This window comes from Nycticebus coucang, chromosome 6 (assembly GCF_027406575.1).
Source record: "Nycticebus coucang isolate mNycCou1 chromosome 6, mNycCou1.pri, whole genome shotgun sequence".
Taxonomy (NCBI): Eukaryota; Metazoa; Chordata; class Mammalia; order Primates; family Lorisidae; genus Nycticebus; species Nycticebus coucang.
Window position 1 is genome coordinate 25692335 of NC_069785.1, and position 72089 is coordinate 25764423.

At 39.6% G+C, this 72089-nt stretch overlaps 1 protein-coding gene and 1 long non-coding RNA gene across 2 annotated transcripts; both read right to left on the reverse strand.

Moving 5' to 3' along the window:
- Positions 1 to 13371: 13371 nt before the first annotated feature.
- On the reverse strand, positions 13372 to 32034 carry LOC128588126 (uncharacterized). Its single transcript, XR_008380717.1, has 3 exons — positions 31952 to 32034; positions 31379 to 31456; positions 13372 to 14342 (listed from the first exon to the last, which is right to left on the reverse strand). It is a non-coding gene; the product is annotated as an uncharacterized LOC128588126 (long non-coding RNA).
- A 3231-nt stretch (positions 32035 to 35265) lies between these two features.
- On the reverse strand, positions 35266 to 37777 carry FOXG1 (forkhead box G1). Its single transcript, XM_053595912.1, has one exon. The coding sequence runs from the start codon at positions 37654 to 37656 to the stop codon at positions 36193 to 36195; it is 1464 nt and encodes a 487-aa protein (XP_053451887.1). The 5' UTR covers positions 37657 to 37777; the 3' UTR covers positions 35266 to 36192.
- Between the last annotated feature and the right edge of the window lie 34312 nt (positions 37778 to 72089).

A 72089-nucleotide genomic window follows, 5' to 3' on the forward strand; every position in this document is an offset into this window, starting at 1 on the left:
ATATGTGGAGCTTTTCACGATATTGCTCTTGACTACTAACCCAGTCTCATCTTCTGTCAAAAGTTCCTACATTCCTGTAACTTTGCATGTGTGGGTCTCTGTAACAGGAGATTCCGTACCCGTCTTGTCTATCTCACTGACTCTACTCAGACATTAAGGCCCAGTTCTCGTCATCTTCTTTGGGAAGCACTCTCTGATTTTTCCAGGTAGGATTACGTGTGGCGAGAGTGAGGATGAAAGCTGAATATTAAGAAAGGCTGAAGAGAAAACCCCAAAGCCAAGGTAGCCTGATTAGAAAACCCAACATCTCAGTCGAGAAGGGAAGGGAAACAGAAGAGAGCACCTGCCAGCTTAGCCTTTCTGCTGTAACAGGCTTTCCTACAATCCCTACATAGGGATTTTACTTTAATTTGCCACAACCGTGTCACATGGCTGCGGCTAGGTGTAAGGGACAATGAAATTATACAGATTGCTACCTGTGTACCCACCCATAACAAAATCAGGATTGTGTTAGTAGGGAATAAGAGGATAACCAATTTTTCATAGTCAACTGTCAGCATCCTTAGCAATAGGTGTCATTATAATGTTCTGGTTCCAAATTAGGACATTGAGATATAAAGACCATAAGTAATTGGTCAAAGATCACAATTAGTTATGGAAGATTAAACCCGGCCCCTCTGTAGGTGATAATACTCTAACTCTAGTATCACCACTCATAACACCCACCATATATTTACTATACATATGCATTTTTTTACTATATATCTATTTTTTATTTGATATATATATATTTTAGATTTGAGTCTTTTGGTCAACCTATATTTTCTTTTTTTTTTTTTTTTTTTTTAGATTTGAGTATTTTTGTCAACCTTAAGACAGGAACATTAGTTTGTTCCATGGAATCATCACACCGCCTAGAACAGAATTTTATACACAGAAAAATTTTAAAACATATTTCTGATGATGATGATGCTAAAAATGGTTTCATTTAAAAAAAAGAAATTATAACTTCCATACAAACACATATATTTCATTGAATTCATGTGTGTATTCCTATTCCCTTCAAAGAGCCTATTAATGATAAGGAAAAATAAGACAGAAGAAATCAAATAAAAGATGTCAATAAAAGCTAGCAACTTAGAAATTGCAGGTAGATATTAAAAGGATATTAGCAACTGACTCACTAGATACTAAGCAAGGACATCAGACAGGGCCACAGTAAAATGAGGTGCTGTACTAAAAAGAAGAAGGGTTAATTAACACTTTGCTTATCTTGTTCCTCTTCTGTATGGCAACCAGGCTGGCCCCCACTTGTAGGACACTGCAAGGTTCCTCTGAGGAGAATACTAAAATTGAGGGGTCTCCCATAGAACTGCCCTAGTCCTGCATTACCACCTGATGATGAAACTCACTACATACCACTCTCAAATACTTTTCAGTGCCATTTAGCTCTTAAACACTATTGAAAGTATTTCAATATTAAATATAATAATGACATAAAAAGAAAAAAGTCGTTACCAAGAGGAATCAGAATCAGAAAGAAGAAAAATCAGTATCCTGAAAAAGATGAGAGGATATTTGCATGAAAGAAGAACAGAACATTCAGAAACTAAGAACATATTCTTTGAAATATTAAGTATAAGAGTTGACATAGATCATAGTTGAATTATTTTTTCAAACAGTAGAACACAAATGCAAAAAGAAAATAGTTTTTAAAAATTAAAATTAAGGAGTGAACACATACCAGTTAAAAACCAAATACCTGGATTGCAAAACTGGGAAAAAAAAATTGAAAAGAGGAGAGGAAATTATCACGGCAATAATCCAAACAGTATTTTCCAAATATGAAGCACATGAAATTTCAGAATTAAAGTAACAATCAAGAATCCAGAAATATTAAAGAAAAAGACTCACACCAAAGCACAGCATAATAGAATGATTTTTTTTGGACAGAGTCTTAGTCACCCTGGGGTTGAGTGCCCTGGCATCATAGCTCACAGCAACCTCAGACTCTTGGGCTCAAGTGATTCTCTTGCCTCAGCCTCCAAGTAGCGAGGACTACAGACTCCTGCCACCACGTTCAGCAATTTTTTAGAGACAGGGGTCTCACTCTTGCACAGGCTGGTGCCAAACTCCTGAGCTCAAGCAATCTATCTGCGTTGGCCTCCCAGAGTGCTGGGATTACAGGTGTGAGTCACCGTGCCCAGCCCATAAAATACTCTTTTTCAAAATGTAGAGGAATAGGGCTCGGCACCTGTGGCTCAAGTGGCTAAGGCGCCAGCCACATACAGCTGAGCTGGCGGGTTCAAATCCAGCCCAGGCCCGCCAAACAACAATGACAACTATAACCAAAGGATAGCCAGTCATCGTGGCGGGGCCTGTAGTCCCAGCTACTTGGGAGGCAGATGCAGGAGATTTGCTTGAGCCCAGGAGTTGGAGGTTGCTATGATCTGTGATGCCACAGCACTCTATCCAGGGTGACAGTTTGAGGCTCTGTCTCAAAAAATAAATAAATAAATAAATAAATGTAGAGGAATATAATTTATCATAAGATATATTCTTCAGGCCTTTAGAAAGAAACAAGAATTTAAAGTACTAAAAACATTTATGATGGAAACTAGCAAAACTCTATGTCAGGGTGATATGCTTATTCTATGTAAACAGAACACATTTATCAGGTGATGGTCTTTGAAACCCTTTTGAGTCTTACTGTTATAGACAGTAAGAAGCAATCTCACACACACACACACACACACGTGTGCCCTTATTCATTCTTAATTTCACAATTTCAAATTGCACTTATTTAACATCCAAATATCAAATACTATGCAAAGGCACAAAATACAGCCATGAACAAAGCAGGTGCAGCTCCTGTTCAATTCTGTCAAGAGTCACACGCGCCTAGCACAGTAAACACTATGAATACTGTTCATATTTTGGAGCTAAATGATTTAATGTCTCTACAAAGCAGAATAAGAGAAAAGCACTGCCTGCAATAAGTTTAAAGTCTATTTATTATAAGGGACTGAAAATGAACAGGTGTTTTTACCAAATGCAGTAAACATCATATAGAGGTAAGAATGTCACTTAACTGAGTTGAAGAGATGGAAGTGATTAAATGCATTTATCAAGGAAGTAGCATCTATGCTGAGACTTCAAGAACAGAGGTTGAAAAGCAGAAAAAGGAAATCTTTGAGAAACAGGACGCAAAAGTGGCCAGACAGAGCAGTGGAGGAAGGGAGCAAACCGATTTAAAGTCAGAAAGGAAAGTAGGGCCTTGTATATCTTTGTAATAATTTTGGCTTTTAGCCTGACTGAAATAAAGAACAAAAAAAGTGAGAGGCAGAGCAGAAAAATGAAATCACCTGCCTTAGACTGGAGCATTTCCTTGCCACCAGGTGATTGAAAAGTAAAGAGAAAGAAAGGATCGAAGCAGAAGCTGTTGTGATAATCCAGGTGAGATATGAGAAGTGACTTAGACCTTGGTGGTGGCAATAATGGTCTTAAGAAGTAGATGATTTGAGACACGTTTTGGAAATAGCACCAACAAAAGTTGCTGATAAGGTAGGTTGTCGTATGTGAAAGAAAGATAACAGCCAAAGACAATCTAAGGAATCTTGTTTGGTGCAATTGGAAGAACAGAGTTGTCTCTCCCTGCAAAGGAAACGACTAGGTGGAGAATGGCTTACGGAAGTACAACAGAAAGCTAATTCCAGACTTGTTGAACTCAGGATGTGTATTTGCTATCCAAGTAGAGATATGTTATGGGCAGCTATAAATAATGGAATTCAAAAAAAGGTCTGAATCCATGATATTTATATATGCATATTTGTTTATAGATAAATCATACTTTATATATTTTATGTTTGTGTATTTCATATATTATCATGTTAAATATGTACTTAGACCTTATGTCAGCATGTCGATGGCAGTTAGAATCTTGAGAGGGATGAGTTCAACAAAGTAATCATTAACTATAGGAGAAAGCACTGATGCTGAGGGCTGAGCCTAGGGACGTTAAAATATTAGAGGCAGGGAGATTGGGAGGAAGTGAAAAATCTGAGATGGAGCATCCAGACAGGTAGGAAAAACAAACATAAAACATAACAGCACTGCAAGTTTATTGTCCTGGAAGCCAAGTAAAGAAAGAGTTTTGAGAAGGAGCTAGTGATCAATTTTGTCAAATGTTAGCCTGTGTTCAAGTGAGACGAAAACGGAGAGTTGACCACTGACTCCGCAACATGGAGTTCATGGGTGACCCGGACAGAAGCCATTGCAGTTGAGTTCTGGTGTTGAAAACTCATATGGGAATGGATCAAGAAAGAATAAGATGAAAGAATCTGGGAAGTGCAGTGTAGAAACAGCTCTTTTTTGGGTGGTGCCTGTGGCTCAGTGAGCAGGGCGCCGGCCCCATATACCGAGGGTGGCGGGTTCAAACCCGGCCCCGGCCAAACTGCAACAAAAAAAATAGCTGGGCGTTGTGGCGGGCGCCTGTAGTCCCAGCTACTCGGGAGGCTGAGGCAGGAGAATCGCGTAAGCCCAGGAGTTGGAGGTTGCTGTGAGCTGTGTGAGGCCACCGCACTCTACCGAGGGCCATAAAGTGAGACTCTGTCTCTACAAAAAAAGAAAAAAAGAAACAGTTCTTTTTCAAGGACATTTTATTGTCAAAAGATGAAAGAAGAGAAAGGTAGTAAAGAGAATGAGCTAGAAGAGGAAGTGAGGCCAAAAGCAAGGCTTTTAGACCTGGAGGTGGGAGCAGCGTGTGTGTGTGTGTGTGTGTGTGTGTGTGTGCGCTCTGTCAATCTTTCAGTATCGAAGAGAATCTGTGAAGTGCCACCAAGAGAACAGAGACTTGCTACAGCCTCATCTTAAAGTAGGTGGGAGAGAGACAATCCCTACACAGGCTTTTCCACAAGTATGGTAATGAAAGTTCAAGTAAATCAGCACAAATCCATTTAAGTCACTATGTTGCCATAGGAGCTCATGGAAAGTCTCTTCTGTTTGCTTCAATTATCTCAGGGTCAACATCTTTGGATAAGGATGGGAAAAGAAGAGAGAGATTTGAAGAGAGAAAATGTAAAACAATCATCTAAGTCTTACAGACGAACTAAAAAAATATATAGTATGATTGCTAGGCAGCATAAAGGAGCCGCTTTAGATGAGTGATCTTGAATGTAAGGAGAGGTCAACGTTGTTTTGTATTTTCTTCTCTAACTGCATTCGATCACAAGTAGGCAGAGCGGAGTAGGCTGAGGGGTTGACTTAGCACAAGCTGTACTTCACCCAGCAGAGCCTACAGAAGCAAGAATGGGGTAAAGAAGTAGATGGTGTCTGCAGGGAGTGATACCAGTGACACCAGGACTTTAAGAAATCACACCAGTTTAAAACAAAGACACATTTTCAGCATCTTTGGATCTCCTCATTTGCTAAGTGTTATGGTATTTCTTGACAATGCAGAAAAAAACAACACAGTTTTATGTGAGCCTTTTTAATTTTGGGTTTTAGAGAAGTCGTTTAGTTCTCTGCTTGTCTTTAAACCGTTATCATTTGAAAAGCAGCGTCCTCTGTTATCAAAAGAAGTACTATGATGTGGGCTTCTCCGGAATAGCATAAAGTTAAAAAAAAAAAAGAAACTTAAAATCAACCAACCAGTAATGTTAAATTATCTCTGAGTGCACATTATTTAGTTCCTCATTAACTTAATTGTTTTCCAGTAACAGTGAAATGTGCAATATGCAAATTAAATAATATTACGTGTCAGAGTTTAAAAGAAATATTCATTGAACATTGGAATAGTTTTTTTCCCCCCCAGGAAATCTTGTTCATTTATTTTGTGAGGATTTTTGTTTGTCACTATTTGTTCAAAACATAATAGAATTGTGAGACCCAGTGCCTGCTGGCAAAGTTGGAATAGCTGTCAGCAGGAAATGGCAAACTAATAATAAGTGCTGGTAAAATATTTATATTATAGTTTACTGGGAAGCTGAATGTAGTTTTGTATTTCATTAGTGCTTGAGGCAGTACATAGTAACATATTTGTGCTCCAAAATAAGTGGATAGAATTCTAAATGCCGTAGTAACTTATCTTTCAACTATCTGCTGGGGAACAAAATAATTAATAATACTAAAGCCTTTTCTTAGTTGAAATTTAAGAAATTTTACACAAGGCTTATAGGGCAGTAATTAGCGGCATCTCACATTCAGTGTTACTGGACACTAGGCTGCTGAATCAACCACTTCTGTACGTGGCCTAGTAATTTAGCTCCGGTTCATAATTTTCAATAACAGAGCTATTCAAGAGGGAGGGGTGGTCTTAAACCACCAGAAGACTCAGAAGTATGATGATGTTCAAGTACAAGACTGTGTTTATGTACTCCCCAAAGTGTATCAAAGCTCAGATCCAGAGAAATAAAAGAAAAGTCAAACAAAACAAGCATTAGACTGCGTAAAATAAGGTATGGACAAGGCAAACAGGTGAGGCATTGTTTAGGTGGCTAAGGTAGATCAATATCTATTCTTGCAAGCCAGGAATCCTGCCTGCTTTCCTCTGGGGCTCTGCAGATCATCTTACGGCTTGCAGACAGACTGTCGCCTAACCCCAACTGACAGACAACCTATTTCACCCCTGTAAAAATCATACCCATCTTCTTTCTTTGTGGTTCACTGAGGGGAGAAAAAATATAATGGACAACATAAAATAATACCATTTGGGTTTTGCCATGCTTTTAACATCCCTGTTCGTTTAGTTCATTTTTATAAAAAAAAGACTGATTCCTAATTTCTCTTTCATATGTAATTTTAACCTACTCAAAATGCATATCTAATGAATGTTACAATGGGCTGCACATGTGTGTATGTGTGGGTTTGGAAAGGTAGCCAAATTTTTCTAAATAATAAATATATGTAAGGGGTCTGCCACATAATAATCACTCAATAAATATTAGCTAATGTCAACATTCATGTCATAATAATTTTTTAAAACCTAACAGAAGGAAATACAGAAATCAATCAGAAACTGAGAAAATTGGTGTCTATGCTCACCTAGAGGCAATATTTCAGCAATTTTGAAAGTATATTTAACAATCACATGTTCGCTGAACTTAGAATAAACAAGAGAAAGTCTGATGTTTGTTTTGTGACTTAATAACATGAATTTTTCCTGTTCTGATAAACTGCAAATTCATGTATGACTCTTAGTAGTCTTTTAGTATTCCTATGTAATGTTTTAATTTCAATACAAAAAATCAAAATCAGAAGATCTTTCTCCAACAAAAGTATTAGACTTCAGTTATATTAAAAATATTGTCGAAAAAAAAAATAGATTGTCGAAAAAAAAATAGATTGTCAAAACTGTACTCTAGTTTTATCAAATTTAGAAGGTCATACACACTTCCATGCAAATTAAAAATTATAGTATTTTTACTTTACATATATAATTCTATGTTTTTTCACTTCTTATGATTAGCTAAAGAGAATTCCTTTTACTGATGAAAATCAATGGTAATAACAACAAAAGCTCTATGTAAAGATTATAGTAAAGTCCATTTATTAAAATAAAAACTATAAAAAATGTACACAGTCTTTCTAATTCTACTTTGACACATGGGACTCATTTTATGTGTAGTGTTCTGGTGGACTACATTTACAAAGATTGACAACTTTTCATGTATGATTTCAATGTATTCAGATTTTCATATCAATAAACATTCTGCTCTTTTTTCATTCTCTTAGTTAGCTTATAAAAGGAATGGCATTTTAACATAATATTAAAAATACTAAAAGCCAAGATTGAGATCCTTATTTTAATGGTCGTAAAAAAACTTGCCTTTACCTTGAAAATGGAAATGGCCATATTTTGCAAACAGGCACATGTCATATCCCTGAGTAATAAGAACATGTCTTTTCATCACAGCTACAGTTTTCTGCTTAACTTTTTATGGTGGAAGAAATATAACTTACTTGTCAGATTAAAATGTTTGATATAAACCCTTATCTTTTAAACTAGTATTTCTGTAACTCTACATTATAAACAAATAGCATGTTTAATTAAAAAAACTACTTTATTCCTAACTGAACAATGTAATTGTTATTATTATTTTATTAATGTAATAGCAAGCCTTATGACTAGAATATAAAGAAAATGCTTTCAACTCATCAAGAAAGTATGATTACACGAATTTTAAATCAAACTACATGGTCGGAATGTAAACAAAATTATTTTAAGTTCCTGTCTTCGGTATATAAAAAATAGTTTTCTTTTAAGGGTTAAAGCGAATATGATTTGCAAAATATTAGTTTACATTTAAATGTCTTCTTCAACCTACTAATCTGTGTGAAAAGCTAAATTTAAAAGTCAATTAACAGTTTACTATGATGTTTGAAACTTATTTGAAGTATAAACAAGGGATTTATTTTACTTTTGTGCGTGTGACTAATTTTTCACAGCCATAGACTATCAAGTCTGAAAATATGTTAGCTCAATTCTACTAAGAATAAAAATATGGTGGGGTAAATTCAAGTGAATAATTAGGATGCTATACTTTATGTGATTATATATGTATGTTTATGTAAATACATCTAAAATATATATTTAAATATATAACATACATGATTATTTGAAAATCAAGGATTAATTTTATCTTCAAACTTCAAAGTCCAAAACAATACATTTTCTGTAATTACTCAAAGGCACGTGTTACTGAAGGTCAATCCATTTTTATAATTTGTGGGAAGAAACAATTATAAAAAATTAGAGTATAACCAAATCAAAGCCATAAGTTGTTTGTTAAACCATGCATTGTTAGCATCCTAATTATCCTTATTTGTATTTGTTTAGTTAGATAAACAGATGAAACAGTTCTGATCCAGATGTGACTATCTCAGTGCTGTCATTTACCTTTCGAGGATCATGGGAGTTTTGCTTTTCACACATTCCCTTGAGTACCTACATGTTTTCATTATAAACCAGTAGTTGAGAAAACATGTCAGACGCTAAATTCAAAATCTACCATGCAGGAAACATGAGGAACTATAACAAATGTTTTGGAGAAAAAAGTTCTCAAGTCGACTTACATAAAATCTTAAAAGATTGCCAATGAATTTTAATTAGCATTTACATTACACACAATTTCTAATGCTAAATAATTTTTTTCTTAACTACTATATAGTTGACAATATTTTTTCCGAATATGTATAAAGCCTTAAGCTAACATGTCTATGTTCTAGAATCTAAAAATGTAATGATAAAAATATAGAATTTGTACTACTGATTTAAGATATGAAACAAAAGAAATATAAAGAGTATAAAGTCTAGAGCACTGAAGCCCTTTTAATACGTAATATGTTATATGTAATCTCATATACAGAACATGCAGCACTAAGGGTAATAATTACTAAATTCATTCAATAAATTGTATGTCCAAGTAGAAAGAAAATTTAAAAATCCTAATAATCGGTTCACATTCATAAGACTAGATGAAAATGCAAAGTTTAGGGCGGCTTTGTAAAGGTTAAAAAAAATTGAATTGTTTTCTCAGTAAATCCTTCCACATCTTCATTAATCAATTACTATTCTTAAATATCAAAAAGTTATTGATACAATACAAGCAATAAAGTCAATAAAAAGCTACATACAAGGATAAACAATGCCAGATGACTGAGTTTATAATGCTAAGTACCAAAAATGTCATCATAGTTCTTATATGACTGCATATTTAATAATATATTTCAACTTAATAAAATAGCATAATTCCATTTTCTACTTTTTCAAATGTATATTCGCAAATATTTTCTCTGATGGGATTGTTTAATTAAATAATATGTAGTCGTAATTAAAGAACAAAGTGTTTATGGACATTAATCTTCCAGTGTTTATTTATTTAGTAAAGGTTAAAGTTGGTAGGCTAGCATAGAAACTAAAATTATGATATTATTTTGAACGCTCTAACCTCTTTTAATTTGCAAACAGATTATTATATGAAAAATTATAAAATGCACTAACAAGACAGTTGGAAAACAACAAATATTTTACATAAAAATTGTTAATTGGTGTTTTAACACTCAAAAAAGAAATATGTACACAAGTATATGATCATCTGAGGAATATCAGCATCTTCAACTTTGCTTAATAACTAAAATGGTCATGTAAGGATGCATCTAAATGTGTATCAAAAACATCATTATACTAAATATGGATAATAAAAACAATCCTTGATCTCTAATAAAAATATCAAAGTGAACTGCCAATTTCATGTATGAATATTAAGAGAAGATAATTTAAATACTGATTTCTTACAGACTAGGATCCATATACGTGAAAATACTCTCCATAGAAAGGAAATGATTCACGTACACAGCCAGTCCCCGACATATTATTTGTATTACTAACATGTTTTGTGTTAAGTGCTGTTTGTTATAATTTCAAATTTGTTAGGTAAAGTGTAAAATATGTGACAAATTTAGGTCTATTTCCTTAACCATGATGATTAAACATCATCATGAAAACAATAATAGTCTTTTGTTTGCAAAGGCCCTAAGAATTCATGTGCTGAATGGGTTTAAATACAGGGAACTCTCTCATCAGTGAAATGGAACTTCAGAAAAAAGTATATTTTGGAGTATCATAGCAAAGTGTACACTGTGTATAAAGTTTAACATCACAGCAATTCTTCTCAAATGTAAGAGTGTCAATCCACTTCTTTTTGAGTATTGTAGTCACTTAGACATAGCAGTTAACAATGAAAAAAGACTCTTAAAAGCATTGACTTTTATACTTCATTCCAACAAAACAATTCACTATTTACTTATTTCATAATCTCCATGCTAAATCTGAAAGTGTGCTCTCCATAACAACTATAATAAAAGAATGTTGGGATAATGACACAAGATGATAAAAGCAAGGAAAATGCTCATCTGGAGATACATAATCTCTTCACATATGAGTGTTATGAGCTTTAAGTAGAAATGAAGTAGGATAAATGCTTCACAAAAGTTATCCAGAGAATTATTATGGAACAAAAACTTATCAAAAGTTAGTAGAGTGGTGAGGCCCCGTGTCTACTGTCTGCATACCCAGCCACTTGGGAGGCTGAGGCAGGAGGAACAATTGAGCCCAGGAATTCCAGGCTGTAGTGAGCTATGATCCACAATGCACTCCAGCCTGGGTGAAGAGTGAAATCCCACTTCTTTAAAAAAAAAAAAAGTATTAGAAAGCTTTCCTAGATTCCAATCCCCATTGACAAAGCCTTTCTAACATAAGACTTATTGCCCTATAAAATTATGTGCAAGTTAATTTTGTAGGCAAGAGTTGAGTAATTGATGACAATTTAGAGAATCATAAGACTTTGTTTTGTTACTGTTTGGTTGTTTGATGAAGCTATCTGTTTAGAAAAACCACTTTTTTCTCCTCCTAAATACACAGCTATAGTCTCAAACCTCCCTTGCAAGTAAGCTGGGCCGTGTGACTAATTTCAGGACAATGGAATTAAAGTGTTATCCTGCAAAATCTCCGAGAAGCTTTCTTCCTTCCCTACCAAATGCAGAGTATCCAGGGAAAGGCGCTTAGGACCTAAAAATGGCAGTCACTTCCTAGATCCCTGAATGAATGAATGGAACAAAATTTCACCCCCACTCTCCACCCAAATTACATTGGAATATGACATGAGAGAGTAATAAATCTTGACAGAATTAAGCCACTGAGATTTGGGAGAAGTTATAGGATTATTTATTGATAATTTATCTATTCCTTCATATTATGGATAAATTAATTTATCTATTCCTTCAATATGTAAGGGATAAAAATAAAATCTGGAACTTCAGAGTGCAGCAAAAGTAGCAACTGTATTGGATCTAGATATTAGAAGTACTCTCTAAAAATTATGTAATCTCAAGTATTCTACAATTGGCCAGGTATTTTACAATTGTCAATGTTTTGCTTTCAGAGTCATAACCTGAATCTATGCCATCTTGCATGATAATGAGATTATTGCTCTTAATGTTAAATGTTAAAGCATGATTTGCCATTCGTGTCTTGCCATACTTTGGGCAAAGTGCTAAGCACTTCATGTGAATTATCTCACTTAATCTTGAAGTGATCCTATGAAGGAGTTGCAAAAATAAACTCATTGTATAGAGAAAATTGATTGCAGAAATAAAGATGATCTCACAGTAAATTAGTGAATCCAGCTTTCAAAGGTCTTTTTGACTCTAGACCTGCTATCCTTTTAATGTAAATATTGCATTATGGGCAATATTTGGCTCCGATTTTTGTGTGTAGCTGTATGTGTATGTTTTATGTTATTAGTAAAAGCTAAAAAGGAAGGGCTGAACATGGCATGTATATTATAATGCTTGATTTGCCCCTCATACTGGAAACCTTACACCCTGATTATATCAATATGCTAAAAATTATTCTTCTATAAAATGTAGATACACTGTAAAAAAATCACTTACATTTTTACCCAGAAATCAAATTATTTATCTATGGCAAAGAATAATCTCATCACTAAATACCAGACCATTGCTAATTTAATAGTAACTACCATGATAAATAGTATACTTGAAATTTGTGTGATTATTGTATTTTCTAAGAACATAGCTACTTTGAAAGCCTGATAATAATCAGAATTTTGCTTGAAAATCAGAATAGACATTTTTTTCATGGGCAAAATGTTTAATGTCATCAAGTTTAAATAGCCTGATACTTATTTACAATAGCAATGGCCTTGTCATTGAACTTAAGTCCAATGGAATGAAGTCTCCTCCCTTGTCTCTGAACCATATTTGAGTAAGTTTTTTTGTTTTTTTGATACTCTTCTTCTGACTTTTCCTTTGATTTTTCATGGCTAAAATTCTGTGTATGGATACATTAATATCTTCCATTAGTTTAAGTCAAATTCCGATGAAAAGGAATTAATCTGTCTTTTTATGTATGTAAGAGAACATTGCACATATATAAAATTCGATTTTGTGTTGATCCTGAAGTTTAATAATCAAAGGGCAGGCCTGGCACAGTGGCTCACGCCTGTAATCTCAGCACTTTGGGAGGCTGAGGCAGTTGGATTCCTTGAGCTGAGAAGTTCCAGAGCAGCCTGAGCAACAAAGTAAGACCCTGTCTCTACTAAAAAAAAAGAAAAAAGAAAAAAAAGAAAAACTAGCCAGGTGTTGTGGTGGGCACCTATAGTCTCAGTTACTTGGAAGGCTGAGGCCAAAGAATCTCTTTAGCCCAAGAGTTTGAGGTGGCTGTGAGCTATGACACTATGGCACTCTAACCAGGATGACAGAGTGAGACCCTGTCTCAAATTAAAAAAAAAAAAAAAAAAACAAGAAACAACCTAAAACAAAACAAAAACACAACCGAAGGGTCATATCATCTTGTGTCCTTTATTTCGAATTTCTTTCAGGTGCTTCTCACAGTATAATCCATAAGAACCAACAGGAATTGAAAAAATTAATTCCAGGATAAGACAATATACACTGAAAACTCCTGAGTATTTTTGAGAAGTGAAGATAATAAAATCTGTTCTCATTTTCTTTCACTTAACGTAGAAATAGAATATCCACAAGATTCAGTTAATCATCACAATACACATCTTGATTGCTGAGGTGAAGTCTTCCAAATTCCTCCTACAAGAGGTACCATGTCTCTTTACAACAGTACAAAACCCCACATTATGCAAGAACTGTTGATCTTAAAAGAGGTCTGGCCCGGAATAACCATGCAGCGTCGGGGAAGACGGTGCTGCAGCAGTTGCACCCCACAATGAAAAGCTAAGTTTATGAAAGCTTTGTGTTGCCACAGAGCCATGTGCTTTGAGAGCAAAATCCATGGTCACAATCCTAGTGTTCCTTCCTCCAACTAGGCAAATACCAAAAGGAACACTTTCCCACAAACACGTGTGTGGGAGATAGTAAATACAACAATTAGGGTAATAAATCCATCAGGGGGCTTTAAGAATGGAATGATGCAGTCAAAAACAATTTTTTTATTCCTTTATTATTATTTCTTTTTTATCTATGAAGCCAGAGGACATAAAGGTGACCGAGAATCTAGATCTAGATGAACTTACAAACCTATCTAGTGGTTTACAGGCTGGAAGATAACTACGGAGAAAAGTATTTTTAAAAATGCCGAAGCCACTTTCTCTGGCAACACATCATGAGTACTGCAGGAGGCGCTGTTTCTCCCCTAACGCCTGTCTGGCTGGATTCAGGAACTTTTCCTTGAGTTGGAGAAGTCATACTTGAAAACCTCTGATGGATAACAGCACATCAATGGGTAGATATCCTTAATTGTGGAAAGGATGATCTTGTCAGCCTCCACTGTATTGAACGATGAAAAACCTCTGAAAATAATAACAAGAGATAGGACAGGAAAGAGATGATTAGTTTAGAAAAGACAAAATTTCTTAATTAAGCGTAAGCCCAAAAGCTGGAGGTTGCTGTGAGTCGTGTGACGTCATGGCACTCTACCGAGGGCAGTAAAGTGAGACTCTGTCTCTATAAAAAATAAATAAATAAATAAAAATCAGTTTACAAAACATTTTAAAACATATTAATACTATGATTGTAATTTTTAAACTGTTATGGTGTTTACTATGTTGTTAAGTTTACCCCATTTTTGTAATGGTAGAAGTAATTTGATGATAAAATGAAGGAAATTCTATTAAAATAAACATTGCCTATAGTATCACTGTAAACTTTTGGTGGAGATCTCAATAATCTATTTCATTAAGCAAAAAAACCCCACATGTGAACCACTGAACATATGCAAAGTAACCCCCACAATATGATGACAAAGGAAATTCTAAAAATAAAAATGTTTCAATGCTAAAAGTGATTTTTGAAAGCAAAATTATGTCACAGATCATAAAAATCTAATTGTCTTACCCTATTCAATTTTTAGCAACAGTGCAATTGTAAAAGATAAGACACAGCAAACCAAACCCGGCAACTATCATGTGGTTGCACTTGATTCTGCTGAATAACAATTTCCCATAGTTAGCACCATGCTGAACCATAGTAATAGAGAGAAATCAGAAGAAATGTAAAATTCTCATTGAAAAAAAAAAATATATATATATATATATATATTCCAAAGGGAAGAAAACTGCAGAAATACCTAATAGAACACTTGAAATAAGAAATGATTACTATTTGACAGAAGTAATGAATGGGAAAAAAAATCAAAGAGGAATGAAAACTATTATGTCTCCACTACTAGTAAACAATTGCTTGGGGTGCTCATCCAAAACTTTTGGTTAGTAGTTTTTCGAACACTATAACTTAATAGTAAGTGCATGATAAATAAATAATAGATTATTAAACTTTTCCTAAAACTCTTAAAAATTTCTTTCAAGGAAGAATCTCAAGCTTGATTATAATGGTGGAGAAAGCTTCCATTTTAGAGACTAACTTCTTAGTCCTATGTAATGATATTCTGAAGGAAAAGATTTGACTTTCAAGTCCTAAAAACTCACTACCATGAGACTCAACATTGTCATATAACTGCAAATTTGATCAGGGTTTTCTTTCCTAAAAACAGGAAATGAATAAGAATACAGTTACACTCTTTTCTGTAAATTATGGGAAACACGATGCCTATAATTTATTATTTCGATGAGACATTTGGTTTGTCTTGTGTACATATAGCTATTAAATGGAGAAATAAAGGTGAAGACATATGTAAGCTTTTACATTTTTCAATCAGAAAATATGTAGATACTGTGAATTACCTGTACTGTTTCATAGGTGGCACCTGTATTGCTGCCACACATCTGTGGAAGAACAGTCTCAGCCAACTGTTAATCAAGGATCACTTCCCTTCAAAGTGACTGATGATCCACCGTTAAAACAGCTTATAAAAATAACTTCTTTGAAAAGGTGCTTCAGAGTTTTCAGACACATCTTACCAGTTCTGCTAGCTTAATGCATGTTTGAAAGTTAATTTCTCATTAATATTTAAAGAAGAAATGGCATCAGAACAAAATTTAAATGATCCATTAGTTTTTTAGAAATATTATTGGCATTATTTTCATTTCTACTGCAAGGAATGATGATGTCCAAGATTGGCTTTTAAAACTGTTAATGAGTCCTGGCAATGTGAAAAAGATATGGATTAGGTAGATGTAATGAGCTATGATTAAAGGGTACAAGCACTGAAGGGTGTTGGAGAAATTCTATTCAGAAAGAGTATAATTAGTGTCTGATAGAAGTGCTTAGTAGATAAGATTTTTGAAGAAGAAAGGTTAAGATAAACACACACTTTATGACAAACCTGTTTAATTTTTTCCCTTTGCTTCTCTTGCATACTCAATATTATGTTGAAGTTTCAGACATAAATAATGTTTGTCAAATACTTGATGCAATTCTACCAGACAATTAGAGTGTTTTAATTGCCAAACATGAAGAGCAGAAAATGTGTGGAAACATCTTATTCCATTTTCAGTGTACATTTCTTTGTTGATTTATGTAATGTAGCTAATAATATGCAACCTACCCAGGTTTTAAACAAATGAACTTCTAAAAAGCAAGCTTTCCATAAGTTGCTAAGCAACTCCAAAGGCACATTTTTTAATTTAATAAATAATATTTAGATGACAAATCCTTAATGAAGATTTCTAACTCTATTTAATAAAAAGTAGAAAATCCTAGCAGGTACCCTTCTGATTTTCTTGTTTCAAAGGCCTCAGGGTTAGGCAGAGTTATTGTCATTTTTGGAACTGAAACTAAAACATCTTCTCAATTGAAATTGTTGCTACAGTAGGAGTTAGTACCTGGGACTCATAGCGGAGCTCTTTAGAGTTACGTGTCATGATTCATTCCCATAACTGAAGGTTTTACGATCTCAGAACTATTAACATTTTAGACAGGGTAATTTCTTGTTGTGGGGTGATGTTCCGTGAATTGCAGGATGTTCAGCCACATTCCTGGCCTCCACCTACTAGATATAGTAGCGGCCCCACAGTTGCTATAATTAAAAATGTCTCCAAATCTTGGGACGCCTCGTGCAGCCTGAGCTCTAGAGTCAAAAAGGTCTCCAAATCTTGTCAAATGTCCCGGGGGTTGGGGGGAGGAGGGAAAGGACAAACCCTCAGTTGCTGTTGAGAATGACTGCAACTGAAAAATGGATATAATAAATGTAAGAAAAAAACAATCTTGAGCTTAACCAGTGATGAAGATTTTTTGAGGGCAGACACCATCTGTCAACATCTAACATCTATCACTACCAATAATGGAGAAGAAAGGAGTAGTACTGATTCCAGTGGTACTGTGGCCCCTCTTGGACTCAAGATGGATTCTTATTTCGTCGTTTCAATATAATTTCCATTGTATAAAAATTGGGGAGAAAGGGTCTAATGATATAGTTATGGCTATAGCCATGCTCTACCAGTACCACATTCCAGAACTGAATGAAAATCTTTTCTCCAACTTTTTTCTCCCTCAGTTTTACTCATACTCAGTAGCAGGTTATAATCATTTTAAAATAAAACTCAATTTTAATCATATCATCCTCAGCTCATAAGGCCACCACAGGTCCCTATAATCTCTACTGCCAAACACAAAGTTCTCTGCACTGTTTTCATCTTTTCCTACACTTTACCACCAAACTCCATCTCATTAAACTATTTTCATCTTCATTTATTACCATCTTTACCCCCCTACATACGCACACAGACACACAAAAGCTTGCATATTCCAACCTTCACATGCAACCTATGAAAGACAAATCTCCTCCATCCAAGTTTTCCTAGTTATTCCTTCCTTTACTTATTATCAGTATCATATTTCTGTTATAAGAATGACAGTAATTAATGTGAAGCAATCATTTACTGAATGTCTTCAACATGCCAGATACCAAATACTGCTTAGTAGCTGTTTCTATCAATTTACATTTCATAATTTATGCCCAAGTAGATTGTAAGTTCCCAGAGGATAGGAACAGGTCTTATTTGTATCCCTCTGGCACCCTCTAATAATGATGTTAATAAAAATGTTTTACATTTGATTAGCAATTATAACCTTTCCAATCACTTTCGTGATTACTAGCTCATTGGTTTTATATTTTCAGTTGTCTTACTGTCAATGAAAATGAGACATTAAACATTCTAGGGAATAGTTTGTGGGTTACAAAATTGGTGCTCCATAGAAAATGCATTAAATATATTCTGAGTGGCTGAATTCAGTCTCATAACTCCAAAATTTCTCTCCTTATGACAAAAAGTCCTTGTGGTAATTAAAAACAAAAGTTCCGGTAGAGAACAAATAGTATTGAAGAATGCTGAAGACACAACACAGAAGTGAATCGAGGTTAACAACAGTTAATCTAGAATAAAGCAGCAGGGAAGGCAAAAGAGAAATCTGAGTTTCCGCCTCAGATTCGCTGCAAGAATTTAAATGTAATTCATTAGGGTTTGACCTCTAACCGGAGAAAATAAAACTGTTTTAAAAACAAAATGGAAAGGAAAAGCCTAACAGACTACCGAGAAACCTCAAATCTAAAAAAATCACAGCGTTCTACCTCATAGATGAAGACATTTTTTAACAATTCTTAAGGACCCCCTCACCTGTCTGGGAAAGTCTCTAATAAGTGAACAAAACACTGGTGCCAGTAAAAGAAAAAAAGAAATATATATATATATATATATACACATTCAGCAAAAATCAGAAGTGAGAAGTCAGCAGATCTGAGGACACCCACCAATCCTGAAGCCACCTCCCTAAAGCAGCAGTATCATTTATCCAGAAATACTTTTAATACTTTCCGCATGCCTACTAAGGGCAAGCACTGGCCTAGATCCTGGGAGTAAAACCAAGATGCCTATGCTTCAGTTGCTGGTGTCAATTTGCGCAGGGAATTCAGAAAGGGGCAGCTGATCTGAAAAGCCAAAAAAGACTTGTCTTCAACTGGCCTTTTCTGTACATCTGTAGCCCTCCTGACCTCCAAATGAAAAGAAGTGAAGAAATTAAAGAAATTCTAATTAAAGAGAAATGAAGGGAACGAGAACCCCCTAGCCACTAGGAAGATACTGAAGACAGCTCCCAACGCCATCCCTCGCCCACGTGACCGGGCGGAAGTGCAATAGTGCACAGGGGCCGGAAATGCACTTCCTGCGCGCGGTGGGGGAGGGGTGGCCGCCGTCCGCCCCGGGAGAGACCGGAAGTGCAAGGTCTCCAGTGCGCGGGAGAAATGTCCCTGGGCAGGGCGTGACTCCTGAGCTCGGGAGGCTGCGCGAGGCATCCCTGGGTTTTGAAGGCCCCCTCCCACCATGGCAGACTTTTTGCAAAATAGGAAATTTTTGAGCTTTTAACGTAGCAAACTGTGGCTGCAACCCTGACGTGAGGGAAGATTCGCGCCCTCCTCTGGTTTTCTCAGGGGGATCTGCTGTCCCTCACACTGGCCGGGACCTTAAGACACGCAGCCCAGGCCAGGGGTTACGACCTGCCGGGCTCCTGCAGAGCAGCGCGGGGCCCCGAGCAGGAAAGCCCGCAGCGGGGAGCCGGCCGGGGTCCGGCGGGCGCGAGTGCAGAGAGCCGGGCTCCGGGGAGGGCACCGAGGCCGGAGCTGAGCGGGGGACTCGCGGCGGCACGTGTGCGGAGGGGGCCGCTTCCTTCTCGCTGCCCTGGCTCGCCGAGGCCCGCGCAGCCGGCGGGGAAGCGGGCGCGGGACGTGGCTCCGGCCGCCGCGGAGGCCCCGGGCCCCGGTGGCGCTTCGAGAGCTGCCGCGGAGGCGTGGGCGGGGGTGAACCCGGGAGGCTTTTTTAAAATTATATAAATTAAATGAAGAGTAAGTTATTTTATCCAGGATATAGAAAACAAGATAGAAACCCAGAGTCTCTGTCTTTCCCCGCTTCTTCCCGAATTCTAAATTCTCAGCCTCCGGCTGCCAATTCGGGTGCTGGAGAAAGGGAGCATTTCTCTTTCCCCATTTAAATCCTCTCTCCGTCTCCTTACCTCTCCCCAGGTGGTCGCCATCGCCCTTACCTTCATCCTGCACACTCTACAAGCCCATCTCTGGCGTCCCTTCCTTTTTCCACGAAATACAAAATGACCTTACAAGCCACTTCACTTGATCTAAGCATCAGGTGACTGGCTTACATCAGGCCCAGAGCGTTTCTTACTAGTCTCACCGTAATTAAAATGCACCGTCCCTGTTCGTTCCCAAAGACGTGGGAGGTAAAGTGTATGGACTTGTCACTGGTGGTCAGGAGACCTTCACAGCAGGGTTTGTGAGATCGCTGTGAAGCTCTCCTATACCCAGGCCTCACTGAGAATTCGGTTGCGAGAGGAAATGGCTTTCGAAATGATTTTTCATCATAATAAACTTAAGACTCCTTCTTATTCTCTATCTCTTTGATTTTCCAAAAAATGTCGTAGTATACATTAATTTCCAAAGGCCTAATGGTCCAGCGGTCCTAACAGAATCCTGACTCTGCGGTCCCGCACTGCCTGCTCCCTACCATCCTGGGATCAGTAGCCTCAGAACTGAGGACCCTAACAATTTGTGATTGTTGAAAGGAGGAGGGGGATTTGAGGAGAGGAATGGAAAGAAAAAAGAAAAAAAAATTATGTTCATTTACACATTTCCTGTGCAGAACAAAAAATTCCCACTATCAGCAAAAGAAGTCTCTTCCTCCAAAATAGCAGCCAGAGAGGGAAAATTAGAATATGCATAAATTCCTTCATTTTCATTTGCACAGAGCACGATTTCCGATTTCCGGCATATTTGTATTTAAACTGCTCAATTAATTCCAATTTCTGAGCACCATTTTCTTAGCATCTTCTCAAAACTCACCTGAAGAGCATTACTCCTCTACCACTACCCTGTTTTAGAGGCTCCCTTTCCCTATTCTGCAACTGCCAATGAGAATTTTATTTATAAGACTGTAACTTTATTTTTCTAACAATTGTTTTCTTTTAAAAACTGGATTGATGTATTGGACCACATTTTAAAGCAAGCTGGATGTTGTTTGCGAAGCCGACTACAAGTAAGATTTAGTGGAAAGGACATATTGTTGAAATGTGTACCTAAAAGAGAGTGAGCGCGAGAAGACCAGCAGACTTTTGTAGATCTTCTCATGCTATAGAAACCGCTCCTGTTCCACCCGAATCACACCCTCTCACCATTAGCTACAGCTACAATGCCTGCACATAGCTACCCTCCAAAGCTTTCTTCTGCCACCCACCTCCCTTTTAAGGAGCTTGATCACACAACCCTCTTCAAAGGAATATTACTCTTCATAAATATTTGAATGAAGAGTGTCAGTCCATTAAATCCCCTACAGTGCTTTACTAAAATATTTTGCTTCACCACTTGTACAACAAATCTGGCTGTATCTGCCTTGGAAAGTTCTTTGTGAAAATGTTAGCGAGCATCATTTGAATTTCTTTTCTGAAATATCTCTTGAGCTTTCCTCTCCTGGTTTTGAAACTATATATGTTTCTTTTATTTAATAGTAAAATGTGAATCTTTAAAAACTGAAATTACTATATATTGGATTAGTGATAAAGTAACTGAACCCCTAAATTCTTCACTTTTGCTCACCCTCAAGACAGAAAGAAACCATTATTTGCTTCACAATATAATCTAAGTTGAAAATAAGAGTTCCAGCTTTCTTTCCATCTTTACAGGTCACAAGTAAACCCTGATTTATTTGTGGTCGAAAAGTTAGGAATCCTAGTATATATTTAGCTTTCAGTTTCTACAAAAAAAATACGTTTGCAGCCTAGTATGTATGTATATATATATGCATAAACATTTAAATATCTGGTTTAAATATCTGGCTGAAGATTTATTAAGATATTGAACTATAGAAGCCTATTAATTTTGTTAGAACGCTATATGCACGTGAGAGCCTGCATGAATTACTACTTTGTGAAATAACTGCTTTTATTGTTTCTTTCCTTTCTGTCAAATATTCCTATTGCAAAAGTATTAAACTGACTTTCTTTAAGTTACGAATCTCTCTTTTGACTCAGAGGTTCTCAGTTATATACTATTAAAGCAAAAGTGTTGAAAAATAAATTCTCAAAAGTCATACTTGGGGAGTGCATGTAACAGGATTGGTTGCCACTTTTACTGATAATGCTGATTTCTTTTAATTTTCTTGTTGAAATAAATGATAGTGTTTTTTCTTAAGTAGGGGAACAGTTCCAACAAAAAAAAATAATCTCAATAACAGAATATTTTCCTTAAAATATTATTTTAATTAGGATTAATTTTATATGGAAAGACATGGTTTGAGTTCAAGTTGCAGAACTATACTTCCAGAAGAGTTGGAATAATAGTCATTACTGGTGGAGGGAGAAAGCCTGGGGTACTACTGAAGAGTGAGTAGATGGTTAATACAGTTACAGCGGGAACTGCATTTCTCCCTCCCGTTGCAGACTCAGACGAGATAAGACTGAACATCATCTCAGTATATTTATCTTCAGAATAAAAGCTTCTCATTCTTTGCTGACCTTTAGTGCAATAATATTCTCATGAACTGGAATTTTTTCATACTTATTAAAAAGAAAAGACTAGAAAGAAATGTAATAGGATTGATCATCCTCCCTGCTGTGCAAGGTGTAGAGATGGACCCAGGGCACTACAGCAGGGAAGTGGGAAGTTGCAGTTGCCTTCTTTTTATTCCTCCCTTTCTTCATTCAACTACTGTTTGGTTTGCTGTTATGGATTGGGTGTGTATGTAAATTTGAAGACAAGGTCTTTTAAAAAGTGTTTTTAGAAGACACAACTGGCTATTGAAGTTTATGCCTTTTTTTGTAATTTTGAAGGTGTGTAGATCTTGCTTTCACAATATATTTTCAGGGAAACAAAACAAAGCAAATACATGAAATGGTTACCCTGCCTTGATCCAGAACTGTCCTTCTATAGCTAAAGTCCTACTTCTGGCCCCAGCCACTGAGCTACCAAGGAATCTCGATCTCAGCCTCTGCTCTCCACTTCCAAAACTGCATCCTGTCCAAGCACTTTTCTTTCCCCCTGACGAATGAATGCAGTTATCAAACAACCTAGTTGAACCCCCACATCTGCCTGGTAAATATTGAGTCTAATTCCATCCCCATCCACTCTTTTCACGTTCTTTCCTTGTGGGGGTATGGGGAGGAGACCTGGGAGTTCCAAAGCCTGGAAGAACATTGAGCCAGAGGGGAGTTGGATTACTGCAGATGTAGACTCACGGACGAGAGTCTTTCCAGCTTGGTCCCAGGAACTGGGAGATGTTCTCTCACCTAGAACAATGAACTTCAATAACTTTGCAGTTTATAGAAGCACCTCTCTGTTCCCAAGGAAATCTACTTGTAGACTAGTACTAGTTACTAAACTCTTCAATCTGCTCTCCTACTTCCACTTCTTACTTCCTTCCCTTCATCATCTCCTTGACATATCTCTGTCCTTAAAGGAATCAAAAGCATTCATCCTGTGGTAGGGGCCTAATCCCTAATTTTTTGTATCTTGCTTTGTGGACGGGGTTCCTCAGGCCCAGTGTTTTCTTCGACTCACAGGACACTCAATAACTCTTGCCCTTCTCAAACTCCTCAACTTTGTGAATCTGCTTCCCAATTATGACAACTTGCCCTCTCACCAGCAGAGCTCTAGCCAGAAGTATCTGGTCCTTTTACCCAAGAAGGCCTTCCCATGTCTGCCTCTGCTCCCAGTTTCTTTTCCAGCTTGATTTATTTGAAAGTAGCATCTGCAGGGTGACATGTCCATAGCTTAGGGGAGCAGGTAGAAAAGTACCCAATGCCATTAAAAAGACCTACCATATTAGACCCAGGAAGTCTCTAGGAGGAAATTTGAAGTGGGCTCGAACAGATCATCCATCTAACCAGCGAAACAAGAAATCACAGGAAGGCCTGACTGCAGCTGTGAGACAAAAATTTTAGACTTGAAATGGATTCCATCTTCATCCTGTCGGCTAGAGAAATTATTTCAAAATTGTTTCTGCTTTTATTATTTGCATTATTATTATTAACAGTTTATTTTGTCATTGTTGCAGCTTTTGTTATTTTTGTTGTTATTGCAGTTATTATACCGTTCAACAGAAGTTTAGCAAGATTAGTCAGATTAATTAGTTTATTGGTAATTTAAAGCTGAAAACTAGTAATTAAGCCAAAAACTAAAAATGATCAGGGATGATTCATCCCAATGTAGGATTTGAGGAGAAGAAAACCTAAATTTTGGGTATAAAATTTGGCAGCTGTGGAATAAATAGAACTTAGGGATCAAAAATATGATAACTGAAATTTTCTTAGTCACTCAACCACTGCCCCACCCCCCAACTCAGCTAAGATCCTTTGGTGATTTGAGTGGTAGAGGGAAAATAATTCTATTTGTTTTTGTTGACAAAGAACAAAGATCCTATGTATATTTCTCACGTGATGTGTATTTTCATGTGGATTCCCTTTGCTCGTGAACATCCAGATATCTAAGAAAACTCCCCTCCAAGTTTACCTCCTTCATCCTCTTGCCCTTGTCATGTGCCTCTCTGAAGAGGGTACATCACATAAGGCAGGTACACATTTCAGCCCTCTCAGACAGATTCCACGTAATATAAATTCAATAATGCAATTCTCTTCCCAACAAGCTCTGCTCTCTTTCAAATATAATTAATGTTTTGATAGTGTAGTTCTTTAACTACATATATACACACAAAAACAGACGCACCCTCTAGCTCTGCTGTTTGTGTATCTAAAGCAGAAATGGATGCAGCTTTTTCAGTGACTCCTAAAATTCCTCAACTCAGCCCACAGAAAAGAAATCTGGTTAGGTAGAGGACTGAACAGTTAGTTGTGTTCCTGAAAACATTTACAACAATATAAAAAATGCAAGCTCCCAGTTTGTAATATTCATTTCTTGTCAAATTTCTTTGAAAATAAAGGATATTCTGTATTGATATTCTAAATATACTGATACAGACATTCATTCGCTAGATAACAGTCAGAATCAACAAAAACAACACTGCCCTAAATCTCTTATTGTCTTTTCCAAGTTTGGGGGATAAAAACTGAATTTCTGTGTCTTCCATTCCATCCATTGGGGGCTAAATTGACACCAATAAGTAAAAGCTAGCAACCATAATAACAAAAGTACAATGATTGTAATAAAAAATTTCTTACTCTGTCAAACACTTCAGCTGTATGTTGGAGGTGAATTAACTCACTTATTTGCTTTTCTGGCTATGTATCAACACATTGGTATGGAAAAATAGATGGTTAAAAAGATGGATACGTACATGTAAATAACATATATGTAACATGGCCAATAGGAGTGAGGGGAACAAATGCTGGGCTTCCACATCCAAGTATACTGTACCTCTAACATTTCATTTCTTCAAACTGATTACAATTATAAAGGTCAAATAACCCCACAGACTGTAAGGTATCCCATGTTTTCTGTCTTTTCATATGGAAAATATATAATCTATCATACTTAAGCCAACAAAAATATCAACCTTGGCCCTCCTAGGTTGTTTTTGAATTGAAGAAGCTAGATTTGTGGAACTAATGCACTGATTTCCAAGCACCATGGCCATTTTGTTTGATTTGTGAAACTACATAAGGTGCTGGTGGGAGAACGAGCTTACACATTCTCCCTCTCCACAAAAGTTTTAGAGAGGATGTGTAAAAGAGATTTTAAAAAATATTTTGAAAATTTATTTTTTAACTCTTCACGTGGTAGTTAATGCTCTGGAATTATAAAGGGAGATAAAAGAATGAACACGGAAGGGAGCACACGTGGCTGATTTCAAGTGGATCTTTTTACTAGATAGGAAAGAAAAATATGCCCCCAGTGCAGTTGTGCAAAAAAAGGGAGGAGCTTTGTGATTGTGAAGACCTCACTTGTAATTTCTGTTATTGTTTTAGATGGTGGCCCATTATGGTTCCTTTCCCATTACTTTCTTCCAAAATGTTTTCCTTGAAAGCATAAATGTGTGAACTACTTATCCCTTCCTTCTCTAATGGGCTAACATATTACAATAAATAGTTTAAAAATTGGATAGGAAAAGGCCTTACAGGTCTATAAATTCAAACTTCTTATAAGACTAAAATACGCTTTCTGTTGTTTAAATATAGGCAAATTGACATTTGCCTCTAGTGAATTATAAATAAATATATACAGGTAGGATTTTTACAGAGTTGATCAGCAACGATGGATGTGTGAGCTATGGAGAAGAAATTCTCCCTCAGACATTTTATATTTCTTCTGATTTCTTCCTTCATATTCCTTTCCTTTCCATTTGGTTTTCCAGACAGACAAGACTAATTCTATGATTCTCAAATGAGGTTTTGTTTGGCTCAGATTAATATTAAAGAAGATCACATACACGGTTGAAAAATATTGTTATTTTTCTTTAATGGAGAAAATTGGACTCCCGCGTGTCAGATCTGTGGATTTCCGAAAGGCAATGGAAATGGTACTGACATCACTTTGCACTTTAACAATCGGATTTGGTCAGGGTACAAGTTGTTTGTTTAACCCGACAGCTCGGTGCACCCCGTCGCATGCTTTGCACACTCATTAAAACGATTATTCACGACCTGTCGAGTGTTTTCGGGTTCATTCACAGGAAAGGTTTGGAGCGAGGGAGAGCAATTCAAGTCAACACTGTCCACTACCCCAGTGCACGTGAGGACGAGCTGGGGCGTGCATAAAGAGACACAGGGAGGGGTAGGTGAGCACGTTTAGCTATAAATCCTGTTCATCCCATGCTCTGGAATCTGAATCCGGATGGAGTGCCAAGAGTGCTCGGTTCTATAAAGGCCATGTCACTATGTTACCTTCAAGAGCTTTGGCATAGGACAGAAGAATAAAATAAACCAAAATAATAAATCAGAAATCTCCCTCTGCTCTTCCTCTCAGTCTTCTGCAAAACTTCAGGTCCCAGGGCTCCCTCGCCTGCCTGCCGCCGCCGGGACTGTGCGGCTCCCACCTCTCACAACGTGGACGCTAAGGATGTTATCTCAGGAAAACTTAACAGGGTGAGGAGATTAATTCCTTTTCCATCTCCCAGGGCCCTATCGTTCTCAAAAATGATTTGGTTAATTTTTTTCTTTTTATATTCCATGCAAAGACTGGGGGTGGGGGAGGGCATGAAAAGATGATTAGGACTGTAAACAGTATTTGGTAGGGGTACTCCAAACAGTTAACAAGGAAGGATTCATCCTCCAAACTGCGGGGAAAGTCCTATTAATGAGGGTTAAATATCCCTCAATACATTAGCTTACTTTCCCCCCTCAATTTTCAAGTCACCTTTTAATATTTTGTAATGGCGATAAGAGAAGCACAAGATTGAATGCATCTCCATCCCCCACTATTGTTCTGTACTTAGACACATTCCAAGGTCATTGTTTTGTTTTGTTTTTAATTTTCCTATTTGTTCAAATGAACCCTGATACATAACATTTATATGAGGTATTGGTGCAGGAGAAATGCCTATCTCCATAACGTATAATCATATATACACAAAATAATAGAATGTGTGAGTGTATATATACATTTAGTGTCTACTTAAGAACTTCACAATGTCTTGTTAAGCATAAGTATCCTTGACATAATTTAGAGTTACATGTTTTAAAACAGATGTCTTATTTCTATATTCAAAAGATCGCTCCTTGAGTTTTCATCAACAACATTAGTAAACCCAATAGCCACCTTATTATTATGAGGGTAACCTAGTTATGCCCGCAGAAAAAGATCGCAAGGCTCATTCATCAGTTTCATTCTGACATCATAAAATCATGTTTCTCTATTTTATTGAAACACATCAATACAATGTGTTAAGAAAAGAATGGAAGTTTTCAAGCAGCTTGAGGTTTTAATCAGAAACAGATTCCTAATTGTTAAAAAGCAAGTATGAATAAATAATTCCATAAACTCATTGAGTTGCCATGATTCACTATCACGTTTACTTAAAATGGATCTGTCAAGTGTGTTTCGCTTCTATATAAGATCTTTCATTAAAAGCAACCCATGATAATAATCAAGAGGCAGATGCTGAAATATGTAAGTAAATAACTGAAAGCCTCTGCATAAATAAACACAAATCAATGTAGTAATAGACAACACTATTGATGTAGGAATGATCGATTTTAGTCTCCCAGCCTGCAATCAGAGCTTGCAATGCATAATTAAAAATACATATTTTAACTCCACTAATACTGGTACTACTGGAAAAATAAATAAATAAATAAATAAATAAACAATTCCTGCTGCCAGTTCTACCTGATTCTACTTTATTCTTTCTGGAGTATTTTTGAGCAGGTGGGAGGAGTACTCTTTTTTAAAAGAAAGCTTTGCCAAACCTTAAAACTACATCATTAATTACAGAAATTATAAAAGTATTAAATAATAAAATTACCACCTTATTCTTGTTCTGAATTTTTCAACCTTCTACCCAGTCTCTAATTATTCATTCAGCACATTATAATAGGAAAAATACATAATAGTGCTCATTATTTTAGAAGATTTTTTCAACTACCATAATACATTTGGGTTTAAAGATTCTTTGGGCCTTTGTTAAAACAAATAAGGTGTCATTTCCTCAATTCATGATGAAAGCTTTCACACCTATGTCTGCATATGCCAGCAATATGAAACAAGCAGGGGAAAAAACCATCTGTATTATTTTGAAATTCTTTCATATAATGATTGCAAAACAAAGTAGGGTCTGACTCAAAGATATACATGCTTTGGATTTCTAGAAATTCACATCTAAAGCTATGTTTCCTATTTTGCTAAAAGTTAAGCATTCTTTTTGAGAATATGTATCCCTGGAGGGTAGAACTGATTTAGATCAGCAAGCAGGGGTGTGTGATGAGTTTGGGTATTTAGGTTCTGGAGAGCAATGAAAATACAGTGTTCATATTTTTTCATCATCAACAAAGATGCTTATTTACATTCATTCTTGAATCTAGGCTTCTCAAGCACAAGCTTTTAAAAAGAATGGCTTATTTATGAAATTCAGCTACTTTGAAAGTGATTCTTCCTATGTAACATCACTGGCACATAAATATTGATTTTGATTATCTTTATAAATTGTATCACCAAACATTCTCCTAGACTCCTCTCTTTCCCATCCAGGGCCAAGAATTCAGGGCGACCAGATCCAAAAGGAAAATATCACCAGTTATTGTTTAGGGTTAATTTAACAGATAATTTAACTTCCAACAACAATGATCAGGTCATTAAATTTCAGAGCAATGAGAAAATGAAAGAACCGCAGACAACTCTTCCTAATGGCCTTACAGTTTTTGGTCCTCCCTCTCAATCAACAGAATAAAATACATCTATGGAGGAAGATACGTTTGGGCCTTATATGCATCGATTTTAAAAAACGAGACAATAGAAGGTGGTGAAGAAGAACAATGAAATGGAAGAACACCCCAATTAAGGGAGTGCAGGAAAACTCAACTTTAGCTGAAAATGAATATGCAAACATGTCTGGTAACTAAATACTCGCTTTCCATCCAACAAGAATCCCCAAACCTCCTGAAAGATGCCACATGCTTTCCTCCCAGGCAGCTTTCCCTCAGGGCCGAAGACAGGGAAAAGAATCATAAAGAATTATACGTGCTAGGCAGCAGGCCACGGAAAACACGTGGAGTATTTTATATCCTCTCTCACCCTCAGAAACATCATTTTGAGAGTTACTTGTTATAATTTTAAAGGCCTTTTCTGATGACAATCTCACAATTCCTGCCTAATTCAAGCTTTGACAGAGGACGGGGTGAGTTGAAGCCTGGACGTTGAGTCTTAACTTGCAGAGGAGTGAGAGAGGAGTCACAAGTGACCAGCTCTGTTCTGCACGCCTCTTTCCTTACTGTCCCGTTTCCAAGACTAAAGACAACCGCCTGAGAACGTCGGGGACGCGGGGTACTGTGCCCACCCGAACCCTGCCCCCACCCCTCTTGCCAGTTTGAGGTGGTCCTTAGCGCTAAGGGAGTTTCTACCCCAGGCTCTGCCTTTTCCTTTAAGATCCCCTCCCTTTGACCGCAGGCTTGGTCTGAGAAGCAAGGGTGGGAGAAGGCGAAAGGGAGATGGGGAAGGGAGTGGAAAGGAGAAAAATGTCTATTACAGAGAAAATGGTTTTATCTATTTGCAGGTAAGTGCAGGGATCTAAAACCGCACTAGGTAAACAAAACGAAACAACTTTCCGAGGAAAAGGCTGGGGGAGAACAGAAGACTAAGAAGAAAGGAAAAAGATGAGGAAGCGCGCCAGCCAGGATTCTCGAGTCACTTTTCCTGGCATCTATGCGAGCTCCCAAACGCAGAGCTCCGGCTTGTCCTGGGCAAGAGCGCCCTCACGTTGCTGCTCCCCGCGCAGCGCCCGCTTCCCCTCGGCGGGAGTCTGCCGCTACGCCCCCAGCGCGCCTCTCCTCCCGGCTGCAGCGCAGCCCGCGCGGTTACTTCTCTACATGGGTCCAAAACCTGAGAAAACAACGTCACCGTGGCCCTGCCGCAGCGACTCCGAGTCCCTCCATCGTGCAACCTCTCTGACTTCACTCAGGAGTCTCCGAGGCGCCAGAAAGGCTGATAAGACGCCGCGGCTAGGCCCCAAGTTCGCTTCCAACCTGGGTCTGGCTCACACGCGCAGCCACTCTGGGACAGCCAGGCTCTGGAGCATACACCGACATCTCCTAAGTGCGCATTAAGAATCAATTATTTCCCTGAGATTTCCAAAGCCGGCAACTGGGATATTCCCAGCAGGGACAAAGAAAAGCCCAGAACGGTGCTCATTTCCCTAGTCTTTCGAAGAGGCAGAGAAGCCTCCCACACGCGTACCGCGCCGCTTCCCTTGACCTGAAGCAGCCCAGCAAAATCCAGCAGCGACCCCCGCCTGACCCAGGGAGCTGGGGCCTGAGGGTCAGTTCTGGAGTAGATTAGCAACGTTAGTGTAAAAATAGAGGGAGGAGGGGCAATCAAAATAATAAACAAAACAAAACAACTTTGGACAGAGCCAAGTTTGGCTCTGGAGCAAAGAACTTTAAGGCAGAGAGCAAATAACCCCAGACTTGAACGTCAAGTCTCATATTCCCGCAGTAGCCATAAGACTCAGAAATCGTCTTTCCACAAAATGAATGCCTCAGGACCTATTTTCAGAGTCCCCTACCTCTTCTCTATGTAAATTCATTTTGTTTTCTCTCCATGCGTGCATGCTCCCTTTACCTAGGGATCCACAGTGATTTCTGTCAACGTGGAAAATTCATGCATTCTTTCAGCTATGTCTGTTGGTAGCGCGCCCACTAAGTAACATTTTCCAAGAAAAGACAAACACTTAAGCCCAGGACCCCAAAGTCTCCGGTGGAAAGCTCAGTGAAAACAGTCACACAATCCCCACCCCAACCTACCCAGTCCCCTTGGAAAAACAAGTTCACTTACCAGTCTTGGGGTAAGAGCGCTCAAAAGGTCCTCAAGTCCTTTTCCTCGGTGGCATTTTTCGACAACCTCAGGCAGAATCTTAGGTAGAGGGGGGGAAAAAAACAGATAGATATCGAGAGGGAGAAGGGAGGTACAAAAAATAACACTACATCATGTATTCGCTAGCCCAAAGCTCTCTTGGCCTACATCTTCAGGACAAGGTCTACAAGAAGTGACCGCTAGGATGTGGGGAAAGGGTCGGTTTGGTGGCTGAAAACTAAGAGGTGGATTATTTTAACTGTTGGTGGTTGGGGGAGAAGGGGCTTTGGGGGGAGAATAGAGAAGGGGAATGATTGGGGTAGGGAAAAGAAAGCCTTAAAAACGCACTCAGAAGAAAATCAGGATGAAGTATTAGCCGAGAAATGTGGCTAGTGCCTGTAACTCTTACAGGTAGGTGGCTGTTAGGGAGAATGCAGACGGTGTGTGTCCCGGAAAACAGAGAATCTGGATGACCCCTATTCTTTCCACACCTCCAGGATCTGGCCTAAAGTAGAGAAATAAAGAAGGGGAGACTTAAATTCAAGGTTTACCTACCCTGCTTGCTGGAATGTCTGCGCTGATTTTCATGTTGGAGAATTCCATCTGTCTGGCAGAAGCTGGAGTGGTGTTGGGGGCAGGTTATCTGGTGAAGTAGGAATGTACAGGAACCCCGCCCTCTAGGCACAGTTACACAACCCCAGCAACCCGTCTCAGCCAGCTCTAAAACCTCTAATGATCTTCACCTTCACCCTTTGTTAGCCTAATTCTCCAACAGGCTTTTGGTCTCAAATACAACCAGCCACTTCAGCTATTCATAAAATTAATTTCTCAAAAGCAAAAATTTTCAATGCATGCAAATCCCCCAACAATGTATAAGATACACTTTTAGAAACCACATTTATATAGAGTTCTAAATATACTGAATTTATCCACCTTTTGGTTGAAGTATCTACCCACTTAAATATACATACTTAAATTAATACACTATAAAACTCATATTTTGCCTCTCTGCCTTTGATTTTATGCCAGTTATAGAAACCACATGAAGGCTTTCATGAACATAAGGATATTTGTATTAAGTCTTATTAGTTCTAGAATTTATATTCACTTGGCGTCCAATTTTATAACAGGCATAAGAAACATATTTGGAAGAATCCTCTGACCTAGTTTAATTACATCATTTTTTCAGCGTTTTGTATGTTAATATTTTAACGAACTTTATACAAGACAAAGTCAAGTAAAATACTTCAAACACGGAAATAAACTTTAATGTGGGATTTCAAGTTTTAAGTTGTGATCACTTTCAGTTCCAAAATCACAAAAAGGACAACCTCCATCTGGTTAAAAACAATTCTAAGTATGAAAGAAAAACATCTCCAAAAAGTTCTGAAGTTTCTCTGGCATAAACTACTTTTAACTGGCAAAGGTTAGTAACAACAAATAACACAACATTACAACCAGTTTGATGCAAAATGTATTGAAGGCCATGCCAGACTCTCATGTGTTTTCTGAGAAGATCACTTGAAGAATGATGGGCTAGATCAAGGTACATGAAATGTTCACTTTGGGCTTCAAGGGGCCTTCACGAAGTTCTCTATTTGTATATCCCCTTTTATTTTTAGTGTGCTTAATAAACAAACTTCTAATGATATCCGTTACATATAATCAATCCCTATCTGTGTTGAAGCAGAACTTCAACTCCAGTACTTACTTTTTATGAATTCATAGAAGTCAGTTTAACTCTAGACTTCAAAGTACAAATTTTGTCATTTAAATTCTATGTCTCTATGATCCAAGTAAATTTATACTCACAAATATGTATGGTTATCTAGTATGGGCCAAAAAATACTTATGCTGGCAATCGTTCTTCTGCATCTATGCACCTTTACCCTCAGTATAAGAATTCACCAACTTTCTTTTTAACTTTTGGTAGCAAAATACTATATTTTCCCTGACTTAATTCATTCCACAAATAAAATCCATGGCAGGAGCAAATAATAAATCGTCACCTTTCTTCAGCTTAAATACACTCTTTCCTTTGAGTTATTCTGATTCATAAATGTTTAATGGAGATTTCCTTTGCCTAACTTCATTCACTCAGATTCTATTACCATTTTTTAAATGCCAGCCATAAATTTGGCTTTTTAAAATCATAATTTCTTTGTAAAATTTTCTTTTGTGCTTCATTCTGAAGATCTGTTAAATTTTAAGAAAACTTGGGCCTCTGGTGAAACTCTTCCTGTACTAAGAAAATAAAATCATGTCTAGTTGCTTAAAGGAGATAATTAAACTAGCTGTCCTGGTCTATTTCTGTCCATTCCCCATTTGTGTATATTTGTTTCCAGCTCTTTTAATTTTCCTGCCCCTTATCATTCTGTCTTTCCTAGGTGTCTCTGTATCTCTCTCTCTTTCTCCCTCTCCCTCTCTTTTCCTCTCTCTCTTCTCTTGTCCCCATCTCTATCTCCATTTATCTCTTTATCTTTCTCTCTTTCTCATTCATTCTTTTAGAGGGTAGATGATTCTTTCTTTTCAGCATAGAGATCCTCTCGCTTTCTCTTTCTCTCTCCCCCCTCCCTCTCTTCACTCACCCTCCATTTTCTAATATTAACTATTTCACATTTCAATTTCAAATCTATTTCAGTCAATTTGCTTCTCCCTTAGGCTTTTTTTTTTTTTTTTTCTGAGCAGCTCTCTAAGTGTTTACCGATAACATCTTAGGGACAGATTATTTTTCATTGGGCCCATTGTAAGAAGTAGCCAGCTTATTGCATTACTGCAGAACACATTTCAGACTATACAATTGTAACAAATGAACAACTTGTCATCCACAGACTCACCACAGGATCCAATTAGTTACTAAACCTTTACTCGGGTTTTCTAATTATTTTCTGGAATTATACAATTGGGCTGTCTGAAACAATTCAAAAAGTCTTCATTTTGTTTCACATATCTATGCATATACTGTATATATGCATACATATGCATTTTGCAAGTTAAAATTATGACTCAATGTTAGCAAAAGGAACAAATCTTTAAATTATACAAACATTTAAAAAGGAATCAAATAAATACCTCTACATTGTAAAAATAAAAGAGAGAGAGGCATTTTACTTCTTCTGAATATCTAGAATTTTAAATTGTTATCATTTTAAAATAAAATATAAACATCGATCTGCAAGTCATTATTACAACAGGTGATCACTTCAGCAAAATCTATATTGCAACTTCAGCACATCTTTATTAGAACTCTTTCATTGTGGGTAAACAGCCACAAAAATAAATGCTGACTTAGGAAGTATAAATACAAATATTTAAACAAAAATGTCTGCAGCATTCATAGCGCAAATTATACCTGAACTGAAGGGCTCTGCGTGTCTAATATATGATACATATGTGTGCGTTATATTCACTTCTATCTAACCATATACATATATTTATTTATAATTTGCCAAATGCTATTAACAAGATACCTGAAACAAAAAAATATAAAAAGTAAGCATTCTATTAACTGATTTGAAAATAAACAGGGTAAACAGCTATGCACATAAAATTAAATCATACGTGTATCTCTTTTTTGCTGTATATCCACAGATACTTAAAGATATCATTTGAAAAGCCTATACTTTGTTTAAAGCTAGGGTACATTAAATAGCTTGCTCCTTGCAAAAGGGGAAAAAGGGTACATTAAATAGCTTGCTCCTTGTTCACAAAGGGGAAAAAGAACTATTTTCATTTTTAAGAGTCTCAGTTCAAATTAAAGGAGCAGTTTAAATTTCAGTTTGGCTAAAAAAGCCTTTGAATTCCCTATAACTTCAATGGTCTTTTAAAAATTAGCTCTACTTAATAAAAGAGACAAAAGTATCAAGATATATATGAATTTAGCCTATTTTTTATTTCTGTGTGTTCATAGTAAACATTTTTGTAAGTGACAAACACGGGCATATGACCACAGTATCACAATCAAGAAATTTTAAGACAACATTAACAATCACTCAAATTTATGCGGCATTTGCGCAACACAGGTTACATATTTGCAAGGTTTACCTATAAGTACAATAGGTATTAACATTTCACTACATTTAGAAAAAATAAAAGTGACCTGTTAGTGACCACATACATCAAAATATACACAACACAAACTGAAGGCAATCTTTAATTTTGTCCCCTTCCAATTCAATTGAATGGGCAGTGTTGCCAACTGAAACAACTTTCCTTTTTGTTTGTTTGCTTTAATACTTATACTTTTATACCAAGTGCATTTTCTAGAACCCAATCTTTGGTCTAAAAGTAAACAAAAGAAAAAAAAAACAGTTCTTTAAAGAAAAGGACAAAACAATAAATGGCCAAAATAATTTCTTGGGCACCTTTACTACGAATGCTTCTTAAATACAAATTACAGTTTAACATTTTAAAACTCTCCCCATAATTTAGGTTGTTTCCAAGGTCTGCGTCCACCATATATATCCATGATAACTTATAATACTGCACACATGGAATCCTGGCGGCTCTTAAGATATAGACTTGTCAGGTTTGAATGAAATGGCAAAGCAGTCACTATTTAGATACACATTCTACTATAATTTTGACTTCCGAACCTTATATTCTACAATGTATTCTCCCCACATTGCACCTCGCTGACACTCCACACCTTGTTAGAATAATAACAACCCTAGAGACTGAACAAACGTACAGAAATGGGGGGGGGCTTAATAAAAAATACCTGGACTTATTTTTTAATTATCATTTACAATGTAAATGTGTGTAAAACGTTCACTTACAGTCTGGTCCCAGGGATGTTAATGTATTAAAGGGTTGGAAGAAGACCCCTGATTTTGATGTGTGAAATAATCAGACAGTCCCCCGGACAGTCCCGTCGTAAAACTTGGCAAAGAGGGTCTTAAAGACTCACAGGGCAGGGTCGAGGGGGCCTGCGGCGACGTGGAGGAGGAAGCGGCCCTGGCGCTCATGGACGTGCTGCTCTGCGAAGTCATTGACGGGTGCGGGACGTGGGGGAAAAAGTAACTGGTCTGGCCCGCGAGCAGGTTGACGGAGCAGGGGTTGAGGGAGTAGGTCCCGGAGCAGGGCACCGACAGGCCGCAGGGCACCGAGGCGGCGAGCGCGGCGGCCGTGAGGTGGTGCGTGGCATACGGGATCTCCCCGTTGACCAGCCGGTCCACGCTCAGGCCGTTGGCCGTGGAGAAGGAATGGTTGTTGCCCAGCGAGTTCTGAGTCAACACGGAGCTGTAGGGCATGGGGTGGCTGGGGTAGGCCGACGTGGTGCCATTGTAACTCAAAGTGCTGCTGGCGCGGGGGTGGTGCAGGGACAGGAAGGGCGACATAGGCCAGTAGAGGGAGCCGGCGCGGTCCATGAAGGTGAGGCCGGTGGAGGTGAGGCGCGCCCCGCGCTTGAAGGCCAGCTTGGCCCGCGACGTGGTGGAGCGGCGCCGGAGCTTGCCCGTGGTGCCGCCGATGAACACGTCGTCGCTCGACGGGTCCAGCATCCAGTAGTTGCCCTTGCCCGGGTCGTCGTAGTGGCGCGGCACCTTCACGAAGCACTTGTTGAGGGACAGGTTGTGGCGGATGGAGTTCTGCCAGCCCTGCTTGTTCTCGCGGTAGTAGGGGAAGTTCTTCATGATGAACTCGTAGATGCCGTTGAGCGTGAGCCGCTTCTCGGGGCTCTGCCGGATGGCCATCATGATGAGCGCGTTGTAGCTGAACGGCGGCTTCTCGTACTTGCCGTTCTTCTTCTCGCCCTCCTTGCCCCCCTCCCCGTCCTTGCCGCCCTCGCCCGCCCCCTTCTTCTCCTCCCCCCCTGCGCCGGCACCCTTCTCCTTCTCCTCCGGCCCGACGGGCGCCAGCTCCCCGGGCCCGCCGCCCGGCTCGCCCTTGCCGCCCAGCCCGTCCGCTTTGGCCCCGTCCAGAGCGGCGGCCGGTGGAGGCGGCGGCGGCGGGAGCAGCAGCTGCTGGGGGCCCTTGTCGTCGTCGGCGGCCGGGGCGACCCGCGCCTGGGGGGGCTGCGGTGCCGGGGGCGGCGGGGGCGGCTGCTGCTGCTGCGGTGGCGGCGGCGGTTGCTGGGCAGGCGGCGGCGGGTGGTGGTGATGGTGGTGGTGGTGGTGATGGTGCTGGGGGTGGTGGCTGTTGTGGTGGCCGTGGCTCGCGTGGTGGTTGTCGTTCTGGACCGCCTCGGGCACCAGGCTGTTGATGCTGAACGAGGACTTGGGGATCATTTTCACCTCTTTCCTATCTCCCATGTCCAGCATCACCCAGTCGTCGGGGGGAAACGGCAGCTGCGGCGCGGGAGCGGGGCAGCGGCGCAGCGGGCGGCAGCGACCGGTGGGTGCCGAGCGGGGCGCGGGGGGCGCGGGCGGCAGCGGCGGCACTGAGCGCTCCGACAGCAGCGCAGTTGGACCGCAGGCTCGGGCGCTGGCAAGTCATGTAGCAAAAGCAGCAACCACCCCTCAGGAATTAGAAAAAAAAAAAAAGGAAAAGAAAAAAGAAAGAAAGAGAAAAAAGAAACAACCACCGCCCCGGGGGTGAAGCTCCCTCGCTCCCAACTCCACTTCTCGGTTTCCCCCCCACCCCCCGCTCCCCCCCCCGCTGCTTCCTCCTCCTCCTCCTCTCGCAGCAGCAGTCACAGCAGCAGCAGCAGCAGCCAAAGGGGGGGAGAGCCGGGCGGCGGGCGGGCGCGTCCCGGAGCGGCCGCGGCGAGGCTGGGGAGACAGCGATCGAGGCGGCTATAGCCACAATTAATTTTCCGAGCTACAGGCGCACACTAGGGCTGTAAAAAAATTTTTGGTTTAACCTTTCCTACCGCTGGGCCAATCAGAACCGCCGGCGTTCGGGAACGTCTCTCTCGCCGTCGACCAATCGGCGGGTCCGGGCCCACCCCCGCCCCGCCCGCCGGCTCCCGCCCCCTCGGCGCTCGCCTCCCCCTCTCCGCCGGCCTCGGGCCTCGGACCTTGCGGCCTCCCGGAGCCGCGTAGGGATACGCCGGCGGGAGCTCGCAGCGCCGCGGCCCTTCTCTGCGCCCCCGCCACCCCCTCCACCCCGCCAGCTCTGCTCCACTGAGATCCCCTTCCTAGGGCAAATAGCTCCCGTTTCCGGCTTCCTTCTCATTGTACTGGGTCATTTTCGTTTGAGCGCCAATATTGTCCTTAGTGATTAAAGTTTGTATCCAATTTTATTTTCAAAAGTGAGGGCGGGGTGGTTGGTGGGAAGAGTGGGAGTGCAGGGAGAAGATGCCAGGGTAGGGCAGGAAATGGTGCGAGAAGAGGCTAGGCTCTACTTTACGGAATCAGGCCTTTTGAGTCTGGCGTTTCTGAGCCCTTAGGGAAATTGTGCTCCGTGTAGGTAATATTCCAGCGAAGCTCTGGATTTCAGGCAAGGGAAGGGAAGGCTCGCTGCTGGCGGGGTGTGTGTATGTGCGCGCGCGCGCGCGCCCTTGTGGAGTGGAGGGGGCGTCCTATACCTTTGGGGAGGAGGGTCTGGGAGAGGTTTGGGAACGATGGGATGAGGAGGAGGAAGTGGGTAAACGAGCTTGGGGCCCCACAGGGGTTACTTACTCTATTCCTGAGGCCGGGGCGGCGGCTAGCGCGGGGCTCGGGCGCTGCGGGGAAGCAGGGCCTTGGGCTCCGGGTGCTGCGGCGGCGGGCGGGGGCGGCTCAGTGGTGGGCGCCTCTGATGGCCTTCGGAAATGAGAGGTGCCCAGAGAGAAAACAGTACCAAACAATCTCGAAATAAATCAGGTAACACATGCTGTATACGTGTTTCCTCTTTCTTCTCCCTTCTCTCTGGCTCCAGACAGTCGCTCACGCGCAGGGTGACTCGGTGTCGTTTTCTCCTCGTCGCTCCAGCTTCTCCTCAGCTTCTCATCCGAATGGGAAGCGGGCAGCTTAGAGCGATCACCCTGGAAATATTTTCATTTTGCTTGTTGACATTGGAGGGAAAATAAGGGTGGGCGTCTATTTCTTTCCGGTTTTTTTTTTTTTAACGCCTTCCTATTTTCACTCCCTCTATTTTTTTTTTTCTGTTCTCAAACGCTTTTATTTTGTGCGGGCCTCAATTTTGAAATGTCAGTTTGTTGAAGCCAATCCTTGCCCATCTTGAGTGCTGCTGGAAGGCACCTAGAAGCCTTGGGAATGTGGATCCCACAATCCCAGCTTCTTGGGCTTTGAAAGTGGGAAGGTTCGGTTGAAGGTTGAAGTGAATGGAGAGATTGCGGATGGGGGCTTTAAAAGGATCTCGTGGCCAGGGGCAGGGCTAAGGCCCAGCATTTCCCAGGGATTGGAATTTAGTGGGGAGCACTTTGATCAAAGGCTGTTTCATCCCACATGGGCACAAAACATACCACATTTTACGGAGGATGTAGCCTGAGAAAAGAGGGAGGTGGAGGAGAAGCATAAATTAAAAAGCACCTTTCCCCTCCTCTGTAGATAAATAATTATAAAATGTAAACTTTTTTCCTCATTAACAAACTCTCCATCGAATTATCTGGCAGATTTGGTATTTAAGAAAACGGAGAAAGGAAAAGTGCCTATGTTTGATGTTAAATTCTAGCATAAAGAATGCAATTAATGAATACTCAGGATAATGGGGAGTTATTCCACCCCCATCTTTGAATCGAGAAAGAATATAAGCTTTTGAGAGAATCATAATTAGATAATTACAAATAGCTAGTGAATTTAAACTGTGCATTTATTGAGAATGCCACAATGGAACTTTGAATATTGGACTAATCTCAAATATACTTCCTCTGTATATATGTTTTCCTATGTCTACTTATCTCCTACTTTAAAACAAACTATATTTATATATGGAAAAATTCCAGGGTTCCAGCCATCAGCGTTGATAGTGACATGTCCCCAAACATTGATTTCTAAGCTCAGGATTTCTCTCAGAGCTGGGTGAGCTAATGGGCTCTGCCGACCGGCTGGGGAGATCTGTGGGCCTTCCCTTCCTGCTCACTTTTTCCTCCTCCCACTCTTTTCCCCTCCTCAGGCCGGTCCTTCCTACTTTCCTCAACTGTCTTTTCTCCCTCCTCCTCTCTTTCTCCTTCCTCACTCTTTCCCCCACCCCTTCCCCCTCCCTCCATCCCACTCCCTCTCTCCATTCCTCCACCTACTCCTCCCAATTTCAACCCACCACAGCCCCCCTTCTTACCACCACTTATAATGGCACACAGGGCTCCCTCTGAGGTGGACGGCCGGGTACGTTTTCTTAGTCGGTCTAGCGTGAAATGATTCGGTGTAACCGGATTCTTGGGAAAGGACAGGTTACGTAAACATTTACTGATGTGGAGTAACTATACTATTTGTACTCTGATATGCAGGAAGGAAAGTGTTGATTAACACAGAAGAAAAAAAAGCGAAATTAGCTGATTGCATGCTCATAAGTGCAAGCTGTCATTGAACTGCTTTTAAAATAGACACAGCTGGGTGTTTGTGTTGAAAAATTTCTTGTGTTTTTGCTAATACTGAAATAAGCATGATTTTGTATACCAAACATTTTCAGATCATTAAAATTTGTAATCTGTGCTGGTTTTAAACACAAAGAAAAGAAACAGAATCATTTCGATGTAAAATTTGCTGATATTATATTAACTCAATCAGGTCTGTACAAATTGTGCATTGTGCCTACTAAAATCTGTTTGATCAATTTAATACACAAAGTGCCAAACGTGGGTATTGTTTGTTAACATTGGACATTTTATTCAAATCTGAGCTCAGCAGCAAACTGGAGGAGCATTCCTTGAATACAACACCAGCTCTGACTGATGAATTTTTAATGTTTTAAGGTGTTTCTTAGGTCAAAGCTGAGTGTGCATTGTTTTGTAATTTTGTATAAAATTTTAGCAGGTGAAAATAAGTTGTTCTTCTGTTTACTTTCAAACAGCAAAAACTTGGGTTTGCTAATGAGGGCTGTAATAATTGATTGTATATGCCAGGAGCTCCAATCGACTTAGAAAATGTTTTGCATTCAAATTAGTAATGTGCTATATTATTAAAAATATTATGAATGCAAGTCTTTCAAAATAGGATAGTTTTACAGGAATGAATAGCATATTGTTTAATATAATACTATTTAAAATTTATTCTTCCTAATGACAAAGGGGGAAGAAATGAGTTTGAAGTTTTTAAATAATTTTTATTCCACTTTATGGTGAGTTAGGGTGATTACATATATGTATACACACATATATAATATTTGTGTGTGTGTATATATGTATATGACTTGTTCAACAAAACATGCACTGTTTACTCGGCAGCCCACATTTGTCTCAGCAATGGCTTGTTTTTAGAACTGCAACTAGCTGAAATGGAGGGGGAGGGGGGTTCCTGGAAAGAGTATTATGCAAGTTGAAAGTCCCTGGATGAGGTTTTGTATATCCTTCTGGCCAATTTGGGTGCAAATTAGATTTAAATGCCTGCCCAAGTCCACCTCAGGCCTCTTCCTTAAGTACATAAAGCCCTACTTCCAACCCCCTCAGTCTGTGTGATTACTGTCAGAAGACAGAGGGCATACAGTTGTCTCTGACTTGAAACAAATTCTCTATAATTCCATTTCTTTCTCATAATCAATTTAACCTTGAGCTCACACACAGACATCTATGAATGTGCACTGTTAACAAATAAAGCAGAAGTCTGAGCAAATGTAATTTTCTGAAATATATAGTGGTAAACTTCTCTCCTGTTCTGTCTGCAGACCACCTCTCCCAGCCAAATGAGGACAGGCCTTTGCTGACTGAGCAGTTCCAATGGAAGAATTGCTTGGGAAATGAATTAGATTATTCCTTTTGGAGTTTTAATTAATAACCAAGGCTTAACAGCATAGTTCATGGGACTAGACAACAGAAGATTTCATTTTTCCATTTGGCAGTGCTGATTCTTTTGGGGGGCCTATTCCCGATTTGGGTCAGTGCTTCTTTTTGCTGCTTCTTGTTACTTACTTGCCCCTTCAAGGAGGGCGGGCCATATTTACCTAAATCCACCCTGTTCTCGGTTCCCCGAACAGGGTATCCTTGGAGCTGCGCCCGGAGCCAAACTCTAGCTAAAGCTTTCTTCCTACAGATGCACCAGGAATATCTGACCTCATGACGTTTGGGAGTGAGTGGATCCCATGCAAAGGCATCCAGGTATTTCCAGAGGTCCCACGGCAAACGAGGTCGACCCTCGCTCTGGCCAACTCTTCTGTAATCTTTTCCTAACAGCAGGTATTGGTGCTGACATTTAGTGATTAGAAGTTACTCTTTAGCGTGTTGTATCCTTGTTCTGTGGGTTTCAGTTACAGGTTATACGATTAGGTTTGCGAGAACAGTAGTAACTAAACTTCCCAGTAAGGGGTCTTCACACCAGGGAAGTGTTACTTTTCTGCAGCAGCCCTGCCTCGTCACTCATTAGGGAGCTGCAGGTTGTCAGCGACTGCTCTCAATGCGCGCGCGCGCCCTTAACGTCCCCGGAGGCGCGCACATTCGCGCGTGTACACACGCACACACACACACATACACACACACACAGCACTAAAACTAAATTAAGAAGCCGATGATTAAGACAAGCGTCTACTAGGGCTGTCATTTCAGCATCCTTCCATCATAACATTGTGGCACCGGCAATTTTGCTTGAGAACCTCGAGAAAAAAAAGTCTATGGGAGAGCCTCGTGTATGAGTGGAAATGTTTAACTTGTATAAACCTGGGAACCACAAAGAAAGCGAAAAAGTCCAAGGTTGAAGAGAAGGGGAGGAGGAGGAAAGGGAGAAGAAGGAAGAGGAAGTGGAGGAGAGGAAGGCCTGGACAGTGAGCCCGGGGACTCTCCAAGCAAGTCTCTGTGATGCTGTTAGGTGTTTCAGGCTTTACTAAAGGCATAGGCACCATATACACATCCAAGGAAAAGTCCTGGGATCTTCAGCAAAATGGACCCTGGAGAAGATTGGTTCCAGTGTCACCCAGAGGAGAACCAGGCGCAAGAGAGCCATAACAAATTATTATCTCTCCAACAACTTCATAGTGGAGTACTCTGCAGGTCTCCTGTAAACATAAAATGCCCACCACCCCTTACTTCTCTTATTTACCAGCATACTCTGGACCTTCCAGGGTGGGCGATTTTCAGGAGTTTAGTCCCTGCTGGTGGGAGGGCAGACTTATTCCCTTACTAGATTGGATCCCATTGGAAGAAATGGTCCCTCACCACTCTGGCAAGCAAAGCCTGAGAGGCCAATTCCTATTTTCCCTTTAGTTGCCCAAATAAATGGCATAGTTCATCTTTCAAAGGAATCGGGGAAAGCTCAAGTGAAAGACAAAACAATTGGAGGGTGTTCGTGAACTGGAATGAGGGAGGCCAGAGCTCAGGTCCTTAGCTTTAACCCCCCCCCACCACCACCACCCCCCAGCACCACCAATCTACCTGAAAAAGGAGGAAGTGAAATTTAGGAAAAGCCAGCACACTGAATAATGCAACCTTTGATTTCCCATCAGTGGGGCAGCCAAAAAAAAGAAAGAAGAAAAAGAAAAGTGAAGGAAAATGACGTTGCAAATGTACATCAAGCTGAGAAAAAACTTAAAGGATTCAAACTGCTTAGCTTCTAAGAGTTCAATCTCCTAACTATCCCATCTTTGTTCTTAGTTGGAGCTTCAACGTAATTTCTAGTAGGAGCTTGAACCATCTACCGTTGGAAAGTGTTACAGGAACTTTCTTAGAATGTGGGGTACCAAGGCTGCTCTATTTTGAAGCACCCTTCCAAATGGCGCTCCAATTCTATGAGGAAAGATAGACCAGTGTAACCCAGTCTCAACCAATAAGTGGCCAACTCAACACTTAAATCTACACAGAAAGCACTGGACAGTCCCGTGTCCGTAGGTGAGACTGATAAGTAGAAATGCTCGCACCCACTGAAGGTCTGTGAAGGAATGAGGAGAGAAAAGCGCATGAGTGGCGGTGCGCTGGCCAGGAGGCACTGAGAGGGTCCTCTTCCTCGGGAAAGCCAGGCAAAGAGAGGGAACTATTTACTAACCAAATACCTCGCTCCTTTCAGAAAACCCTCAGGGACAGACCAGTGGTCTAGTTACTACTTTGTGCTCATCTCACACCCACTTGTCTCTTCACCTCCAGAGCCTGTTTCTGTAGGTCTTTCCCGCCTTCCCTCCCCAACACGAGGCGGCGGCAAGTCTGCTCCAGCAGCATTTCTTTCTATTCTCCCCCCACCCCCGCACCTCCTCCCCACGGCCACTGGGCTAGGGATGTAACTGCGACGGTTCCCCGCAGCTACGTGGCTCTGGAAGCCCGGCCCGCGCCCGCTGGTCCCCGCGCACACCCCAGCGCTGGCCCTGCTCTTTGTTGTCGACGCCTGTAGAGCTTAGCAATCGAGCCAGAGGCCTTGCATGTGGGTTTCCTCTCCAGATTTCCCCCCTTAAAGTTGCTTTTTCAGCTTAGATGTCTCATATTTGGCACATCAGACTGAATGCACGCACACAGATCAATATTTGGGGGCTAAGAGGTCAATTGCCACGGCGAACACGCGAGAAAAAAAAAAGCAAGCAGTTAGAGGTTTCAAGCTTGTATTGATATAAAACACAACTCAGAGTTAAAAGACTGGGGTGTGTGCAGGTGACGTTAATTCGGATATTCAATTACATATGAGGGGTATTGAACCCAGTGGGGGAGAGCAGTTATACCCCTATATCTCTTCTCTTTGGAAGGAGCCGCGTGCGGGAGAAGAGCGGACAGAAACAGAAGGGCGTCAGGAACAAGTCACGGTTAATCAAGTGAAAACAAAACCACCCGACTGCGTTTCAGAATCAACAACAACAAAGGTGTCTGTGTGTAGGGGGTGGGAGGGTTCAATTTTATTTTTTAAAACAATCCTAGATAGATGCTTGTTCACCAATTTTAGTATCTTCTTCCAGGGTTTGTCCCAAGGCGCGCAGGAGAGGAAGTAACGCTCCAGAAGAAAGCTGGGTCGGCAACTTTGGCTCCCGAGCGAGCGTGTGAAGTATGAATCACCACAGTGCAGAGGTTTTCTTTTCCTTTTTTTTTTCTCACCCTCTTCTTTTCTCCGGGGCGTGAACTTGTTAGGAAAGACAGATGAGGCTACGAGGAACTGGGAACGCCGAGAGAGCCCAGCTCCTTCCGAGAGCAGGCTGTGCGGCTGGCGGCGGCGGCGGCGGCGGAGGAGCGCGGCGCTGGCTCCAGCGCAGGTCCGACTCACGCCTGCGCAGCCGCCCCTGTGGCCAGACAGCGCTCGCTCGGCTCGCTGCCTTGGCAGTCTACCCTTTGGCCTTAGAATAAACACGGCAAAAGATGAGAAAAAGGCCCTTAGTTGAGCTGAGTATCTGTTCTCCAGCTCCAAACACAAAACAGGGCAAGCGCGTTTTCTTAGAGGAAGTTCTGAGACCATAAAACAATCAGAGGGTGGGAGACACAGGATTTTAAGGAAGTCTGGAATTAACAAGAAACATTATTTTCCTAATTAATTAAAAGTAATTCTCTTTCTCAATTTATATGCATGTACACGCTATCGATTACACGCCCCTATTTACTCGGGGGGAACACGCTTAGAGTATCTTTGGTACACACTGCTTATTCTTTGTCCTCTCTAACATTTACAGCTGATAGTGTGGCTGGTTGGGATCAATTAGCACTGGATTTTGCCCCAGGATTACTCCCCAGGGCAGACAAATGGAGCCAACTCATCTCCAGCGACTTTTTTTTTTTTTTAAACCCACGTGCGTATCCACGCCAGGGTTCAGAAGCAGCTCCAAATCTCCAGGCTTGGTTTCACTTGATTTTGTTGTTGATGTTATTGATAAATATTGGGTCATACACAAGCCACTTGTCAGAGCCTTTGGCTCCATCTCGCAGCTGCAGCTCCTAGCGGGGCGTTTGAGTCATGTCCTAGGAACTGGAAGGATTTTCTGGGAAAAGACTTGCACGTTCTCTGCTTCTTCGGTTTCGGAGCCGGTCCCTTAAGAACATACGTCCTGTTTGCTGTCATTCTTATTTCTTAATTGGGTCCAATATGTGAACACTGGGTAGGTGTGTGTGTTTTATTTTACTAGTTTTTACAATTATGAAAGTGGTCTTTAAAAAAGTAGGGGGGAGAAACTATTGATTACAGTTCCTCAGGTATATTTAAAACCAAAAAGGATGTAGGCAAATAGATAATTGTTGTAATTGCATTGGGATGGGATAGGAGGATGCGGTTGATAAGTAGGGCTTTGGGGATTTTGTAATTGAAGTAATATATACAGTTTATCTTTTGGCTGTGCTGTATATATTTTTTCCCTCGATACATATTGCAAATTAACTGAATCCATAGTCTACATGTCTTGGCATGTTTGAAGCCCCAGACAACCAACGGCATCATTACTGGAAAGAGACAAAGCCCCTAAAGACTCCAAGCAGGGAAGCCTCTGCCTTTAGGTCGAGTGGGGAGTTCATCTCGGCTGTGAACTTTTCCGGGAAGCGCACCCGCTCCCTCCTACTCCCTCACTGCGCAGAGTTCAGGTCTTCCCTGCTCTGAAGTGCAAGAAGGGGGCGGTGGTGGAAAAAAAAAAACAGCTGATTTTTGACATTTCAAAGGGACTCTTTCTATTTATCAGTGTTACCGAAGTGTACGTTACTAGAGAAACAACAAAACAAGCATAGAGCTGCAATTTTCAAGAAAATAGGATCCCCAAATATAAAAATAAAAAGTAGCAGATACGATGTATAATTCAATCAAATTACACAAAATTGCTTGAAAATCCAGAACAGTAGCGATCCATTATGCCTCTGTTTTATTAGTGACAAGTACAATTACTCTAAAATAAAGAACACTGGTGAATATATAATTGGCTGTAATCATGTTAGTGTTTGAATAAAAATGACGGGAACATTTAACACTTTGACAACAAAATGTTCAGAAATAACTTATTTATTCAAACAGTTTTTATTTTCCACCAAGTGAAGGAGAAACACAGTTTGCTTGGGAAAATCAATGACTTCTCCATGTAATAAATAAATATCCAAAAGGGGAAAAACAGCCCTACACCTCTATATTATTACTATTATTATTTTTAACCAGCAAGACGCTTCATCCTGGGTGTGAAGTCAGCACTCCTAGAGCGGCGTTCGGTACCCAAGCCCGCCACCTAGAGGAACAGCCCTGAAGCGCAACCCAACGCCAACCCCTTTTCTCGCGGTGACATCGGGAAATCAAAGTTAATATTCCTTTGCAAATTGCTCTCCAAACTAACTCCCCTCCCCCACCCCTCACGTCCCCTTCCGCCCTACAACATCGTCACAATATTTTCTTAGTAATTGCTGTGCACGATCGGCAGAAGCGCCTAGTCTCCGGCAGCGCGGTGCTCTCCCAGGAAAGAGAGAGGGCGTGTTGGGAAAGCAGGTCAGGAAACATTTCGTTCTGGAGAGACAATCCACTTTCATCCAAAGTAGTCTAGAGCAGCCAGAATTGGGGGTCTCCTGAAGTGACGGATGATGACATCACCACATTCCAGGCCTCGGTGGGGAGGTGGGGGTCTCCCTTAGAGGAAACAGTCCGGATACCTCCGTGGGCCGCTGGGTAACACTGGGCTTTTCCGACTTTTCCCCCTCCACACCCTCCCTCCCTCTCCACAAAGTGAAGACCTGAGCTCCAGGCCTTATCTCATCTTGGGGCGCTGTGAGCCCTTTTGTTTTCCTAGGTGGAAGAACTGAGTTAAAGGTATTAAAGAGGAGGCCGTGTTTGGAGGGTCCCCCGGTGACCTGGGAGACGGATCCAGGAGAGACCTCTTGTCTGCACACTGAGCCCCCGGAGTGTCTAGAAACTTCTGTAGCGCGCTAGAGAATTTGGGGCTGGAGTTAGAGGCACTAGATGCATTTCACGTTTTAGATTTGGTGGTTTTCATGCAGAAAAAACCAACCTCACTCTCCATTCTTGGCTGGCTGCTCCTAAGCAAATCTTGGGGAGGAGAGATGCTGAAGAGTGAGGAAGGGCCAGTGCAGAGAGGATTCACCCGCAGCGCGCTGTGCGCTGTGCGCTCAGCATCCAGTTAACACTGCTGCGGCCAACTCCGCACGCCCCCAGCGCCAGCCCTCCGGGCGTTTTTGACCCCACCTGTTCAAAGTTTTGTATTGTTTTAAGGTACCTGGAACTCTGTTCAAGCTGAAGATTTTCTAGAAAGGTGGGGAAAGAACACGCGAGTTGAATTCAATTTGCGGGAAAAAATAGTTTGGTAAATGATCAGAGTTCAATTAGGTTTCATTTCTTCTGCTCCCTTCCTCGCTTTTTTTCTTGATTTCTACTTTTCCCTCCATCCTATTCCCCTTTCTTCTCTGTCTCTATCACTCTGTACATCTCTATCTGCACCTTAATCTCACTCATCTCTATCTTTATCTGTTGCTATTTCCCTCCCTAAGGGGTCTAGAAGCAGTTGTGCGGGTGGGAGTGACAGTTTGTAGTCTGAATTTCAGAACCCCCTTCATTGTCATTTCTCAGTCCCAGTGCTGGAATTTGAAGGAGGCGATGATTCTCCTTCCTCCCAAAGAGGACCTCAGAGCCACGGACTAAGAAGCCCTTTTCATATCGTAGAAATTCTTTTTAAGGCAGTTGAAATAAAGGTCTATCTCTCTCTCTCTATCTATATGTCTTTAAAACCTGTATCTCAGTCCGTGTGTCTCCAGTCGAGTGAAGCTCACCCCAGATTCACTCCACCCCATCCCCTGGGAGCTTACATTCTCAGAAATGTTTAGTTTTGTTGTATACAAAGCTAGCAGTTCCGCCCTCCCCTCCCAGGTCTGCCGTCCCTCTCCCGCGTTCTCCTAATGGGCGATGTTAGCCGCGCCCTACGTGGTTAGGCTGCTAATGCCGGCTGCTTCACGCAACAAAAATGCTCATCTGTGGAGATTTTCCCAGGGCTAGCCACGATGCTGGCTCCTTTTTCTTTCTTTTCTTTTCAGGGCACGTCCATTCCTCCCTCCCCCCTTCTCTTTTTCCTGACATTGGGCCTGGAAAAGGGGTCCAGCAACTTCGAGTGTGTGAAGTTTCCTCCCCCTTCCCCTGCCTGCCAGTCCAAGAGGGTTGGTGAATTTTTGTTTTTTTCTTGAGAGCAGGAAAATCTGAAAGCTTCAGCCACAGCTCGGTTGCCCCTCTCTAACTCAGCTTCCTGTTTCCTCCGCTCACACCTGTCCTTCCCCGCCACTTCAGCCGTGGAGCAGTTGAGGCCGCCTTTGCACCGCCCTGGGACCGCCTGCTGCAGAAAGCTCCCCCGGCTTTCTCTGCTGTGGGCAGCGAAGATGGGCTGGAGGTGACCCCTGGGTCGGGTTGTTTGCGCGTTGTGTTGTGTTGTGTTTGCTTTGTCTTACTGACTTTATGGGGAGACCCTCCTTGACTTTCCGGCCTTTCTCCCCGCCCCCTTACTGGGGAGACTCTCAGGAGTGAGGAATCACCTGAACTTAGATGATGGCCTGTCTTCAGGCCTCCTTACGTTTTCAGGGAAGTCTGGCCTGGCCAAGTCACATGTCCTCAAGACTCACATGTATCCAGTCTCCAAGGAGAAGGCCACGAGGAGAAAGCAAAGCAAAACTAAATCAAAGTGTAATAAATATTATCCACTCGGTTTTGATATAAAAATATGATTGTTTTCCAGGTGAAACACTTTTGCTCTTAAAACCCCATGATGTGTGCATGTGTGAACTGTGTTTTCTTTTCTTTTCTTTCTTTTTTTTTTTTTTTTTTGGCTGGGACTAGGTTTGAACCCTCCACCTCTGGCATATGGGGCTGGTGCCCTACTCCTTTGAGCCACAGGCGCCACCCTGAACTATATTTTCACCTCTGGCTCTGCCTCTTTCCCTATAGATCCTCAGGCAGGTTACTTTATCATTCTAGTTTTTTCTTAATCTGAAAAATAAGTGAACTGCAATCAATACATAAAATATTATCAATTCACCAAATTCCCACAATGCCAAAACATAATTTCAAAAACCATAAGAGCCTCAGAATTTTTTTTTTTTTTTTGAAAGCAGGAGGAAAAAAATCTCATTCAAACGGCAGCAGCGACATCTAGTGACCACAATCCATGCTCAGTATCAGGGACCGAGGTGTGGAAAAATTTACTGAGCAGTGGTTTCTCTAGTAAATCTTGATGTCTGGCAAACTGTTCTTTTGATAATAAAATAAATATTTCTAAGTTTAGGTTTTGGTAATAACATAGAGAAAGGAAAATATGTTTACCTCTAGTCTGAACATAGGGCAATTAAAATTTATAAGAACATTCCCCTGATGTTTTAAATTTCATGTCAAAAAAAGTTCTAAAAAAATAATTTTGTGTATCGTACTTTGTTTAACTAATTTTCTAAATTATCACCAAATGAATTTCTACACAAATACTTAAAATTTATGACAAGTTAAAATTTCTGATATATTCTTTTTTCTGAACCAACCATTTAGTTGCTTTGAGATTGCTGTCTGGTGAATATTAGGTAACTAAAAATAAGACTGTCTTTTAAATAATAACATCTATTTTTATGTCTATATCACCTTTTCTAAGAATATTTTTAAATATGAAGAAATGTAATTCTTATACCTGGATGAACTCCATTTTTTTCTTCCTACAGTAAAGACTAACTGGAGCGTCTGGGCCCAGGTAAAGTCTTAGCAGTGGTAGACTACCTAGCCCAAGTCTTTTTAGAATAACAATTTTAGTATTTCCTGGGCAGTTAACACTTAGTAGAAGAATCCATCTCATCCCCTATGACTTTGTAAACTGGACATGTACGTGGGTGTGGTTTGTGCATGCACTTGCTAAAGCATCTGTTTAATTTCCTAAGAGCAAAGCAGCTGATGACTACTGAAATATAGATTTGTGTTTTGTAACTTTAAAGGAAACCAATTTTGTTTACACCATTTTATTTTTTCATCAATACTTCCTGTGCTTTAACTATGGAATTTGGTCACTGATTGGCATGCAAGTCGGCAAGTTTTAGATTGAGATAACAGGACTAGTTGTTAACACCTGGGAGAAAGTGATCTAATCACAACACTTCTCTGGACCTTCATTTTCTTGTACACACAATGAGGAGGTTGAATCTCTCTGTATCAGTTATAGCTCATATCAATCAATAAATCATCAACCTTCATTTGGCAAGACTCTCTTCTGGTGCCACTAGCAACTCTTCAGTATCAATTCTGAATTCTTCATTTAGGCATCTCATCAGAAAAGAGAACCGATGAGCCCTTGTTTTTCCTTTCCTGTCCACATCCCTCTTATTTCATTAAAAAAAATAACAAAAATCTCAGTCTTCGGTCTCTCAGTCACCATTACTAACTCATTGGCATGCACTCAGCTCTCCTTTGCTGCCCATCCAGAAAAAATCATATTGTGGGAAAAGGTCTAAACGGAACACAAAGCTGAGACAGCTGTACCCGAGTTTCTCTAACATGTTCCCATATTCTCATGGTGATGATTAATTATTATCATTATTATTATTATTATTAGGAACCAGAGACAACGTATTCTGGCTGCAAATAGCCCACATTTCCTCCCTGCTTCTATGTCCCTGTGAATAAATTTCTTCTGGAGGTGGCAATAAAATGTCTCCACATTCTATCTGACTGGGAACATCCTTAAACATTGTCAGGAAGGAGAAGGCTGTTCACAGAAGGTGAATGTCATGTGGTGATGCAAATATGCTCAGCATTTTAGGCCCTGGGGATGCTGAAGACATTATACAGATCAGACTTACACTGACCTAGGTTGATAGAAAAGACAGGATTCATTACAAGGAAAATTCTGAATCTATCAAAGATCTCTTTCTTCTTTATTTTATTTTATTATACATATATATATTTTTGAGACAGAGTCTCACTCTGTCACCTGGGCAGAGTGCCATGGCGTCATAGCTCACAGCAACCACAAACTCTTGGGCTTAAGCAATCCTCTTGCCTCAGCCTCCCGAGTATCTGGGACCATAGGCGTGCGCCACAATGCCTGGCTAGGTTTTCTCTTTTTAGTGGAGACAGGGTCTTACTCTTACTCAGGCTGGCCTTGACCTCCTGAGCTCAAGCAATACAGCCTCTTTGGCCTCCCAGAGTGCTAGGATTACAAGTGTGAGCCACTGTGCCTGGCTTTTCTTCTTTTTTAAAGTTATGGGTTAATATGAGGGTACCTACAATTATGTTACATTGTTTGCGTTTGTAAGATGAAGACCAAAATCTGAGTTACAGTTGAATATTTCACCTAGGAAGTGTTCCACATACCCCTACATTGTACCCTAGAGGTGGGAACTAAGCAAGTCTCCCACTTCTTGAATTTAATAGCTTCTTTCTGTCATGTGGGCCTGTAGTCTTTGGTCTAGTATTTTGAGACTAAAACCAAGAACATGGGATGCTTGCCTTTCCATTCTTGGGATACTTTACTTAAGAGAATGTTCTCAAAATCAACCCAGGTAAATACAAAAAATGCAATTCCCCATCTTAAATGCATCCCCCCTTTTTTCCCTACATAATCTACTCTTCCTACTACTTGGATTGGTAATTCACATTCCTCATATTTGTATAAAATTAACAAGGCACGTTTTACTTCATGATTTCTTCACAGACCCCATAGAGACAGGTATTATTTTATTTTGTAAGGGAGGAAATTGATGGGGAGAGGATAAACAACTTGCCTAATGTCACACCTCTAGGACTACATAGAGACACTGTGAATCCTGGCTTTGGATAGGCTGCAATTTGTGCTTGGTCATCCTCAGGGTTCATATGGGGAACCAAGATTGCTGGCTGATACTTCTGTTCCTTAAACCTTACCAAGATTCTCCAACATATATTTGAGACATCTAAACTTTTAAAGGATTCTTGAGATCTTGAACCTGGCATGGTCTATGTTTGCTATTCTTCATTCACATATGATTTTGTCCTCTTAATGCTAATAATTTTGTATTCTTTCTACAGGAAGAATGCTTTTTGCAAAAACACTGTCCTCAAAATGAGTTTGTTAATGATCTTGGAAGCCACGATCTTGGAATTGGAGGGAGTCTAAAATGTCAAATGATTCAGCAACTCTGGAAAAAATGGATGCCTTTCTCAATGGCTTCTGAGAATTTGTGCGAAGTGAGAGTCCAGATTATTTGGAGTATCTTGGTATTGCTTCTCACCCATCTCCCTGGTTTCTTGGCTTCATGCATTGATATATTTAGTTTCGCCATTCTTGCTAGCCATCTTGTGGACTGGTTTTCCAAATGGGCTAAGTCTTCAGCAGCACACTGCAGAAATTTGCCCAGGCACTGTTTTGTCAGCTGGAAGCTAAGTCTTCTTGGGTGTATGTTCTCTCAAGTAGCTCTCTGCTGCCCTCAACTGGCATTCAGCCAACAGAGCTAGTTAACCTTCTGCATTCAAACTAATCCACTTTATTTCTGGCTCCAAACGAGATCCAGGAGCATTATAACCACATTACTTATGGTTTTTATAGGGCAGAAAAATAGAGCTGGGGCCAGTTTATGTCCATCTGTGCCTCATGTTCTCACTTCCTACAGGTTTCCTGATGGGCCATGAAAAACGATATCTGACTTTCGCTACTTTTAAGTATTTGGAAGGACTTACAAGTGTAAACCTTTTATTTAATTATCAAGTTGAGATGCACTTCAGCTAACATGATTCCAGTCCACGTATTTCTGAACTTCCTATGTTAGTCTTAAGAAATACGAACCATTTTATCTTTAATATTATAATGATACAGAGAATTATATGGGGTCCATAAAGAATATGGATAATTTTTCATTTATTCAACAAACTGGGTACATGCTATATGCCAGACACTATTCTTGGTGTTGAGGATGCTAATTTTGGATAATAAAGATAAAGCAAATCAACTCTGTCTTTATTAAGTTTGCTTCCCAATTGGAGAAAATAGACATTAAGCAAATAAATAAGCAAAATGACCTTTAAAGGAATGTGACATTCTTGTATCTATTTCCTACCCTAAATACACTAACACAATTTCGTGATTTTTTTTTTTTTTTTAGAGACAGCGTCTCACCTTGTCACCCTTGGTAGAGTACCATGGCATCACAGCTCACAGCAACCTCTAGCTCTTGGGGTTAGGCGATTCTCTTGCCTCAGCCTCCCAAGTAGCTGGGACTACAGGCACTCACCACAACGCCCGGCTATTTTTTTTTTTTTTTTTGTAGAGACAGAGTCTCACTTTACTGACCTCGGTAGAGTGCCATGACGTCACAGGACTCACAGCAACCTCTAGCTCTTGGGCTTCCGCGATTCTCCTGCCTCAGCCTCCTGAGCAGCTGGGACTACAGGCGCCCGCCACAATGCCCGGCTATTTTTTTGTTGCAGTTCGGCCAGGGCTGGGTTTGAACTCACCACCCTCTGTATATGGGGCCAGTGCCCTACTCACTGAGCCACAGGAACTGCCCTAATTCCATGATTTTTAAGAATGTTTGTATTAAGGTTAAGAGAAGTGTTACTAGAGGTTAGACAGGAACTGTGTATGCTACAAATATTCAATGTGTAATTTATTCTTTCATTATTTTATTGAGAAGACATATAGAAATATAAAAGTGGTTGATCCAGGTAAGTGTGTGAATGCTTCAGCTACAGAGACATTTTATCCTTTGATTTTACCATAATCTTCTCTCCTATTCCATTGCCTGCTGGCCTGACTGGTGGTTGGAATGCCAGCCATTTCCATACCCTCTGCAACAGCTGCCCTGGAAGTCTCTGCTATTGCCTTGATGATGAAGTCTGTTACTCTCTTTTCTTTGTTTTATTTTATTTATTTATTTTTTGAGACAGAGTCTCAAGCTGTGGATAGAATGCCATGGTGTCACAGCTCACAGCAACCTCAAACTCTTGGGCTTAAGCAATTCTCTTGCCTCAGCTTCCCAAGCAGCTCCCGCAGGCGCCCTCCACAATGCCCGGCTATTATTTTTTGTTGCAGTTGTCATCGTTGTTTTGTTAGCTGGCCCAGGCCTGGTTCAAACCCGCCAGCCTTGGTGTGTGTTCTCTTTCTTTGTCTTTTGCTTTGCCCACAGATAAGCTCTGATAGACGTTACTGGCCAAACAGAATGAGTTTTTCCTTTTCTGTGAGACAGGACTACCAGTTATAAACCGGCAGGTATAATCACCTGGTCTTCTTTCCTCTACCAGTTCTGTTTGAAATAAGTGTTTGCCCAGGTAAAACACAACTGGTTTGGAAGAAATAAAATGACGTCAGGTAAGACTATGGAGACTTATCTGCTTTTACATATTAAATGACCTAGACATGTATATCTTTATTAAAAAATTATTTAAAATATTTTAAATTTTTGTTTACTTTTAGATATATCATAGACTTGTCGTAAAAACATTTCCCATTTATGATAAAGAAGAAAATAAATGTAAATAATCAATTGAGACAAAGTTCAGAGATAATTTCAGTTAACATTTTGTAAAATTAAAAAACATGAGGCCTTTTAAAACGTATAAATACACACATATTATGTAATGTATTTTAAAGAATTTATATCATCCTGTGGGTATTCTTTTTGTTCTTTCTTTTTTTTTTTCGTTCAGTATACTAGGAGCATTTCCCCATAAGTATGTTGATTTTTGAAAACTACAGTTACAAATGTCTATATTAATTTATGGATAATAATAAACAATTTAACCATTGTCATTGCTTCACCTTTAGGTTGTTTCTAATTTTTCATTGTTAAAATGACATGAGCTGTGCATCTTCGCACATATGCCTTTTATCCAAGTCTGATTATTTTCTTATAATAGATTTTTTTAGAGGATACATTTTTTAGATCACAAAACATGAATTTTTGTTTTTTTTTTAGACAGGGTCTTGCTCTATTGTCTGGGCTAGAGTGCAGCGGTGTAATCATAGTTCACTGAAACCTCACACTCCTGGCCTCAACCAATCCTCCTGCCTTAGTCTCCCAAGTAGCCGAGACGACAGGTGCCTGCCACTATACCCAGCTAATTTTCCTAGTTTTTGTAGAGATGGTGTCTCACTCTTGCTCAGGCTGGTCTTGAACTTCTGGCCTTAAGCAATGCTCCATGTCAGCCTCCCAAAGTGCTAAGATTATAAGTATGAGCCACCTTGCCTGGCTGATAGTACAAATTTTTAAAAGATAGTTGCCACATATTGGTAAATTGTGTTTCATTAAGATTATATGAATGTGCCTCTGCATTGATGACCTAGAAAAGTGTGTTTCTTATTGAACTCTCATCAAATATTAAGTTTTCTTTTGCTAGTTTAAGAAGAAAAAGATAACGGCTAACACTAGATCTAATGTACTTTTAAAAAATCATCCATCACGATTGAATAATGTGCTTTTCTTATTCATTTTAAAAAGCTTTTCTTGATAAAAATATTAACCCTTTGTCATCTGGCTCACAAATCTTCTACAGGTTGTATTGGTCTTTTCAATCTATAATATAGTTATAGTTATGAACAAATACAATGAGGTTAAAACTTCAAAATTTAGTGGCAAAAGTTTAAGCTCTGGAATTACATTGCCTGGGTTTGAATCTGATTTCATCACTTTCTGGCTACAGGAGCTTCAGTAAATTATTAAATCTTTAAGCTTCAGTTTCACTAGATGAAAGATGCAGACAATGATACCTACTCTCTCATAATGTTTCTAACAGGATAAAGTGAGTAACATTTACAAGGAAGATAGCCCCAAATTAAGATGTGCCATTTCTATTATTTATTTACAGTATTAGAATTTATAATTTTTTCAGTTTTTCCTTGCTTCTAATAGTAATACTTTATCTATCTAGAGTTAAGTTAAATAGAAAGTTATGTTTTATTAATTATATTTCAAATTTATCTGAGGTTTTTAAATACTAAATTTTATAAATTCAAGAAATGATTAATTAGGTTATTCTAGGGAAAATATTTGTGTATTTAATAATAATTTTATTCAATCATTTAACAAATATTTCTTAAAACTTCTATTACGTGACAGGAATTGTAGTTGAACAAAATAGTGACGATGACAGATGACACTCTTTGCTTCTATGGAGCGTATATTTCATGTGGGGAGAGACAATAGACAAAATAAAGTAATGTCAGGACACTATAATAGAGGAGAATAAAGGAGATAGAGAGTGCTTGCAACATCAAATAGGTTAGCCAGCAGAGATGACTGAGTGTATTAGTTTTCTATTGCTGCCTGAAAAATTATCACAAATTTAAGGCTTAAAACAATAGAAATGTATTCTTTAACAGTTTCTGCAGGGGATGTCAGGAGTTGAGACACGGGTTGCTTCAGTCTTTTGCTCAAAGCCTTAGGAGACCAAAATCAAGGTATTAGGTGTGTTCTGGTTCTCACCTGGAGTTCAGGATCATCCCCAAGGTCATTCAGGTTATTGGAGGAATTTAGTTCCTGTGGTTGCAGAACTGAGCTTCTTGTTTTCTTGCTTTCTTGCTTTCTTGCTGGCTCTTGACTGAGGTCACTCTCAGCTCCTAGCGGCCATCTACATTTCTTTGGCCTGTGACCTCCATAGACAATTTACTCCATAGGGTATGTTTGCATCTTATTTGTAACCAGCTAGATTACCTCTCTGATACATCACTTTTCTTTTCATTATGTATTTCTGATTTATTCCTAAAACAGCTTAGACTCAATACTACGCATAAACCACAGTTGGTGAGATTTTATGGTAAAAGTTTTTTTTACAAAGTTGATATAGTCTCTAACTTCACCATTTTTTAAAAAATCTTCACTGATTATGGCAGACCTGCAGACCTATCCATTGTAATCTGAATAATCGCCCTTTTGCTTAGCTGAAAGTCAACTGATTTGTAATCTATTTATGAGAGTAATATCCTTTTACATTCATAAGTCTACTCACAAACAAGGGGAGGGGATTTATATTGTGTATACATCAAGAGGGAGGAATTTTGATGATCCTTTTAGAATCCTGCCTATTTAAGAAAAGCTGGTATTTGAGCAGAAATCAGGGATGGAGAGAGTGAGAAGCGTGGGAACTGCAAAAAAAAAGAAAGAAAGAAAGAAAGAAAGCAGAAGGAACAGCCCTTGCAAAAGCCAGGAGATTTAATTATTTGTTTTGTTTAATTAATTAATTTGAAATTTTTCTTTTTATTTTTTGACTTGCATAATTTTTTTTTTTCAGATTGAAGTATTTGGGCATTTTCACATGTTTAAACAACAGTAGGGTTGAGGAAGGATTTGTGTAGCTGAAGAGAAACACTGAGGGAATTAGAAAATGAAATCACAGACATAATGGAAGGCAGATTATATAAGCTATTGTAGATCATTATAAGGACTTCTGCTATTACTATGAATGAATGAAATTTGTGTGCAGATGTAGCCACTGTAGAGAATTTAGAGCAGCTGAGTAATATGCATGTATAATCTTAACACGTGAAAATAATTTCTTCTACTATCCTGGTGAGACTAAGTTGTGGAAGATTAACAATTCCCTTGCTGGGAATCTCATAGACAAGTTAGAAGGTTGTTGCAACGATATAGGTGAGAGATTATGGGGGTCTTGGACTATGTCATTTGCAATAGAGGTGATAAGAAGACGTTGTATTTCATTTGGATTTTGAAGATAAAGTCTATAGTATTCTATGATGTGATAAACATGTGATATAAAAAAAGAAGAATCAATATTGATTAGAAAAGTTTTGGAAGAGAAGAATTTGAAACTGAGTACAGATAGTTTATAGAGTAGTTTTGCTAAAGGGGAAGCGAGAAAAGAGGTCAAATAAGTTTTGTTTTTTTTTTAATGGGAAAAAAGTATGTTTAATAGCTGATGGATATGAGCTGGTAGAAGGGAAAGTGTGATGGTACAGGAGAGAATGAGCAGAATTGCTGGTGCGGGTCTAGAGTGAGGAAGTGAGATAGGATGTACTGCCCAGGTGGGAGGGGCCGGGTGTCGTGGGAGTGCTGGAGTCATCCTTCATTCCAGGAGAGACTGACAGCAAAGTACATATTCTCTTCTCATTACTTCAGTTTTCCCAGTGGACTATGAAGCTGTGTCAGCTAAGACTGAGCATGGAAATGGAAATGCTTGAAATGGGCGAAAGGAGTAGATGTGAAAACAATGTCACCTCAGGGAGCCAGTATGTTGACAGACCAGGCAAATGCAGTGGGATTACCAAGCAGCCTATGGACCTGCCTGAGATTCGTGTTTGTGAATTTACTTGAGATTGATTCACATGCTGTATGTTTTCTCAAACCATGTTATTTACAAGGGTTCCAGAACTAGCAAGACAAAAAATAATATACATAGCCAGGGTTATGGTTCAGCCATATTCGTATGAATGAAAGGGGTAAAGGGGGTGGGGATGGAAGAAGAAGTAATTCTGATAATTGACCTTGAGATTGAAGCTGGTAAGAAAGGCAAAGATACGTCAGGTGTGGGGAGGGAGAGGGAAAAGCATATATTGAGGACCTACCTGGCTCTGTGATAAATTCTTAGAAACTACGGAGAAGTCAAAAATACGTGGAAATTTTGAATACGAAGTCCATCATGAAACCAGTGTAGCATAGACAGCTTGAAATAGAAGTGAAGTGTTTGGGAAGCATGTGGCTAATGAACGCACAGTATGTCAATGGTTTGAGAAGGTCCATTCTGGTGATTTTAATTTTGAAAATGAGCCCTCTGGGTGACCTGAGACCAAAAGTGGATAACGATGAGCCAGAAAGCTGTAGTGGAAACAACAACCTATGTGTTAATTAGCAGCAAGGTTTGAAGTCACTATCCCAGAATATTGGACCAATTGAAACATTAGTGAGGTGAAGAAGCTGGAGAGATGGGTTCCGCATGAATTAAATGAGTGCCTCAAGAGAAATCGTCTCAAAGCTTGCCTTTCTTTACATCACAAGATAAAGGCAAACTATTTCTACACTGTGTTGTTACATGTGATAAAAATGGATTGCTTTGACAAATGCAAGCATTTGGCACAATGGTTGGATAAAGATGAAGTGCTGAAACACAGTCCAACCAAATATTCATTGAAAACAGTTAATGGAGTTTGTTTGGTGGTCTAGCACTGGTATCGTCCACTACAGCTGCATGAAACCTGATTGGTCAATTGCAGCAGTTGTCTACTGCAACCACCACGATGACGATGCTTGCAGTTACACCAAGGAGACTGGTCAACCCAGACAGGACAATCCTTTTTCAAGACAATGCCGAGCACAAACTATGCTCCTCAAACTATAGAAGCTGGGCTTGGAAACTCCCTGTCATCCACCATACTCACCAGATGTTGCACCAGCTGACTACCACTTCTTCCAGGCTCTTGACCACTTCCTGTAAGGAAAAATATTCAATTCTTGACAAGCTGTGGAAAACACCTTCTGTTAATTCATTGCCACTTGGTCCAGGCACGTTGGCTCATGCCTATCATCTTAGCACTCTGGGAGGCTGTGGTGAGTGGATTGCCTGAACTCAAGAGTTTAAGACCAGCCTGAGCAAGAGCAAGACCTTGTCTAAAAAATAGCCAGGCATTTTGGTGGGCACCTGTAGTCTCAGCTACTTGGGAGGCTGAGGCAAGAGAATCGCTTGAGCCCAAGAGTTGGGGGTTGCTGTGAGCTATGACACCACAGCACTCTACCAAGAGTGTCAAAGTGAAACTCTGTCTCAAAAAAAAAAAAAAAAAATAGCTGGGTGTTGTGGCGAGCATCTCTAGTTCCAGCATGGGAAGCTGAGGCAAGATGATCACTTAAGCCCAAGAGTTTGAGGTTGCTGTGAGCTATGATGCTATGCATTATATTAAGGGCAACAAAGTGAGACTCTGTCTCGGAAAAAAACAAAACAATTCATTGCCACTCGCTGTCCAGGCTTCTTTGCTGCTGGCATACACACGCTATGGTTAATATGGCAAATCTGTGTCAATAGGGTGGTGCCTGTGGCTCAAAGGAGTAGGAGGTGCCTACTCCTTTGCTGGAGGTGCCAGGTTCAAACCCAGCTCAGGCCAAAAACTGCAAAAAAAAAAAATCTGTGTCAATAGTTTAGGCACATACTTTGATTAGGCACATCCCCCATAGCACCCAGCCTGGTGCAAGGCTGAGACTAAAAGAAACCCTGAGTTAATGAATGGGGCCACCTTAACCTGACCTCACCAAGCACCTCCTCGCTGCCAGGGTCCCTCAAGATCCGCCAGTCCCCCACCTCTTTGCATTCAGCACAGGTGATGGAAAAGCTGCAGTTCCTCTTCCTGGCAGACCTTCTGGAGTCCATCCCCGGCCTTTCCCCCTGAGCCTGCGCTTGCTGCACCTGCAGAATAACAGGATAGAGGCCATGAGAGAGGGACCTGCTGTGACCCCGAGGAGCACAGATACAATGGCAGGCTGTTAGAAGACATCTACCTAGACGGTAACCCTATCAACCTCAGCTTCTTCCCTAGTGCCTACTTCTGCCCGCCTCGGCTCCCCATAGGCCCATTTCACCTAGCACTGACCCTGCCACTCATCCCAGGTGAGAGCCCTGCAAGGACCAGCCGCAGGCCATAGAGCCCAACCCACTATCTCTGAGTGCTCTTTAGTCCAGACATTAATCAGCCTCATGATCCAGTTGCAAAAATCACACACACGTACACATCCCTAACACACACACACCCAACTCATACACACATTCATACTGAAACGTCCTTCCATAGACAAATTTGTGTTTCAATATATTTGTTTTCAATATAAAAATATTTTATTATATTTCAAAATTGGACATTTCAGATTTAGTGACCTCATTAATAGCTCTTATTTTACAGATGGGGAAACTGAGGCACAGATTAAAAAACTTGCTCTAGGTTCCTGGCAAATAAGACTGCCAGGCGGTTTGGTTCCTGGGGCTACCTCTACTTAGGTGTGACTAAGTCAGTGTTTTCTTTTTGTCCCAGTATGCTGTGTGGTGTGTCCTAGCTTTCCTTTTGACCTACAAAGGACTCATTGATTTCCTATTATATTAGTAGCTGTCTTTTATTCAGTAATTCAGTGTGCTAATTATTTTTATTAATTTTATTACTATTTATGATACTGTGGAGTAAACACGTTTTTTTTTGTTTTTTTTTTTTTTGTAGAGACAGAGTCTCACTTTATGGCCCTCGGGTAGAGTGCCGTGGCCTCACACGGCTCACAGCAACCTCCAACTCCTGGGCTTAGGCGATTCTCCTGCCTCAGCCTCCCGAGTAGCTGGGACTACAGGCGCCCACCACAATGCCCGGCTATTTTTTGGTTGCAGTTTGGCCAGGGCTGGGTTTGAACCCGCCACCCTCGGCATATGGGGCCGGCGCCTTACTGACTGAGCCACAGGCGCCGCCCGAGTAAACACTTTTATTATTCCATTCACCATTTTTCACCCTGGTCTACAGGTGAGAAAATGGAACTAACCTGAGCAAGGTCATGCAGCTGGCAGACAGAGAGGAGCATCAAACCTAGGTCTTCGTACTCTAGACTGGAATTTTTTTTTAATTTTTGAGACAGAGTCTTGCTTTATTACCCTCAGCAGAGTGCTGTGGCATCATAGCTCCCTGCGACCTCAAACTCTTGGGCTCAGGTGATTCTCTTGCTTCAGCCTCCCAAGTACCTGGGACTACAGGTGCTCACTACAACAACCGGATAAATGCTTTTTTTTTTTTTTTTTTTTTTTTTGGCCGGGGCTGGGTTTGAACCCGCCACCTCCGGCATATGGGACCGGCGCCCTACTCACTGAGCCACAGGTGCCGCCCTTTTTTTTTTTTTTTTTTTTTTTTAATCTCAGGGTTTTGCTGTAGCTTAGGCTGGTCTGAAACTCCTGAATTCAAGCAAATCCACCCGCCTCTGTCTCTCAGAGTGCTAGGAGGCCGCGAGCCACCACGCTCGGCTCTAGACTGGAATATTACTCTGTCACTTCCCCATCCCACTTTAGCCCTCTACTTTCTCTGCAGCACATCAAATTTCAAGGTCATTTCTGGATTCCCTGTGCATTGAGAACCACTGGGCTGCCTTTCTATTGCCTTTGCTCTGCCACTTGACCTTCTACTTGAAACCTTTATCCAGTTCACCCTGACTTTCCACCACTGCTGCTCTCTGTTCCTGAGCTCACGCCTTTGTGTGGCTAGCATCTGTTCTGAAGCAATCACATTGTTTGCCTTCCCTTCATTCCATGGCTTGTTCTTTGGAAACTATTTCCTGACATGTTAGAAGAGCTATTTATATATATTAGGAGACTTCACGGTTTTGGTCAGAAGTCCTGGTTTTCTGACAAAGTGTTACCATCAACATATTTATCCTGGGAAAGAAGAATATGCTTTGCCTCTTACAGTTACTCTTTTTCTATTATAGATCATCCCCCAGATGTAGAAGAGCATCTGTTTTCATTGCTCACCATGAATTGATTACATGTTTACGTTTGTGGAATGTCTCAGTAAGTCTGAAGGATTAATAGTCAAGCTCACAATAATGAGAAAAAAAGCACGGTTCAAATGTCTGCCAGAGTGGCCTGGGCTGCCTAAATCTTAGGGTAGCTGAACTTCTCGGATCACAGGTATTAAACAGGTTACAAACAAGTCAGAAATAACTAAATTTTTTTGATCTTGTTTTCTTCTAATAGTTCTAGAATCTTGTTTAGAGAAAACGTGTTCTAGGATAAAAATAAAATCTTCTGAAATGATATAACTATAATTGAGATAAATGCAAGCAAAAGATATAGAGGCTTGTTTAATTTTAAAGTAACTCATGGAGTTACATTTGCATTTCCTCAAATTGTTCAACATGATCATTTCAAACCTAAGGACATTGGGAGCCTTCCAAATGAAGCTTATAAAAATATGTGTTTTTAAAACTTCTTTCATAACCTATGAGAACTCATTATCACCCCTAAGTGCTTTTTCTGGCAATCATGGTGTTGCTGCTGTGGGTTTCATAGGAGGTGTCTGGCCTGTCATTTCTCCCACTTATTGTACTTGTGGTGAGCCACATCTTGGAATGTGGGAGTGGGAGAGACTTTAAAAATTACCTAGTTTTTTGATATGATTCCTCACAGATTTAAGTATTTTACAAAACGACTCTAAATTGAGATTCCTAATTGATAGGATATGTGTATTTTAGTAGCTGCAAAAGGCTGGGGACCAGAATTTAGTGGAAAGACCATTGAACATCAAAAGATGCAGATCCTAGACTCTGTTCTGATACTTAGTAATGGTTTGACTCGGGTCTCTCAGTCTAGAAGCTCTCTTGCGTCTCCTGTCTAAAATGGACTTGAACACATCTTCCAGTTCTAACTCTGAAATTTATTATCAAAAGCAAGTGAGATATAAAGGACAGAGGTTTATAAATAGCACATGTAAGATTCTAACTTTATTTCTTGATTTAGTTTAGGTAGGAACTCTGAACATCACACGAATCATCCAAAAGTTGAGAATATGTATGTCATCCGCTTCTTACCTTCCATGGATACTAAGCCATCATGTATTGCTCCCAATATTGAATTGTTTGACTATTAGGCCATTTTTAAATTATTCAACATAAAATTTACCAGATACTCTACATTTTATCTACTTGGTGTGGTGTCTAAAACATTTCATGCATTGTAAGAAAAATGAGTCATATACTTTTTGTTAGGTTTTGGTATCAATCCCCATGTCCCCTTGGAAGGCATAATTCTAATGCAGCTGCTGTAAGTTTTCTTCACAGCTTATTTGTAATGTCATTAGTCATTGTTAGGTCTATTAGTCAGAAGTTTCAATTCTATAATGAGACTCACTTGTGGTTGTCTTTTTTAGCAATTATTTTTTAAGAAATGTTGACATACAATTCAGTGTGTTGAAATTCAGCTTTATTCAAAGATTTCTCCTTCTGTTCTTTGCAAATCAACATGGATAATCTCAAAATAACAGTGTTGCTCTACACTCCAAGCATTTTGGATGTGTCATCATATTAATTTTTTGCCCTTTACTGTTTCCATTAATTAATTTTGCCCTTTAACGTTTACTGATCAATATGGACTAAATTGTAATTGCAACATTGCTATGAAATAATACCAAATTAAGGCTGAGAGCAGCATGCTGTGAGCTAGGGAGAGATATTAACATTTTTGAACACAGTAAGTTGATTTAAAACCAGATAGACTTGGAACCAACTTTTGATTTATATTTAAACTCTAGTTGCAAGGAATTTCAAATATTACATTATGGTTCAAATTTCCTTGCAAAGTCTGATAAAATGGTGGTGGTTTGGAAACACATAGCTTAAAATTATCTCTATCTCATTCTATTGCTGTTAGAAAGTTAAATTATACAATGGTGTAAGGAAGGAATTAAGTACTGTATCTTGTAAATGTCTATACGGAGTCCCATAAGTGGATTGGAATATTAACATTAATATAGATTGACCAATATGGTTGATTATCTACTCATTATTAAGTGCATATATAATAATTATCTACTCTGCAGCAAATACTATACCAGGCAATGAAGATAGATCAATCAATAAAATTTAGTCCCTACTGCAAGGGAACTCAGAGTCTAGTGGGAGAGATGAACACAGAGTCATACACATACCATACAATCCATGCCACGTCATAATACTATGGAAGTACAGAGGAAAGCCACTTGGATCTCCAGGGTTAGGAAAGGCTTCATGGAAGAGATTTCATTTGAGATGTGGCATAGCTTATAATCAAAGTCTGTTCTACTTTTACTTTTGTCTAATGTTCTGTGTAATAAGGAATGTTGCTATTTATTAAGACAATATTTTCTTGGAATGACGTCCAGCTCTGTAAAATTATAAGAGAAGATATATATATATATATTTATATATATATCTTATAAATATATATAATATATATTTATATATATTTCTGTTTGTTTGTTTTTTTTGAGACAGAGTCTCACTTTGCGGCCCTTGGTACAGTGCCCTGGCATCACAGCTCACAGCAACCTCAAACTCTTAGACTCAAGCAATTCTCTTGCCTTAGCCTCCCAAGTAGCTGGGACTACAGGTGCCTGGCACAACACCTAGCTATTTTTTTTTTTTTTGAGACGGGGTCTTGTTCTTGCTCAGGCTAGTCTGGAACTCCACCTGCCTTGGCCTCCCAGAGTGCTGGGTTATAGGCGTGAGCCCCCTCATATGGCCTTTCAAAAATCTTTTTCATTATACTTATGATAAAAAATATTGACTCAGATTAACTGTGACAATGTCTGATAAACATAATAAGGCCAGTCATGTAATGAAATAAAAATAATAGAGAGCAGAAATCTGCATTCAATATGGGGATTATAAAGACCTTTATAATGGATCTTTATTCGTTTATTTATTTTGTAGGCATAGTTTTGCTGTGTTGCCCAGGAAGAGGCTCTTTACAGGCACCATCAGAGCTCACCACAGCCTGCAGCTCCTGGGCTCAAGTGCTTTTCCTGCCTCAGTCTCCCTGCTAGCTGGGACTATAGTGGAGACAGCTCTTGGGTGAATCTTCTAATGAACTGTTATATAGCAAATATGAAAATAGGACTATGAAATTTTATGATCAGACAGACTATTATAAAAATAAAATTGAGAACTACAGGCTCTGGAGTTAGACTGCTTATGTGAAAATGCCAGCTCTTCGATTTACCAGCCGTGTGACCTCTGCAAGTTTCTTAATTCATCTAAATTTCAGTTTAAACTGAAAAACTATTTTCTGTAAAACTTTTTAAAGATTGTGGCACAAAGTAATAAACATGCTTCAAATGTTAATTATTGTTACAATGGAAAGTTGGCAAAGTAAGACTGGTATATTCATGGTAATTGTTTATCTTTTGCTGGATTCTGGTATTTGGCTTAGGAAAAAGGAAGTACCTGAGGAACTTTGCTTTTCATGTGATAATGAAAGAGTGAAAAGAAAGAAAAAAAAAGTTTGGAGTTCCTGATGCATGCTGGTAATTGTGCTGGCTCTCTATAGATACAGGATGGCCAGAAAGTTCATGTGCAATTTTCTTTAACCCTAAAATAAGCTTATAATGTAGGTATTATTTTTGTTATTTTACAGATGCGACTGGCTTAGAAATATTACATATCATGGGTTATTGTCAATTTAACAAAACAATTTCAACTATCAACGATTAAGTGGGATACATTTTGGGGGGAAGAAACTGACTCTTATATAAATCAATCCTTGAAAAAATGACATATGTTGTTAACTGCCTCCATATAAAACGGATTCTAAGCTACATATTTAATCTCACACCTTTAGCTAATAATGCTATGTTCCCCCCTTCTTTGGCTGATGATTTTGTCTGTCTATTGAATTATTATCTTTTTTCTACTATTTCATTTGCAGTGGAGCCTGCCAATTCTAACAAATTGATAAACAGATGAATTAATACCTTATCGTCTAAAGAAATACTTCTCTAATCTTTACCTTTAAATTCACTGTATCCTCCAATAAGAACTATTTTTGGAAAAAATCTGAAATTGATAATTTACAACTGGAAATGAATTCAAATTATTTTTCTTTCTTCTCAGAATATTATCTCAAACCTTCACTTAAATTGGGTAATAAAAGAAATTCTAGTCTATCAAGGTAAAGTTAGGCATTTTTGGATAAGAGAGACTTTGAGAAGTTGAGGAAGTGATCTTGTTAGTTTTTCCTGAAATATCATAAATTAGTTTGGAAGTAATTCACCTACATGTCATGCAAATACTAAACTAAAACAAAAGCATTGGCTGTTATGGATATATGCTTGTTGAAAAAGATTTAAATGATTTTTTTAAAATCCTAAATGTCACTTTATTGTGTCTTTTATTGGTCACCAGATTTCCCCCTACGTAGTCTAGAAGTTCCAAGTTTTTATAGAAAGTTAAATTATGAAACTTAATTATATACAGCTGTTGAATTTAGAGATCATTGCCATGTTTGGATTGTATTCATGGGGTAACTTTCAGCTATACCTTCTCAAAGATTGCACATACTTGGATATGTGGGTGTTTGGCCACTCCCAATTAGAGCCAGCCTTACACTGCTCCAGGATAGTGAGAGAAGTACTAACCATGGCATTTCTTTGACAGTTTCAGTAAACAGGAAATATGCATCTGAATTAGTTAGAGAGGACTATTATTCAGTAAATTAAGGGAACAATTTGATTTTCCATTAATGTAACAATCCAAACCAAGTGGCTCATCTCTGATCCATGAAGTCATTCGGGAATCTAGGTTCTTTCCATTAGTAGCCCTGTCATCCTGTAGGACCGTCATCTTCTGCCTGATGGAGGCAGGGTCTCTGTCAACATCAGCTGATGATAAAGGGAAAAATGACATGTTGGAAGCATACTCATGGCCCTAAGAGTTAGGTTCGTAAAGAATATCACATTATATTCCATGGGAAAAAACAGTCATATGTTTTCATTACGAAAAGGAGGCTGGAAAAGTCCATTCAGTCTTGTGTCCAGGAATAAAGGGAGAGTATGTTTTGGTAGACAACTAATAGTCTCCAATTTATGGTCTGTGCTGTTTGTCAATATTATCGAGGTTTCTTGATGATGTGTAGAATTTTTCTTTCTGAAAAGGATAAGGATTGATATGGTTTCTGAATAGCTAGATCCTTAAATTGGGGGAATAATACCACCTTTATTTGTCTGCAGGCCATGTTTTGCACCTTCTCATAATGAAGAGAAATGATAATTTTTTATTGGATAAAACACTCTTCACTCTTATTTTTTTTTTTTAATTTCTTTGGTTTTGGGAGATAAGACCAATACTAAAGCTGTCTTGTGTCTTACCTACCTATACCTTGTGAATCTGGTTCCAGTCCCTTTCATTTAGAAGGAAAAGAGACAGATTCTACCTCTAACTTTTCCAGGAAAAACAAGCTCCTAGTATATCAAAACATATTTCATCTTTTTTCTTCTTGAATCAGGTTCAGAAAGCTTTGCTGGGTGGGCATGGTGGCTCATGGCTGTAATCCTAGCACTTTGGAAGGCTGGCTGAAGTGAGAGAATTGCTTGAGACCAGGAGTTTGAGACCATACTGAGCAACATAGAAAGACCTGCTGATAGAAAAAATACCAAATAAAAACTTAGGCAAGTGTGATGGCATGAACCTGTGTTTCTAGCGATTCAAGAGGCTGAGGCAGAAGGATTGCTTGAGTCCAGGATTTGGAGGTTGCAGTGAGCTGTGATGAAACCGATTGCATTCTAGCTCAGGCAACAGGCAAGTCTCTCTCTTGGAAAAAACAAAACAAACAAGCGAACCAAATCACATATATAAAATATAAAACAAAAATACCCCCAATCTTTGCTTAGTAGATACCTTATAATGTATCCTCTTGTAAAATAATCTAGCAAAGAGGATGCCTAAGGGAAAGTTCACTAGGGAAATAAAACAAGTCTTCATTCTTTGTTATTAATGACTCATTCTTCAACTAGGACTTAATATTAGACATCCTCTAGGTAAAAAGAGAGACTGAAAATTCCCTCATGTAGGATGGTGGTTATTTTCTAATTTTCTATTATGATCAGTTATTATATATTGGTGTAATATGCAGTTTTGTATGGAGGCCCCTATCGTCCGTTATGCTCCCTTACTGCCTGGGTTTCTCAATTAGAAATTATTTCTTTTGGCTTAAAGCTTTGCCCTGCTAAAACTCACTATCTCTGGAAAAATTAACTCTTTAAACTCTGCATTCATTTTATTTTCTTCTGGCTGAATGTGCCATCCACTAGCAGGATGCTTGAGGTAGCTATGAGAGGGCCCACTGATTAGAGATGCGCACACAAAAAGAGTTTGTTTAAAAGATGAATTTAATTTGTGGATTTGCTCTTTATGGGAGGTCACTTTGTGTTCTCGCCAATTTACAGAGGAAAAAAAAAAAAATGATCATGCCTACTAAAAATATTTGTTATGCACACAAATATGCAATCTTTCTTGAAACTTTTAGTTTTTATTTTAAAGTAGAAAATTACTATTGTTAATAGTAATTTAAAGTAATAGTAATTAAAAGATAGCCTCGGTAACAAGATCATCATGAATGGAAAAGAGTAAAATTTAATTTGTATAAATTTGTCTCAAATATTTTAATGAATATCCTCTTTTTAGCACATTGGTGATTGGTATTGGTGACAAATTCAAACAATAAGTGGAATAGAATTTAAATTACCCACGTTTGTTAACAAGGTATTCTGGTGTTTTAAATTTGTTGTCAGTCAAATATTATCATTTATCTTCAGTCCTTGAGCTACTTAGCTTTCTAGTCACTAGTTTTACCTTTTATTAAAATTGGAAAAACACAGCTCAATAATGAAGGAAGAGCTTTACTCCTAACTGGACAAAAAATAAAAATAAACCCTGCTTGTTTTGAGATCATTTGAATATTTATATCTTTCTAAGTTGTAGAGAATGAAGTTTTAAAATTTGGGCTACTAAGGCTTTTACTTTAAATCAGATTTAAGATATTATCATGGCTGCCAACAACTGTATTGGTATGAATCCAGATTTAGATCTAATAGATAACTATATATCATCAACTCTGTAAGTATGTAGTCTGTTTTATTATTCTCTTATTCTCTCTGTTCCTAGTATTTGCATATATATGCAATCAATAAATATTGAAAAGATGTCCAATAATTTTATAATAGGTCAACATACATATTAATTCATAAGCATTTATTGATTATTTTTTTCTATGCTATGAGCTAAAGAGCCAAAGGTAAGGCTCAGCACCTGTAGTTCAGTGGTTAGGGTGCCAGCCACATACACCAGAGCTCGTGGATTCGAATCCAACCTAGGCCTGCCAAACAACAATGACAACTATAATCAAGAAATAGCTGGGCATTGCGGCGAGCACCTCTAGTACCAGCTACTTTGGAGGCTGAAGCAAGAGAACCTCTTAAGCCCAAGAGTTTGAGGTTGTTATGAGCTGTGATGCCATGGCACTCTACCCAGGGTGACAGCGTGAGACTCTTGAAAAAAAAAAAAAAAAAGAGCCAAAGGTGAGTAAGTCAAATAGGCTGGGTAACAGAGAAGAGAAAATTAGACAAGTGCAAAGTTATATAATAAGAGAGGAGGTAAGGTAGGACCCAGAGATATGTGTAACCAGTATTATAGAAGTTCAAAAGATGGAGAGCTTGAACAGAGTTTGGAGATTCAGAAATGCCTTCAGGAGGATGTGGCATTTGAAGTTAAGCCTTGAAAAGCATTTGTGTAGCTGAGTGGTAAATTATAAGGATAGTCATGGCAAAGAGCACATTCCATATAAAAGATCAGTGTATTTCCCACTTCTGAGCCAATGTAAGTATTTTATGGTACTTGCTTCACATTATATTTTAAGGAGTTTGTGCTAAGTTTGTTCCTCTCATGCCCTCTGCTAAAGTGTAAATTTCTTGAGGGCTACTTGTTCGAAGGTCTTGTATCTTCTGTTGTCTATAAGTGCTCTAATATGTAATAATATTTTAAAACTGTATTTTATATCTTGCAAATTACCAAACATGTTATAGTTTTGCTAATTATGTTAAATTTGATTGACAAGCAAAATCATTCATCAAATATGTTACACAATCAATCACCTCTAAAACAGCAGTAGAGGGCCAATGCAGTGGAGTTAGGATTGCCGTCTTTAAAAATACCGATTTAGCCACTAACTGGCAGTAACATCTTGGCAATTTGTTAACCATAATGAACTTAGTTTTCTCATATTTAAAAAGGGATGATAAACATATTTGTCTTACGTTGCCTTGTGGTAGATTATAAATATGTGCGACTTACTCCTCTACTTGGGAGATGAATCTAGTTTTC

What these genes read in the sequence shown, in the direction of transcription:
- FOXG1 (XM_053595912.1), bottom strand. Translation starts at nt 37,656, where the DNA reads ATGCTGGACATGGGAGATAGGAAAGAGGTGAAAATGATCCCCAAGTCC.